We start from the raw sequence: 72089 nt of genomic DNA on the forward strand, positions 1-72089 counted from the left end.
TTCCCAGGACGCCGACAGTAGCCCCCGGGCCCAAGGCGCGCTCGTACTTGGCTTCGCGGCGAAGCCAAGGGTCAAGTGCGGAGCGCCGCAGGCCCCAATAGCATGCGACCTTGATTGATGCATGGCGATTGACAGGATGTGGGCGTCTCCCCTTCCCCATGCTGCCTCGGCAACTGCCCGACTTGACGAGTCCCTGCTGCATGCAGAAAAACCATCATTACCTGCGATCATGGAGGCCGGCGGTTGGCCTCCCTCTGGCTATAAATGAGGAGAGGGGCAGAGCCCCCGTCACTCATCTCTTCCTCCATTCCGCCCGCTTCTTCTTCTTCCTCCTTGTCGCGACACTCATGACGCCTGTTAAGAGGTTCTCGGCCGCCGAGAAGGGGAAGGCTCGGCAGGAGGGGCCGGCTCGCCACCGCCTAAGAGGGGGCGTGGTCGCCCCCGCAAGCATGCCGCAACCCCCGCTGTGGTCCCTTGTGGGCGTGGGCGAACTTCCTCGGGGTCCGGCACCATCCTTGGCGGCCGCGGCGGCGCCTCTTCGCGCGGCGGGAGCCGCCTAGGTCGTGGCAGGCCCGTTAATGAAGGGAGGCGCGGCATGGTCGCTCGGCCTCCCCGGCCACGCTTCCACTTGGCGGAGGTGCTCCCGGAGTTCGTCGTGTGGTCGGAGAACCCGGCCAGCACCTGGCTTCAGCTTCTGTGCTCCTTTGCTGGCGAGCTGCCGGCCCCCGGTCCTGGCGGCCTCTGGCTGCAGGCCGACGGCTGCTGCAACAAGGCTTCGTGGGTCGCGGTGGAGGTCTCCATCGCGGGCAACATAGCCCTGGCCCGCGGCTGGCAGACGTTCGCCCGCGCGCGCGGCCTGAGCACGCGGTGCACCCTCCACTTCAAGTACGATGGCGCAACAAGCCTCTTTGTGAGGGTGTTCGGGGAAGACGGTCGCCGTGCCGGATGCTGCCCTGAAGACAAGGATCGCGACGAAGTGCTCGGCCTTGGTGACGGCCGTGACGAGGATGAGGCTGAACTTGCCCTCGACAACGGCCGCGGCTCATCCGGCAATGACAGCTCCTCCTCCAGTGGAAGCTCCAGCAACGGCGGCTACGACCAGCCGCCACGTCGTCGGGCTCGCTTCGAGGAGGGCAGCGGATCGTCCTGTCGCCGCGCCCCTGTGAAGCGCGAGGAGATCTCCGTCTGAGTTCGAGGGGCTGATCCTCGTGAAGAGCCGCATCGTGGGAGCCGCTTTTGCTTGTCCTCTCCTTCCCTTTCCTCCTGCATTGTCAGAAACGAGTATGGGGCCCTGCGGGGGCGTGTGATGAACCATGGTGCTTATGTTGCTATTGTGGTGTGTTTATTATTTTCGGGTTGTGTCGTGAGATCTGTGCCTTATACGGGTGTAGAGGGGTAACTTAGGTTGATGCATCCGGGGTAGCTTTGACCTCATGAGGGCGTGCGCCTTTGGGCACCTGGTGGGGTTTCCCCACTGCTGATTCGGGCGATATCGCGAAGCTGCAAAAATTCGTTAAGAAATCCTTAACCCCTCTCGCGCGAGGCCTCAGGCATGGGCTGGTCATGTCCAAACACTCCACGTCGCGGTACCCGTGGGGCACGGACTAGAAAAGGGATGCGCCGATCACAATCTCAAACGAGGGCGCCTCACGGAGACCAGGGGAGTGCGCACGCGCGCGTGCCTGTCCAGCCCCCTCGCGAGGCGTGCGGGGGAGAGCGTCGAGCAACTGCCGCCCTCCCAGGCGCAAAACAAAGAATCGAGGGAAGAATCAGAGAGAAGAGGGGGTTCGACCAAGCCATCGAGAAACGCCAGAACTTCAAATTTCATTGAAAGAAAAAAGGGGCGAGCCAACTACAGAAAGCAAATGAACAGCCGCGTCCGGCACCTAATCTAGTCTTCTCACCAGCGCGGAGCTAAGTGCTGCCACTAGGACGTGGGAGGGAGCCCCTGATACCCGAGGGCGGCACTCCGGAGACTCCGGGGCGTGTACATCCCCACTCATTATTACGTGAGAGTGTCACGAGCGAAGACCTTCACAGGCACTGGGCTTTGCTTCATGGGTAGAACTTCCGGAGGTGCTGGATGTTCCAGGCGTTCTAGATGGGAATCCCGTCCTGCGTCTCCAGGCGCGCGGCGCCAGGCCTGGAGACGCGGGCGATCTTAAACGGGCCCTCCCACATGGGGGAGAGCTTGTGCAACCCTTCCCTGGAGAGCACCCGCCTCAGGACGAGATCGCCCCTCGAGCGTCCTGGAGCGGACGCTGCGACAGTGGTACCGTCGCAGCGCCTGCTAGTATCTTGCCGCTCGGAGCGAGGTTCCACGGCGGCGTTCCTCCCCTAGCACAATGTCCATCCCCCGCATGGCATCCTGCTGCGTCTCATCAAACGCTAGGACCCGCGCGGAGCGATGCCTGACCTCGTGAGGGAGAACCGCTTCTACTCCATAGACGAGGAAGAACGGGGTCTCGCCTGTTGGCTTGGTGGCGGTGGTGCGGATGGACCATAGAGTGGACTGGAGCTCGTCGTGCCAGCCCCTGCCGCAGGCTTCGAGCTTCTTCTTGAAGGTTCTAGTCTTGAGGCCTCTCAAGACCTCAGCGTTGGCGCGCTCGGCTTGGCCGTTGCTCCTGGGGTGCGCCACTGAAGCGTAGCAAATCTGCGTTCCAAGGTTAGCACAATAGGTCCTGAAGAGATTGCTAGTGAACTGCGAGCTGTTGTCGGTGATGATGCGGTTAGGAACCCCGAACCGGCTCACGAGGCCCTTGATGAACTTAACTGCCGAACCGGATGGGATGGTGCGGACGGCTTCCACCTCTGCCCATTTGGTGAACTTGTCGATGGCGACGTAGAGGTAGCGGTAGCCCCCAGGCGCTCGCGGGAATGGGCCCAGGATATCCAGCCCCCAGACCATGAACGACCACGAAAGTGGGATGGTCTGGAGGCCCTAGGCCGGCTGGTGGATTTGCTTGGGATGCAATTGGTAGGCCTCGCAGGACTTCACCAGCTCGGTTGTGTCGTTGAGTGTCGTGGGCCAATAGAACCCACTGCGGAACGCCTTGCCGACCAGGGTCCGTGACGACGAGTGATGCCCGCAGTCTTCATCGTGTATGTCAGTTAGCAACTCGTTCCCCTGCTCCCTGGAGATGCATCGCAAGGAAACATCATTCGGTTGCCTTCTGTATAGCTCACCATCCTGTATGCAGTATGTCATAGCCTGCCGGGCCACGCGCTCCGTGTCCTCCTCTTTCTCCGGCAGCGTCCCTCGCGTCAGGTACGTCTTGAACTCCTCGGTCCAGCACCCCTCCCGAGGTTCAAGCGCCAGGAGAAGGCGTGCTCCTGTGGTCGAGCCACAGGCGGGGGCTCCCGAGGCTGGTGGTTGGGGGAGCTCCTCCAGAGGTGATGCCAGCCCCGCAGATGGGGGTGCTGCTGAAGGCTTGAAAAGTCGCTCCTCGAAGATGCCGGGCTCCTGGGGCAGGTGCTTGGATGCCCTTCTGGCGATGTTGTCGACTTCCTTGTTGTGCCGCGAGGCACGTATTGTAGCTCCAGGCCCAAGAATTGCTTCTCCATCTTATGCACCTCCGCGAGGTATGCCCCCATGTGCTCGTCCCTCGGCTCATACACCTTCTTGGAGAAGTTGACGAGGAGCTGCGAGTCGCCCTTGATGGTGAGACGCTTCACCCCCAAGGCCGCGGCGGCCTTGAGGCCGGCGATCAACCCCTCGTATTCCGCGATGTTGTTTGAGACCTTCTCGGCCCGTTGGAAGCAGAGGTGCACTGCGTAGTATAGCTTGTCTTGAGTGGGGGAGATGAGCACGGCGCCGGCCCCCGCACCTTGGCGTGCGAAAGCGCCATCGAAGTACATGACCCAGCCATCCGGCGCTTCGCTTCCTGGCAAGAGGGATTGGCTCTCGCCTGCTTCAGGCTCCGGAGTGTCGGTCCATTCTGCCACGAAGTCGGCGAGGGCGGCTCCCTTGATGACCCTGGTTGTGCTGAACTCCAGCTGAAACGCTTGCAATTAGATGTTCCACTCGGTGACTCTTCCCATGGCGTTGGGGCTCCGGAGCACCCTCTCCTGTGGGTAAGATGGGACGACCTTAATTGGGTGGCCTTGGAAGTAATGACGTAGCTTGCGCGAGGCCACAGGAGTGCAAGCAAAAGCTTGTGTGGCATGGGGTATCGCGCCCTCGCGTCCCGCAACACCGTGCTGACGAAGTACACCGGGTGTTCAACGAGGGCGGGAGTGTCGATGGAGCGTGTGGCATCTGGGGGTTGTGGTGCCTCCCGAGGTGAAGTATCCTCAGGAGCTTGGTCACGCGTCGGGGCCTTCGCAGGCCCAGGAACGCCGTCTTGTGATGACCCACAAGTATAGGGTATCTATCGTAGTCCTTTCGATAAGTAAGAGTGTCGAACCCAACGAGGAGTAGAAGGAAATGATAAGCGGTTTTCAGCAAGGTATTCTCTACAAACACTAAAATTATCGGTAACAGATAGTTTTGTGATAAGGTAATTTGTAACGGGTAACAAGTAACAAGCGTAAATAAAGTGCAGCAAGATGGCCCAATACTTTTTGTAGCAAAGGACAAGCCTGGACAAACTCTTATATAGAGAAAAGCGCTCCCGAGGACACATGGGAATTATCGTCAAGCTAGTTTTCATCACGTTCATATGATTCGCGTTCGGTACATTGATAATTTGATATGTGGGTGGACCGGTGCTTGGGTGCTGTCCTTACTTGGAAAATCATGCCACTTATGATTAACCCCTATTGCAAGCATCCGCAACTACAAAAGAAGTATTAAGGTAAACCTAACCATAGCATGAAACATATGGATCCAAATCAGCCCCTTACGAAGCAACGCATAAACTAGGGTTTAAGCTTCTGTCACTCTAGCAACCCATCATCTACTTATTACTTCCCAATGCCTTCCTCTAGGCCCCAAACAATGGTGAAGTGTCATGTAGTCGACGTTCACATAACACCACTAGAGGAGAGACAACATACATCTCATCAAAATATCGAACGAATACCAAATTCACATGACTACTAATAGCAAGACTTCTCCCATGTCCTCAGGAACAAACGTAACTACTCACAAAGCATATTCATGTTCATAATCAGAGGGGTATTAATATGCATAATGGATCTGAATATATGATCTTCCACCAAGTAAACCAACTAGCATCAACTACAAGGAGTAATCAACACTACTAGCAACCTACAGGTACCAATCCCAGGCTATGAGACAAAGATTGGATACAAGAGATGAACTAGGGTTTTAGAGGAGATGGTGCTGGTGAAGATGTTGATGGAGATTGGCCCCCTCCCGATGAGAGGAGCGTTGGTGATGACGATGGCGATGATTTCCCCCTCCCGGAGGGAAGTGTCCCCGGCAGAACAGCTCTGCCAGAGCCCTAGATTGGTTCCGCCAAGGTTCCGCCTCGTGGCGGCGGAGTCTCGTCCCGAAAGCTTGCTTATGATTTTTTCTCGGACGAAAGACTTCATATAGCAGAAGATGGGCGCCGGAGGGCTACCAGGGGGCCCACGAGGCAGGGGGTGCGCCCAGGGGGGTAGGGCGCGCCCCCCACCCTCGTGGCCAGGGTGTGGGCCCCCTCTGGTATTTCCTTCGCTCAGTATTTTTTATTATTTCCAAAAATAACTTCCGTGGAGTTTCAGGACTTTTGGAGTTGTGCAGAATAGGTCTCTAATATTTGCTCCTTTTCCAGCCCAGAATTCCAGCTGCCGGCATTCTCCCTCTTTATGTAAACCTTGTAAAATAAGAGAGAATAGGCATAAGTATTGTGACATAATGTGTAATAACAGCCCATAATGCAATAAATATTGATATAAAAGCATGATGCAAAATGGACGTATCAACTCCCCCAAGCTTAGACCTCGCTTGTCCTCAAGCGGAAGCCGATAACGATAAATATGTCCACATGTTTAGAGATAGAGGTGTCGATAAAATAAAATACGGGCATGAGAGCATCATGATCATTCTTATAACAACGACATAAATGGATATTGTCACATTATTTCTTATGCTAAAGTAACAATCTATTCACAATGTCAAGTATGAATCAGAAACTTCATTGAGAACTAACAAACTATAATCTCAGTCATTGAAGCAATTGCCATTTATCATAGCATCAGAAAGAGTCAATATAAGAGCTTTTCAGCAGGTCCACATACTCAACTATTATTTAGTCTTTCACAATTGCTAACACTCATGCAATACTTGTGGTTACGGAGTTTTAATCGGACACAGAGGAAGATAGGGGCTTATAGTTTCGCCTCCCAACCTTTTACCTCAAGGGTAATGTCAACAATAATAGTTCATGCTAACTTACATCCAATTATATATATATATATATATATATATATATATATATATATATATATCAGGATCTTTCCAACACAATGTGCTTGCCAAAGGATAAAATGTAAAAGGAAAGGTGAAGATCACCATGACTCTTGCGTAAGATAGAAGATAAAAGTAAAAGATAGGCCCTTTGCAGAGGGAAGCAGAGGTTGTCATGCGCTTTCAGGGTTGGATGCACAAAATCTTAATGCGAAAGAACGTCACTTTATATTGCCACTTGTGATATGGACCTTTATTATGCAGTCCGTCGCTTTTATTTCTTCCACATCACAAGATCGTATAAAGCTTATTTTCTCCCACACTAATAAGTCATACATATTTAGAGAGCAATTTTTATTGCTTGCACCGATGACAACTTACTTGAAGGATCTTACTCAATCCATAGGTAGATATGGTGGACTCTCATGGCAAAACTGGGTTTAAGGGAATTTGGAAGCACAAGTAGTATCTCTACTTGGTGCAAAGAATTTGGCTAGCATGTGGGAGAAAGGCAAGCTCAACATGTTGGATGATCCATGACAATATACTTTATTTCAGATATAAGAAAACATAACCCATTACGTAGTCTTCCTTGTCCAACATCAACTCTTTAGCATGTCATATTTTAATGAGTGCTCACAATCATAAAAGATGTCCAAGATAGTATATTTATATGTGAAACCTCTCTTTATTTATTACTTCCTATTAATTGCAACGATGACCAAATACTATGTTTGTCAACTCTCAACAATTTTTAATCATCATACTCGTTATATGTGAAGTCATTCCTCTCCATAAGATCAATATGATCTCTTTATTTCTTTTTATTCTTTCTTTTTCTTTTATTCCCTCAAGATCATAGCAAGATAATCAAGCCCCTGACTCAACACTAATCTTTATTATATATAGCTCACGGACTCGATTACATAAAGGGATCATAAGGCAAAACTCAAAACTAAATCGTACTAAAACTTTATTCTACTAGATCAAGATATTACTAAAAGGATCGAACTAAGAAATACGGTAAAGATAGGAGTGTGATGGTGATATGATACCGGGGCACCTCCCCCAAGCTTGGCAGTTGCCAAGGGGAGTGCCCATACCCATGTGATTATGTCTCCCTTGCTGGTGAAGAAGATGGTGGTGATGATGGGTAGTCGCACATCGAGCGTAAGAGATCCTCCAACTTGCGGATAATGCCCTTGAGTGCGACGATATGATCCTTCAGCAAAATATTTTCATGTGTGAGATACTTGTTTTTTATACGAGCTAACTCAATCATCTTGAAAGCTTCAATCTCAGTTGGGGTGAAGAGAGGTGGAAGGGTGTCTTCTTCTTCTGCTGCCGGAGCTTGATCTTCCATAGTCTTCTTGATCCCATCATCCTTGTTGATCTCCTCGGGTTCTTCTCTCTTCATCTCTATCTTCATCAGCCAAGCATCGTTGCCCTGATTGCTGGAGGAGGAAGACGACATGATGCCTGGCCTTCACGACTCTGACAGAAAACATCTCGAAACAGGAACATAGGATATTTGCATGATACAAGAGTCAAAACCTTCGGGAGACTATATAATGAATTTTTACCGACCGAGAGAAGTATCATGCAAGAAAACGGAGTCCGGAGAGTGCACGAGGTGCCCACGAGGCAGGGGGCGCGCCCAGGGGGGTAGGGCGCGCCCTCCACCCTCGTGGAGGCCTTGTGTCCTTCCCGGACTGCTTCTTATTTTCCTATTTTTCGAAATATTCCAAAACGGAGAAATTTTGCCACCCCACGAGGCAGGGGGCGCGCCCAGGGGGGTAGGGTGCGCCCTCCACCCTCGTGGAGGCCTTGTGTCCTTCCCGGACTGCTTCTTATTTTCCTATTTTTCGAAATATTCCAAAACGGAGAAAATTTGCCATTAGAACTATTTTTGAGTCGATTTACTTACCGTACCACATACCTATTCCTTTTCGGAGTCTGAAACGTTCTGGAAAGTGTCTCTTATGTATTCCTTCGGGGTTACGGTTTCGATAACATTAGTTTCAACATTTATAGGATTACCTGAGATATAATGTTTGATTCTTTGACCGTTCACCACCTTTGGATTTGTGCCTTCGAAGTTGTTGATTTTTATGGCACCGGAACGATAGACCTCCTCGATAACGTAAGGGCCTTCCCATTTAGAGAGAAGTTTTCCTGCAAAAAATCTTAAACGAGAGTTGTATAACAATACATAATCACCTACATTAAACTCACGCTTTTGTATCCATTTGTCATGCCATCTTTTAACTTTTTCCTTAAACAACTTGGCATTCTCATAGGCTTGGGTTCTCCATTCATCAAGTGAGCTAATGTCAAATAACCTCTTCTCACCGGTAAGTTTGAAATCATAATTGAGCTCTTTAATAGCCCAATATGCCTTATGTTCTAGTTCGAGAGGTAAGTGACATGCTTTTCCATAAACCATTTTATACGGAGACATACCCATAGGATTTTTATATGCAGTTCTATAGGCCCATAATGCATCATAAAGTTTCTTGGACCAATTCTTTCTAGATCTATTAACAGTCTTTTGCAAAATTAATTTAAGCTCTCTATTGCTCAATTCTACTTGACCACTAGACTGTGGGTGATAAGGAGATGCAATTCTATGATTAACATCATACTTGGCAAGCATTTTACGAAAGGCACCATGAATAAAATGTGAACCACCACCAGTCGTTAAATATCTAGGGACTCCAAACCTCGGAAAAATAACTTCTTTAAGCATCTTAATAGAGGTGTTATGATCAGCACTACTAGTTGGAATAGCTTCTACCCACTTAGTAACGTAATCAACAGCAACTAAAATATGTGTATACCCATTGGAGGAAGGAAAAGGTCCCATATAATCGAAGCCCCAAACATCAAATGGTTCAATAACAAGTGAATAATTCATAGGCTTTTCTTGACGTCTACTAATATTACCAATTCTTTGACATTCATCACAAGATAAGACAAACTTACGAGCATCCTTGAAGAGAGTAGGCCAATAAAAACCGGATTGCAATACCTTATGCGCAGTTCTATCTCTAGCGTGGTGTCCTCCATAAGCTTCGGAGTGGCACTTGCGTAGGATCTATTCCTGTTCATGCTCAGGTACACAACGTCTAATAACACCATCTACTCCTTCTTTATAAAGATGTGGGTCATCCCAGAAGTAGTGTCTCAAATCATAGAAAAACTTTTTCTTTTGCTGGTATCTGAAACTAGGTGGTATAATTTTAGCAACAATGTAATTAGCATAATCAGCATACCATGGAGCAGTACGAGAAGCATTTATGACAGCTAATTGTTCATCAGGAAAGCTATCATCAATAGGTAGTGGGTCATCAAGAACATTCTCTAACCTAGACAAGTTGTCTGCAACGAGATTCTCAGCCCCCTTCCTATCATCTTGCAGGGCCTGATCATCTACGGGCGTCGTCGTGGCTTTAGCAGCGTCGCCTTGGTGTCGCGTTGTCTCAGCCGAGGGTGTGGCATTACGCGGCATGCTCTTGTCCTGGCGCTCCTCCCGGACGGCCACCAATGCCGCGCTGGCTGAGTGAGGCGTGGCAGCCAGGTATAGCACCTGGGGCTCGAGGGGACGAGGCACTACCATCACCGGTGGGCTGGTCAAGTATCTCTTGAGGTCTTGAAACGCCAGGTCGGCCTTTGGGGTCCATTCGAATGGGCCCTTCTTCTTCATCAGCTTGAAGAATGGCAAGGCGCGCTCCCCCAGCTTGGAGATGAAGCGCCCCAGCGAGGTCACGCAGCCTGCGAGATTCTGCATTTCCTTCAGGATTTGCGGCGGGCTCATGTCTTCTATTGCTTTGACCTTCTCCGGATTGGCCTTGATCCCCCGGTGCGACACGAGGAAGCCCAGCAGCTTGCCGGAAAGGACACCAAACACACACTTCTCCGGGTTGAGCCGCAGGTCCACCTGGCGCAGGCTGGTGAAGGTCTCCTCCACGTCCTGAATGAGGTTTCTTGCTTCCCGAGATTTTACCACGATGTCGTCGACATAGGCTTCTGCGTTCCTCCCTAGCTACTAGCCCAAGGCGATGTGCATCAACCGCTGGAAGGTCGCCCCTGCGTTGCATAGTCCGAACGACATGCAGGTGTAGCAGTATACCCCGCATGGAGTCAAGAAGGCCATCTTCTCCACGTCCTCCACCGCCATCTTGATCTGGTGGTAGCCCGAGAACGCATCCAGGAAGCATAGCAGGTTGCACTCGGCGGTGGAGTCGACGATCTGGTCGATGCGCGGGAGCGAGAACGGCTCTTGGGGGCAGGCTTTGTTGAGGTTGGTGAAGTCGACACACATGTGTTCCTTCCCGCCCTTCTTGGGGACGACGAGAAGGTTTGCCAACCATTCCGGGTACCGTACCTCGCGACTGACACCCACCTCTTCTAGCTTGCGAGTTTCTTGAACGATGAAGGCCTGCTTCTCCGTGGATTGCCGCCGCGCCTTCTACTTCACGGGGTGCACATTGGGGCACACCCTTAAGTGATGCTCGATTACCCCTGGGGACCCCCACCAGCTGCTTGCGCTCCCAGGCGAATACCTCCTTGTTCGCGCGCAAGAACTTTACCAATGCCTCCTCTTGGCCTGGGTCGAGGTTGGCGCCTATGGTGAAGGTGGCTCCCGAGGACCTATCTTCCTCGACCGGGACTTGCTTCGTTTCGGCCCGATCTTGAGTGAACAACTGCTTTTTCTTCGCCGGTGCGGCCTCCTTAGCCCCCGGAGCTGCTTCGTCGGCTGGGTGCACTGCTGCTGCGGCCCTGAAGGCGAGCTTGAGGGCCGCCAATGCCTCCTTGGTGTCTCCAGCCATGGTGAGGACGCCGCTGCTGCTCGGCATCTTCATGAGGTTGTAGGCCGGATGGGTCACTGCCATGAACTGAGCTAAGGCAGGGTACCCGAGGATGGCGTTGTACGGGAGGTCGATGCGGGTGATGTCGAAGTCGATCAGCTCGGTGCGATAGTTGTACCTGGTACTGAAGGTGACCGGAAGGCGTATTTGCCCCAGGGGGCTGGTGGACCCGCTGCCGACCCCGGAGAAAGGCTTGGTGGGGCGGAGCCGGCCATACGGCACGTGAAGCAAGCCGAAAGCTTCCACGAAGAGCATGTTGAGGCCCACTCCGCCGTTGATGAGTGTCTTGGTCATGGCGATGTGGCAGATGGTGGGCGTGCAGAGCATTGGGAGCGCGCCTGAGCCGGCAGTGGTAGTGGGGTGATCCTCTAAGTCGAAGGTGAGGTCGGCCTTGGGCACCGCCCATCCTGGGGGGGGCTCCCTGCTGCACAGAGGCGGCGCCGATCTGGCGGAAGAACTGCTTGACGTGGCGGTCCGTGGGTGGCGCTTGCGAGCCGCCAAGGAGGGCCGCGACGGTGACAGGCGCCGGTGCCGCGAAGCGCACGACAAAAAGGCCGCGCAGCTCTTCCCAAGAAGACACGGAGGACCCTGGCAGGTTGAGCAACCAGGCGCGCGGCGCGTCAACGAGGGCCATGGGGAACCAGTTGGCCATGACCTTGTCGTCGCCTCCCGCCTCCAGGACGGCCTCCTCGTAAGTCAGCAGGAAGGTCGACGGATCCGCCGCGCCGTCGAAATGAGGTGGCATCTCTGGCCTAAACTTGGGCGGCCACCGCACCCGTCGCAAGGCGGGGGTGAAGGCCCTGAGCCCCCTGGTACCGTCGTGGTCGCCCGTCGATCCAGCCGGTAGAGCAGCGCCGGCCATGGGGACCGGACGGAGAAGCGGAGCCGATGGAGAAGCGGAACTTTGGCGCACCCCTACCTGGCGTGCCAAATGTCGGATTCTAGGTTCCGGCAAACCCTTGAGGTTCGAATACTAGGGTGCGCACGAAGATCTCTCTCTCTCTAGCTCGCTCTCGCAATGATCTCAAAGCCTAACTCGCCGAACCCAAAGAACAAGAGACACGAGGGTTTATACTGGTTCGGGCCACCGTTGTGGTGTAATACCCTACTCCAGTGTGGTGTGGTGGATTGCCTTGCAGGCTGATGATGAATAGTACAAGGGATGAATAGCCTCCTAAGGAAAGGTGTTCTTGAGCTCGGTGAGCTTGTGTGGTGGCCTTGGTGGAATGGATCCGGTCCAAGATTAGGTGCCTACTACGGTGGTGGCTAGTCCTATTTATAGAGGCCCAGGTCCTCTCCCAATATTAGGTGGGAAGGGATCCCACAACGGCCAATTTGAAGGGGGACAACTAGTACAAGTTATCCTGACAAAAGGTGGTCTTCGCCTACCAAAGGCTCTGGTGGTAACACCGTCGTGGGCTCCGCGGTGACCTCCGTCCTGCCATCCTGCTGGTCTTGGTCTCGTTGCACCAATATGGAAACCTTTTCCTGATGCCTCGGGACTCCTCGCCTGCGCTTGCCCCTTTAGCACCAAAGAGGCAACGAGTACTCTGCGTCCGCTGGCGTTCGCCTGGCCTTGGTCGTCATGTCTCACATAACGTGCACCTCGCGAGGCGCCCCTTGCATAGATATCTCCGCTCCTTGGGAGCCAGCCTAGGGAGGCTGCCCCTAAGGAGGTCTTGCGTCGTCCGCCTCGCGAGGCTTGGCCCCTCGCGAGGGTCTTGAGTGGTTGTTGATGAAGATGGGCCATACCAGGCCGCTGGATGAGCCACGCCCTAGGCCGCAGGCAGGCAAGTCTGGGTACCCCCGTTCCCAGGACACTGACACAAGCTGATCCGCGTCCCACATGAGGCAGAACAACGGCAGAAGCAACACGTGGTTAACTTGAAGAAGATGAGGGAGAAGCGGATTTAGCAACGAGTGAAATGATGGTTGCTTCGTCCCTCCAACTTCTTTTTTTAGCATTATTACTTCGTCCCTCCAACTTAACTGCGAAAAAGGTGCAGCTTTGTGATTTGACGCCTCATTGCTCATTACTACGCCGGCGCCATGACTGGGGTGCTTCACCCCTGCTGCTCTGCATTGTTATTTCGGTATGGCACGTGGACCCGGTTGCTTGACGTCCCACATGTCGGCAAAAGGGACTAGAACATTAATGAAAGCGAGCGCTCCACTCTTACGACGGAGGAGTACATGACACGGCGGCCTAGTGAACTAATAATTGTACTATAGTACTACTATAGTTTTGCTATTTGGCACGATCCATCGATACAAACCCGATTAAATAGGCAAGGGCGGGATTTTTCCCGCGCGGTAGATGATACTAGCCATACATTTCAAAGGCAATTTTAGTGTATGCAAACTGAATAATTAAGTAACAATATGAGGTCTAGTAAAACTAAAAACACATATGATTTATTGTGTTAGAGTGTAGTAGTAGTGATGTATTGCATAGTTGTTAGATGTAACATGCGAGAACGTGTAGAGATGTACTTTTGGAGGGCCTACAGAGAGAAATTGGGCATAAAGTGGATTCAAATATTTGTATTCGTCTTCACATTATTTGTAACTCATATCTACGGTTTGTACAGTAGACATGAATGCTTGTTCGCTCTTACGAAACCAGTACAACAATAATGGGGTGGCGTGCGCCAATTTAGGCACTGACACGTTGGCCTACTCGGCTCCACACACACACACACAAACAGAGAGAGAGAGAGAAGAGATAAATAGACGGGCGGCCAATGTATTTCAAGCGAAAAGTGTAATATGGTCACCGGACTTCAGAATACGCTCATTACGGTCACTATATACGTTTTGCGGTGATTATACGGTCACTTGCTCACCGTTCAGCCTCGGATTGCACTCTGTTGACTGGCCAAATAGTCTGTGTGGCACTATGTTGACTAGTTAAATTGCCCATGTTCCTTGTGGGTTCCACCTATCAATTCGCATAGGAAAAAGTTCAGATAAACACAAATTTACGCAGGCATGACAAGACTCCAACCCGTGCACAGGAACCACCTGGTTGTGTATGTGTCTGTCAGGGCCTGATGTGTGCGCATGGACGTGAAGGTTGAGCACTTGAGCGTGAGTGTGTGTGTTGGTCGTGTGGTGTGTGCATGCATGCGTGCGTGTGAGTGTTGCGTGCGTGCGTGACTGTGTGTGTACGTGTGAGTGTTGCGTGCATGCGTGGTTGCGTGTGTGAGTGTGAGTGTTGGGTGCATGCAGTTTGTGTGCATGCATGCGTGTGTGTATAATCACCATGCCAGCTCATGTGTGTTAAAACAGACGGCTCAACATGCCAATACAAGGCCACCTTGTACGTTGTGCCCGCGGTCATGACTTCGAACCATCGTCCAATATTTTTTTATCATTTATTTTCATTCTTATACACACTGACAGGTGGACCCAATGGTAGTGAGATAATGTGATGCAACACTAGAGGTGCCACGTGGAGCATTTAACTGGTCAACTAGTCATGTCTTGAGCAAATACAGATCTGTACGGTGAGCCCGCGACTGTATAATAACCACAAAACATAAATGGTGACCATAATGAGTGGATTCTGAAGTCCAATGTACGTATTGTGCTTTTGCTTCAAATACAATGATCGTCACTATATATATTGCGAGAGAAAGATGAAACATGCGTGAATGTGATGGGGGCGTAGTTTAGAGGACCTGGAGATAGTTTGTGTGTGTACGTGAAAGGGGCATAGTGGGGGTGTATGTGATGGAGAGAGAGATGCTATTTGTTTCTCTTTATTATGAATAAATTTATATATAGTATAAAAATATAAAAATTCACAGTGCGGAATAAATATCATTGGGGGCACCATGCAATGCAAATTAACGTTCATACTCCTCCATATAGCTTTGTAATATTGTATATATGTAGAAATTCTAAAATAATTTTTTGCCACACTTTGTGTGGCTTTATTTAAAAGGAATGCAAGAGATGGCTTTTTTGATCAATGGGGTACATGATGTAACATGTGTGAATTTGTAGTTGATGTATTTGGCAGGGCCTAGAGCGGTATGTGTATGTATTACGTATTCGAGAGGGGCATGGATAGAGGGGCCGGCGGGGGGGGGGGGGGGGGAGATAGCAAGAGAAATGAGAGAGGTCTAGAGAGAGAGAGACGAATAGGATGTCATGGCGAGAGATGCCCTCTAGTGTGTATATGCAAGGGGGGAGGGGATAGAGGCACGAGGAGAAAATATTTTGTGTGCTGTCTGTGTTGGTATGTGTGGGTGTGAGAGATAACGAGACCTGGGGGCAGAGGGTGTGTCACCGCGTGAGGTCCGGTGGGCCGAGGTGAGGCCCTTGGTTCGGTTCCGTCCTGCGCCACATTGGTCGGCCCGTGACGCATTTAGGGAGACCCATGGAGGACTAGTCATACAAGACAAAGATAGCAGAGTCGTGAAGGATTCTGTGTCCACTGACAAAGCCGGCTAGGATTTGTAACCCTAGGTCCTCGGACTAAGGTAACCCCTTATCTCTGATATTACTATTCATCCAACCTAACTTTAAGGGGCATCCTACAGAATGCTCTGCTAGAATCATACTCATCAATTAGGAAGAGAGGTGGAGACAATGCGTGAGAGACAAGCCTAAAGATAATATGCGTGCGGGAGACACGTAGGCAGGTCTATGTACATAGAAAGGGTCAATGGGGATTGTGCGTGTGTATGCTTGTGAGAGGAAGAGTGCTTGTGATAAAGGTTAGTGAAAACAGTCATAAATGGTTACGAGATGGAGGGAGGGTTATATCGAGAGCATGTCTGCGAGAAAGACACCTCGGGAGAGAGTATGTGAGCATGTGTGAGAGACCACTGATGGATATACACCGTGTGCATGTATGTGTGTGAGAGAAAGTAAGCGTGTGTGTGTGAGGAGGGGCCTATGGAGAGTGAAACTACACGTAAAAGACTGATGTACACATTGATTAAAAATATAAATTGTATCCAAATATTAGGACATAATATTTGCAATTCGCGTAAGGAACGGTCATTGATCCATCAGACATCTATATTCTATCGAATTTGAGCATGTCTATGTTAATATTCGACATAATTGATCCACAAGGTTAGTATTTTGAACTCCAAACAATGCATCGCTTTAGCAATCGAATATAAACGTGAGTATAGTTCATGTTGTGTGTGTAAAGCACATTATACATACAAAAGTTACACAATGAACATTATAAATAGCTAGCCATGAACTAGCATACATTTGAATTCAACTTAAGGTGGTTTAAAAAATCCGAATTCAACATGAAGTCCATTCAACTATTTGAATTTGATATCATGGCATTTGCAAATCATACCTAAATTATGGGGGCATCAATCTTTGTTCTGCTTTTGTACATAATAGCATATATAGTCGTGTACAAAATAGATTCAAATTTACCTCCTCCATTCCAAAATAGTCGTAGTTATAGGATTTCCTGATGGGAACATAGCATGCAATTTCAAAAAATATCCTATGCTCACGCAAGATCTATCTAGGAGATGCATAGCAAGGAGAGGGGGAGAGTGTGTCCACATACCCTCGTAGACCGAAAGCGGAAGCATTAGGTTAACGCGGTTGATGTAGTCGAACGTCTTCATGATCCAACCGATCCAAGTACCGAACGTACGGCACCTCCGTGTTCAGCACACATTCAGCTCGATGACGTCCCTCGAACTCTTGATCCAGCAGAGGGTCGAGGGAGAGTTCCGTCAGCACGACGGCGTGGCGACGGTGATGGTGATGTGATCCGCGCAGGGCTTCGCCTAAGTACTATGACGCTATGACAGGAGGAGTAAACTGTGGAGGGGGGCACCGCACACGGCTAAGAGAATAATTGTTGTGCATTTGGGGTGCCCCCTGCCCACGTATATAAAGGAGGGGAGGAGGATGTGGCTGGCCCTAGGGGTGGCACGCTATGGGGGGGAGTCCTACTAGGACTCCACTCCTAGTAGGATTCGCCCCCCTTCCTTCCAACAGAGAGGGTAAAGGGGAAAGAGGGGAGAGGGAGAAGGAAAGGGGGGGCCGCGCCCCCACCCCTTGTCCAATTTGGATTGGGCAGGGGGAGGCGTGCGCCTCCTCTTGTGGCCTTCCTCCCTCTCTCCACTATGGCCCATGAGGCCCATTAACTTTTTCGGGGGGGGGGGGGGTCTGATAACCTCCCGGTACTCCGATAAATCCTCGAACCTCTTCGGAACCATTCCGGTGTCCGTATATAACCTTCCAATATATCAATCTTTACCTCTCAACCATTTCGAGACTCCTCGTCATGACCGTGATCTCATCCGGGATTCCGAATAAACTTCGGTCACCAAAACACATAACTCATAATACAAATCATCATCGAACGTTAAGCGTGCGGACCCTACGGGTCCGAGAACTATGTAGACATGACCGAGACACATCTCCGGTCAATACCAATAGTGGAACCGGGATGCTCATATTGGTTCCTACATATTCTACGAAGATCTTTATCAGTCAAACCGCATAACAACATACATTATTCCCCTTGTCATGATATGTTACTTGCCCGAGATTCGATCATCGGTATCAACATACCTAGTTCAATCTCATTACTGGCAAGTCTCTTTACTCGTTCCGTAATGCATCATCCCACAACTAACTCATTAGTCACATTGCTTGCAAGGCTTATAGTGATGTGCATTACCGAGAGGGCCCAGAGATACCTCTCCGATACTCAGAATGACAAATCCTAATCTCGATCTATGCCAACCCAACAAACACCTTCAGAGACACCTGTAGAGCATCTTTATAATCACCTAGTTACGTTGTGACATTTGATAGCACTCAAGGTGTTCCTCCGGTATTCGGGAGTTGCATAATCTAATAGTCAGAGGAATATGTATAAGTTATGAAGAAAGTAATAGCAATAAAACTAAACGATCATAATGCTAAGCTAACGGATGGGTCTTGTCCATCACATCATTCTCTAATGATGTGATCCCGTTCATCAAATGACAACACATGTCTATGGTCAGGAAACATAACCATCTTTGATTAACGAGCTAGTCAAGTAGAGGCATACTAGGGACACTCTGTTTTGTCTATGTATTCACACATGTACTAAGTTTCCGGTTAATACAATTCTAGCATGAATAATAAACATTTATCATGATATAAGGAAATATAAATACCAACTTTATTATTGCCTCTAGGGCATATGTCCTTCAGTCTCCCACTAGCACTAGAGTCAGTAATCTAGATTACATAGTAATGATTCTAACACCCATGGAATCTTGGTGTTGATCATGTTTTGCTCATGGAAGAGGCTTAGTCAACGGGTCCGCAACATTCAGATCTGTATGTATCTTGCAAATCTCTTTGTCTCCCTCCGTGACTTGAACGCGGATGGATTTGAAGCGTCTCTTGATGTGGTTGGTTCTCTTGTGAAATCTGGATTCCTTCGCCAAGGCAATTGCTCCAGTATTGTCACAAAAGATTTTCATTGGACCCGATGCACTAGGTATTACACCTAGATCGGATATGAACTCCTTCATCCAGACTCCTTCATTTGCTGCTTCCGAAGCAGCTATGTATTCCGCTCCACACACAGATCCCGCCACGACGCTCTTCTTGGAACTGCACCAACTGACAGCTCCACCATTCAATATAAATACGTATCCGGTTTGTGACTTAGAGTCATCCGGGTCAGTGTCAAAGCTTGCATCAACGTAACCATTTACGACAAGCTCTTTGTCACCTCCATAAACGAGAAACATATCCTTAGTCCTTTTCAAGTATTTCAGGATGTTCTTGACCGCTGTCCAGTGATCCACTCCTGGATTACTTTGGTACCTCCCTGCGAAACTTATAACAAAGCACACATCAGATCTGGTACACGGCATTGCATACATGATAAAACCTATGGCTGAGGCATAGGGAATGACTTTCATTTTCTCTCTATGTTATGCAGTGGTCGGGCATTGAGTCTGACTCAACTTCACACCTTGTAGCACAGGCAAGAACCCTTTCTTTGACTGATCCATTTGAACTTCTTCAAAACTTTATCAAGGTATGTGCTTTGTGAAAGTCCAATTAAGTGTCTTGATCTATCTCTATAGATCTTGATGCCCAATATATAAGCAGCTTCACCAAGGTCTTTCATTGAAAGATTCTTATTCAAGTATCCTTTTATGCTATCCAGAAATTCTGTATTATTTCCAATCAACAATATGTCATCCACATATAATATTAGAAATGCTACAGAGCTCCCACTCACTTTCTTGTAAATACTAGCTTCTCCGAAAGTCTGTATAAAACCATATGCTTTGATCACACTATCAAAGCGTATATTCCAACTCCGAGATGCTTGCACCAGTCCATAAATGGATCGCTGGAGTTTGCACACTTTGTTAGCACCTTTAGGATCGACAAAACCTTCTGGTTGCATCATAGACAACTCTTATTTAAGATTTCCATTAAGGAATGCAATTTTGACATCCATTTGCGTAATCATAAAATGCGGCAATTGCTAACATGATTTGGACAGACTTAAGCAACGCTACGGGTGAGAAAGTCTCATCGTAGTCAACTCCTTGAACTTGTCAAAAACCTTTTGCAACAAGTCGAGCTTTGTAGACAGTAATATTACCGTCAGCGCCAGTCTTCTTCTTGAAGATCCATTTATTCTCTATGGCTGGCCGATCATCGGGCAAGTCAACCAAAGTCCTCACTTTGTTCTCATACATGGATCCAATCTCAAATTTCATGGCCTCAAGCCATTTCACGGATCTGGGCTCATCATCGCTTCCTCATAGTTCGTAGGTTCGTCATGGTCTAGTAACATGACCTCCATAACAGGATTACCGTACCACCCTGGTGCAGACCGTACTCTGGTTGACCTACGAGGTTCGGTAGTAACTTGATCTAAAGTTTCATGATCATCATCATTAGCTTCCTCACTAATTGGTGTAGGGATCACTGGAACTGATTTCTGTGATGAACTACTTACCAATTCGGGAGAAGGTACAGTTACCTCATCAAGTTCTACTTTCCTCCCACTCACTTCTTTCAAGAGAAACTCCTTCTCTAGAAAGGATCCATTCTTAGCAACAAATATCTTTCCTTCGGATCTGTGATAGAAGTGTACCCAACAGTTTCCTTTGGGTATCCTATGAAGACACATTTCTCCAATTTGGGTTCGAGCTTATCAGGTTGAAGCCTTTTCACATAAGCATCAGAACCCCAAATTTTAAGAAACGACAGCTTAGGTTTCTTGCTAAACCACAGTTCATATGGTGTCGTCTCAACGGATTTAGATGGTGCCCTATTTAACGTGAATGCAACCGTCTCTAAAGCATAACCCCAAAACGATAGTGGTAAATCGGTAAGAGACATCATAGATCGCACCATATCTAATAAAGTACGGTTACGACGTTCGGACACACCATTACGCTGTGGTGTTCCAGGTGGCGTGAGTTGCGAAACTATTCCACATTGTTTCAAATGAAGACCAAACTCATAACTGAAATATTCACCTCCATGATCAGATCGTAGAAACTTTATCTTCTTGTTACGATGACTTTCCACTTCACTCTAAAATTCTTTGAACTTTTCAAATGTTTCAGACTTATGTTTCATTAAGTAGATATACCCATATCTGCTCAAATCATCTATGAAGGTAAGAAAATAACGATACCCGCTGTGAACCTCAACACTCATCGTACTACATACATCAGTATGTGTTATTTCCAATAAGTCAGTGGTCGCTCCATTGTTCCGGAGAACGGAGTCTTAGTCATCTTGCCCATGAGGCATGGTTCGCAAGCATCAAGTGATTCCAAAATCCCATCAGCATGGAGTTTCTACATGCGTTTTACACCAATATGACCTAAACGGCAGTGCCACAAATAAGTTGCACTATCATTATTAACTTTGCATCTTTTGGCTTCAATATTATGAATATGTGTATCACTACGATCGAGATTCAAAAAAATAGACCACTCATCAAGTGTGCATGACCATAAAAGATATTACGCATATAAATAGAACAACCATTATTCTCTGATTTAAATGAATAACAGTCTCGCATCAAACAATATCCAGTTATAATGTTCATGCTTAACGCTGGCACCAAATAACAATTATTCAGGTCTAAAACTAATCCCGACGGTAGATGTAGAGGTAGCGTGCCGACGACGATCATATCAACCTTGGAACCATTTCCGACGCGCATCGCCACCTCGTCCTTAGCCAATCTTCGTTTAATCCGTAGCCCCTATTTCGAGTTGCAAATATGAGCAACAAAACCAGTATCAAATACCCAGGCGCTACTACGAGCATTAGTAAGGTACACATCAATAACATGTATATCAAATATACCTTTCACTTTTCCATCCTTCTTATCCGCCAAATACTTGGGGCAGTTCTGCCCTTTCGAGTAGAAGCACTCAGTTTCAGGCTTAGGTCTAGACTTGGGCTTCTTCCCTTGAGCTCCAACTTGCTTGTTGTTCTTCTTGAAGTTCCCCTTCTTCCCTTTGTCCTTTTTCTTGAAACTAGTGGTCTTGTTAACCATCAACACTTGATGCTCCTTCTTGATTTCTACATCCGCAGCCTTTAGCATCGCGAAGAGCTCGGGAATAGTCTTTTCCATCCCTTGCATATTATAGTTCATCACAAAGCCTTTATAGCTTGGTGGCAGTGATTGAAGAACTCTTTCAATGACACTTTCATTAGGAAGATTACCTCCCAGCTGAGTCAAGTGGTTATGGTACCCAGACATTCTTAGTATGTGTTCACTGACAGAACTATTCTCCTCCATCTTGCAGCTATAGAACTTGTTGGAGACTTCGTATCTCTCAACTCGGGCATTTGCTTGAAATATTAACTTCAACTCCTGGAACATATCATATGCTCCATGACGTTCAAAACGTCTTTGAAGTCTGGATTCTAAGCCGTAAATCATGGCACACTAAACTATCGAGTAGTCATCAGCTTTGCTTTGCCAGACGTTCATAACGTCCGGAGTTGCTCCTGCAGCGGGTCTTGCACCTAGCGGTGCTTCCAAGACGTAATTCTTCTATGCAGCAATGAGGATAATCCTCAAGTTACGGACCCAGTCCGTGTAGTTGCTACCATCATCTTTCAACTTAGCTTTCTCTAGGAACGCATTAAAATACAAGGGAACGGTAGCACGGGCCATTGATCTACAACAACATAGATATGCAAAAACTATCAGGACTAAGTTCATGATAGATTTAAGTTCAATTAATCATATTAATTAAGAACTCCCACTTAGATAGACATCCCTCTAGTTATCTAAATGATCACGTGATCCATTTCAACTAAACCATGTCCGATCATCATGTGAGATGGAGTAGTTTTCAATGGTGAACATCACTATGTTGATCATATCTACTATATGATTCACGTTCGACCTTTCGGTCTCAGTGTTCCGAGGCCATATCTGCATATGCTAGGCTCGTCAAGTTTAACCTGAGTATTCTACACGTGCAAAACTGGCTTGCACCCGTTGTATGTGAATGTAGAGCTTATCACACCCGATCATCACGTGGTGTCTCGGCACGACGAACTGTAGCAACGGTGCATACTCAGGGAGAACACTTGTACCTTGAAATTTAGTGAGGGATCATCTTATAATGCTACCGCCGTACTAAGCAAAATAAGATGCATAAAGGATAAACATCGCATGCAATCAAAATATGTGACATGATATGGCCATCATCATCTTGTGCCTTTGATCTCCATCTCCAAAGCACCGTCATGATCTCCATCGTCACCGGCTTGACACCTTGATCTCCATCGTAGCGTCGTTGTCGTCTCGCCAACTATTGCTTCTACGACTATCGCTACCGCTTAGTGATAAAGTAAAGCAATTACATGGCAATTGTATTTCATACAATAAAGCGACAACCATAAGGCTCCTGCCAGTTGCCGATAACTTTTACAAAACATGATCATCTCATACAACAATTTATATCTCATCACGTCTTGACCATATCACATCACAACATGCCCTGGAAAAACAAGTTAGACGTCCTCTACTTTGTTGTTGCAAGTTTTACGTGGCTGCTACGGGCTTCTAGCAAGAACTGTTCTTACCTACGCATCAAAACCACAACGATTTTTTTGTCAAGTGTGCTGTTTTAACCTTCAACAAGGACCGGCCGTTGTCAAATTCGATTCAACTAAAGTTGGAGAAACAGGCACCCACCAGCCACCTGTGTGCGAAGCACGTTGGTAGAACCGGTCTCATGAACGTGGTCATGTAATGTTGGTCCAGGTCGCTTTATCCAACAATACCGCCGAATCTAAATAAGACATTGGTGGTAAGCAGTATGACTATTATCGCCCACAACTCATTGTGTTATACCCGTGCATATCATCTACGCATAGACCTAGCTTGGATGCCACTGTTGGGGAACGTAGCATGCATTTTCAAAAAAAATCCTACGCTCACGCAAGATCTGTCTAGGAGATGCATAGCAACAAGAGGGGAAGAGTGTGTCCACGTACCCTCGTAGACTGAAAGCAGAAGCATTAGGTTAACGCGGTTGATGTAGTCGAACGTCTTCACGATCCAACCGATCCAAGTACCGAATGTACGGCACCTCCGTGTTCAGCACAAGTTCAGCCCGATGACATCCCTCGAACTCTTGATCCAGTAGAGGGACGAGGGAGACTTCCGTCAGCACGACGGCGTGGCGACGGTGATGGTGATGTGATCCATGTAGGGCTTCGCCTAAGCACTACGACGCTATGAGCGGAGGAGTAAACTGTGGAGGGGGCACCACACACGGCTAAGAGAATAACTGTTGTGCCTTTGGGGTGCCCCCTGCCTACGTATATAAAGGAGGGGAGGAGGAGGTGGCCGGCCCTAGGGGTGGCGCGCCATGGGGGGGTGATACGTCTCCAACGTATCTATAATTTTTTATTGTTCCAGGTTATTATATTATCCATCTAGGATGTTTTATATGCATTTATATGCTATTTGGGACTAACCTATTAACCTAGAGCCCAGTGCCAATTTCTGTTTTTTTCCTTGTTTTTGAGTATCGTAGAAAACGAATACCAAACGGAGTCCAATTGACGTGCCAATTTTTGATGATTTTTTATGGACCAAAAGAAGCCCCGAGAGTAAAAGAGTTGGGCCAGAAGAGTCCCGGGCTGTCCACGAGGGTGGGGGGCGGGCCCACCCCCTTGGGCATGGGCCCCTATCTCGTGGACGACTCGAAGACTCCCCTGACATGAGACCTACGCCAAAAATTCCTATAAATACAGAGACCTCCAGAAATAAACCTAGATCGGGAGTTCCGCCGCCGCAAGCCTCTGTAGCCACCGAAAACCAATCTAGACCCGTTCCGGCACCCTGCCGGAGGGGGGATCCCTCACCGGTGGCCATCTTCATCATCCCGGCGCTCTCCATGACGAGGAGGGAGTAGTTCACCCTCGGGGCTGAGGGTATGTACCAGTAGCTATGTGTTTGATCTCTCTCTCTCTCTCTCGTTTTCTTGATTTGGCATGATCTTGATGTATCGCGAGCTTTGCTATTATAGTTGGATCTTATGATGTTTGTCCCCCTTCTACTCTCTTGTAATGGATTGAGTTTTCCCTTTGAAGTTATCTTATCGGATTGAGTCTTTAAGGATTTGAGAACACTTGACGTATGCCTTGCGTGGGATATCCGTGGTGACAATGGGGTATTCTATTGATTTACTTGATGTATGTTTTGGTGATCAACTTGCGGGTTCCGTAACATTGTGAACTTATGCATAGGGGTTGGCACACGTTTTCATCTTGACTCTCCGGTAGAAACTTTGGGGCACTCTTTGAAGTTCTATGTGTTGGTTGAATAGATGAATCTGAGATTGTGTGATGCATATCGTATAATCATACCCACGGATACTTGAGGTGACATTGGAGTATCTAGGTGACATTAGGGTTGATTTGTGTCTTAAGGTGTTATTCTAGTACGAACTCTATGATAGATCGAACGGAAAGAATAGCTTCATGTTCTTTTACTACGGACTCTTGAATAGATCGATCAGAAAGGATAACTTTGAGGTGGTTTCATACCCTACAATAATCTCTTCGTTTGTTCTCCGCTATTAGTGACTTTGGAGTGACTCTTTGTTGCATGTTGAGGGATAGTTATATGATCCTATTATGTTATTATTGTTGAGAGAACTTGCACTAGTGAAAGTATGAACCCTAGGCCTTGTTTCCTAGCATTGCAATACCGTTTACGCTCACTTTTATTATTTGCTACCTTGCTGTTTTTATATTTTCATATTACAAAAACCTATATCTACCATCCATATTGCACTTGTATCACCATCTCTTCGCCGAACTAGTGCACCTATACAATTTACCATTGTATTGGGTGTGTTGGGGACACAAGAGACTCTTTGTTATTTGGTTGCAGGATTGTTTGAGAGAGACCATCTTCATCCTACGCCTCCCACGGATTGATAAACCTTAGGTCATCCACTTGAGGGAAATTTGCTACTGTCCTACAAACCTCTGCACTTGGAGGCCCAACAACGTCTAAAAGAAGAAGGTTGTGTAGTAGACATCAGGGGGGAGTCCTACTAGGACTCCACTCCTAGTAAGATTTGCCCCCTTCCTTCCAACGGAGAGGGGAAAGGGGAAACAGGGGAGAGGGAGAAGGAAAGGGGGGCCGCGCCCCCACCCTTTGTCCAATTCGGATTGGGTAGGGGGAGGCGCGCGCCTCCTCTTGTAGCCTTCCTCCCTCTCTCCACTATGGCCCATGAGGCCCATTTACTTTTCCGGGGGGGTCCGATAACCTCCCGGTACTCCGATAAATCCCCGAACCTCTTCGAAACCATTCTGGTGTCCGTATATAACCTTCCAATGTATCAATCTTTACCTCTCGACCATTTCGAGACTCCTCGTCATGTCCGTGATCTCATCCGGGACCCCGAACAAACTTCGGTCACCAAAACACATAACTCATAATACAAATCGTCATCGAACGTTAAGCGTGCGGACCCTATGGGTTCGAGAACTATGTAGACATGACCGAGACACATCTCCGGTCAATAACCTATAGCAGAACCTGGATGCTCTTATTGGTTCCTACATATTCTACGAAGATCTTTATCGGTCAAACCGCATAACAACATACATTATTCCCTTTGTCATCGGTATGTTACTTGCCCGAGATTCGATCGTCGGTATCATCATACCTCTCGTTACCAGCAAGTCTCTTTACTCGTTCCATATTGCATGATCCTACAACTAAGTCATTAGTCACATTGCTTGCAAGGCTTATAGTGATGTGCATTACCGAGGGGCCCAGAGATACCTCTCTGATACTCGGAGTGACAAATCCTAATCTCGATCTATGCCAACCTAACAAACACCTTCGGAGACAGATGTAGAGCATCTTTATAATCACCTAGTTACGTTGTGACATTTGATAGCACTCAAGGTGTTCCTCCGGTATTCGGGAGTTGCATAATCTCATAGTCAGAGGAATATGTATAAGTTATGAAGAAAGCAATAGCAGTAAAACTAAACGATCACAATGCTAAGCTAACAGATGGGTCTTGTCCATCACATCATTCTCTAATGATGTCATCCCGTTCATCAAATGACAACACATGTCTATGGTTAGGAAACATAACCATCTTTGATTAACGAGCTAGTCAAGTAGAGGCATACTAGGGACACTCTGTTTTGCCTATGTATTCACACATGTACCAAGTTTCTGGTTAATACAATTCTAGCATGAATAATAAACATTTATCATGATATAAGGAAATATAAATAACAACTTTATTATTGCCTCTAGGTCATATTTCCTTCATTTTGAAGTGTCAAAATTTCAAAAAGAGAAGCACATAATTTAATGAGGTTTTCAAACATACAAGGTCAAATTTAACGTTGTCTATTTAGGTCAATCCTTAAAGTTTAAGAGTACTCTAAACGTGAATGCTTCTATTTCAAAATTTCAAACGAAGCGCCAAGAGAGCCTCTACTCGCGTGAAACCGTGTGAGACCAATGTTTGATAGAAGGAAATTACCTTTCTAAATCCGGCCCGTGAAACCTACCAGCCTGACGTCCAAAGGTCTAAACCGGGGTAGGTTTGTAGCTTCATCTAGACGCCATGCAACCGGCTCCGAAAAACATTCATACACAATGGCCGCCTAAGCACACATGTGCTCAGCCAAAATTGCTCCCCCCCACTATTTGGGACACCTGGGATTACCATCCTACCCGCGACCCGTAGTAGGTCCGAAATTTAAGAGGGGGGCAAAGTTTGTACTTTTCCCAAATTTCAAACAAGCGCGTCCCATCTATTAAAAAAACCCAAAAACAAGCGCGTCCCAGACCGAAACATGGTTCTCCCTTAGACCCCCCCCCGTCTGATTCCCCATTCGTACTTTGTGGGTGCCAAAACTACCTCTCCACCAGCCGCGAAAACCCCAGCGTCCTCCGTCCGCCACCCAATCCCACCCATCAGCCGCCGCCCTCCTCCATCACGCCGGAGCCGATACCCCGACGTCGTCGTCCACCGCAATAGCAACCGCAACACCCTCAATGGCTAGTAGTTGATGTCGAGGCCGAGCTGCCTCCAAGACGCCAACGTGCGCCGTACCCGAGCCAGTTCAACCACGCCGTCCTGCGCCTCATTGCTGCCACTCCAAATTCGCCACCGTCCACCGCACCAGAGTTGTTCCCACTACGCCGTCCTTCGCCGCCTCGGATCTGCTTCCCCTCCGCTGACAGATGGCCACCGCAACACAGTCAACAATTCGGCCATGGGTTCGTCCAAGGCTCCACCCTCCTCCAAAACATCGGTTCCCTTGGTAAAGAGAAGAAAATCGCCGCGACATCTGGAGGACACAACACTGGCAACCGGAAATGGTACTCCTCTTCCCTTATTCGTGCAAATCTTATGTGTCTGCTTGCACGACATTCATCCCACAGAAGACACTAGTTGACCGCTTCTTCCTGATACTAGGGTGGCGTTTGGTTCACGGGCAAAGATACCTGGCTAAGGATATCCTTAACCATGTGGCTGGGGATAGCCATTTTTTGTTGTTTGGTTGTGAGGGATTAGGTGAGTTGGATAACCACATTATTTTGTTTGGTAGGGAGGATACAGGTGGGTAGTGATAACCATTTGTGTGTTTGGTTGAGAGGATGAAAGAGTGGATGATTATTACACTCACCATTTTGTTTGAGGTGGTGAGATTACCCCTCCAATATGTAATTTCAGTAATATAGAAATATCAAATCTGGGCTCAACTTTGATTTTGACATTTAGAAGTAAACTTTAACATCACAGACCAACATAACATGTCAACACCAATAATTTCGAAAATAGGAAAGTGCAACTTCATAATCATAGTCCAACATCTTAGACAAGTAGCAACTATACATAATAAACTAGTAGTGCATGAGATGTAGATATGAAATAGTACATCATCTCTAAGTTATACAACCCATAGTTCATAGTCTGGTTGACATCAAAAGTAAGTCATACAACCCAAAGTCCATAATGTTGGGTCATACCAAAAGAGGTCATGCAAATACCACACATGCCTTCAATCTTCAATCATCCATTGGAGGGAAGGTGTTCTTGACATACCTAGCAACCCAAATACTCTTTTGGTCCTTCTCCAAGAGTTGAAACGCCATTGCAATGTTCGGATTCTCAACCAAGTAGGCAAAATAATGGGCAAGGTAATCAATACCGAAAAAGGGAATATCTTTCATGCCCTCCCAAAGGCCCACCATGGAGTTGTTCGTAGAGATGCTCGTGGAGCTGTTGTCGGTGCTAACACTCCTCTCTATGGCAATAGCAAGCCTTTCACCCACTGCCATAAGGGTTGATTGCAGCCCCTCATCAACACTAGACTTTGTTTTGGCCCTTTTGGGATTAGGAGCCACTGAATCGCCTCCATTGCTTGACTTGCTACCTTCTTCAAGTGGGGAAGCCTCATTATCTGAAATGTCATTCATCTCGGTGCCAAGGGGGTCATTTGAGCCTTTCGTATACTGACCCGTGGCCATAGTATTGCCATGAATGATAGCCATCTCATTATAGTGCTTGAGAGGCTTGTTCAGAAAAGGCTCATCCTCTTTGTGGTCCTAGAAAAAGAAAACAACATCAACAAGTAGACATGCAGCAAGTATTTAGCATAAACAAATGAAATCCAACAAGTATTTGACAGAAAGAAACTCATTTCAGATTATATTTTACATGTGCAAACAAATTCCAGCAAGTAAATGGCATATAGAAACTATATCCAGCAACTATTTAGCATAAACAAATGAAATCCAGCAAGTATTTGACATAAAGAAACTCATTTCAGGTTATATTTTACATGTAGAAACAAATTCCAGCAAGTAAATTGCATATAGAAACTATATCCAGCAACTATTTAGCATAAACAAATGAAATCCAGCATGTATTTGACATATAAAATTAATTCCAGCAAGTACATGACATGTAGACACTATTTCCAGCAAGCATATGGCATATACAAATTCATTTAAGCTTATATTTGACATGTAGAAACAATTTCCAGCAACTAAATGGCATATAGAAACTATTTCCAACAAGTATATGGCACATAGAAACACATTCAACTTGATGGAGTTAGTACTTGACATATAGAGATACCTTAATATGGTTAGTGTAGTGCTCATGATCAAGAACGATCATAGACTGCTCATCATCCCATAATGCACCACTCAACCCCCTAAGTCTGAGTATTGTTCCCCATTTCCTCCTCCATGTCCTATTGTGATTACCAATGTTGGCATGAGTCAAACTGAGCTGAAAATGCTCATTCATAGCAGTCGCACAACGAGCCAATTGGCATTTCTTGAAGCCAGTTGATGTTCTAACTCCATCACCCACAACCTTGCATAGGTGTTCAAGCATGAAGGAAGTCATCGGAGCTGTCCATACAACTTGTTTAGCCTCCATTTCCTATAAGGTTATGCACAGATGTGTCATGACTATAATAAATTTTAGTAAGTAAAAGAGGTAAGAACATTATATTCAACACACAATCTCTCATCACCAATAACTTTCAGCAAGTAAAGGAGGTAAAAACATTCAATACAACCTATAATGTGGCATTACAAATAAATTCCAGCAAGTACAATGTTTCAAAAAAGAAGAACATGACATTACAATGGTTTAAATCAAGCTACTACATATGATTCTGCTGCATGTAGTTCTGGCGGTCTGCCCACATATTATCAGCGGTTCCTTGCCTAAAATTAACCATTGTTGTATGTTCACTTGCTTGACCACTTGATGATGAAGCATGGTTAATATTGGCAACCCACTCATCCTCGGGTATGATATACTCATCTATCCCATCATTGATGACCCCCACCCCCGACGCAGATCTGCCTGTTCCCGTGTTCCCGGCGGTTGGATCTCTCTGTTTCCACCAGCGCTAGAGTCTCCTCGCCCGCCCTGGCCATCCGAAGCAATCGGGAGAGGCAGAGAATAGAGAGGATAGAGAGGGGAACGAGGAGAAGTAGGATCTGTACCTCCGCTGCGCCGGAGTCCGAGCCGAATCACGCCGCCGCCGCCTCGATCCAACGCCGCCGCCGCCACTGTTTCTTCTATTGGGTGAGGGAGTTATGAGTGCGGGTCTCAGGTGAGGGGTGAGATAAGAAGGAAACGAAAACAGGTTCGCGCGCTGGGAGGTGACCGAAGCAGGAAAAAGAGGCGCTCGTGCGTGGGTGGCTGCCGTTGTTCGCGAGAATTTCGCGACTTTCCTCAACCAGGTTTTGGGCGAATATTCCATGGCATCTGGCTATCCGTATCCTTGCTGGCTGGTCAACCAAACGGATGGCATCCCTAGAAAAATGGGCTATCCCTATCCCTAGGGTGGATAGTCACACAACCAAACGAAGCCTAGATGTTCCTAGTAACTCGTGATGCACAAGGTTTCTCCTCATATACTATTTCACCTTAGCTAGAGGTCCGTCACGCCCCTGGATTTCAATTCTTGGTCAGTTGATTCCCAATTAAAGGAAGCATTCCCCGGCGTAACAGGCGCTAGTCCACCTATTACGCTGGGGAAGCAGCGCCTCGGTGTTTATCTTAGGGGTGTGTGGGTCCTAGGAGCTGCTGGCGCCCAATCTGGAGGTCGGCCGAGATTAAAGGGATGGCCAGGGGCACTGCCAAGCACGGCGGTGGTGTGAGGTCGAGGGGAGGGCGGGGCGGCGGCGGCAGGGGTCTGGGCCGGTGGTCGCTGGCGGTTCGAGAAAGATCGTCAACAGTGAGTGGCGGGAGGTAGACGAAGGCCATTTGCCCGTTCCCTATAGATCGGACAGTTCATAAAAAAATGGACTGACCTATTTATTTCCAGTCGACTGTTATTTTGATAAGACGACATGTGGTGGTGTGCTAGAGGAGTACCTGCATTTCCCAACCATCCCTGTGCTCATATATTACAAAATCATACGGAGTAGAATCTAATTTTGTTTGCCATGCAAAGTTGTAGAGCTATCATATGTCTCCTTTCATTTATTATGCAGACACATGCCATCTGCTACTTTTACAGTGCACTAGTTCTGCACACACTTTGCACATACTCTCACTATTGTGTTTTTATGCATGGGCATTTCAGACTCCGCCTTGACAAAAGCACGAAATAAAAGAGAGAAGTCGCTCCTGCTTTCTTCGCGGGCAGGCAAGACACGTCTCGGCACTTTAAAGGTTGCATGCTCAACAGATGGAGACGGTAAACGTAGCTCTGGAGTTGATGATCTCGCTCGCTGTTGAGGATATAACCCTTAGAGTCACCCGCCCGGCGGGGCCGGGTTATACATAAGGATCATCACCTGAAGCCCGGCGCCAAGCTTGAAGACGATGGGCCAAAGATGGGCTTAAGACCCGGAGGTGGCTTAAGGCCCGTGGTTACAACCGTCATTATGGTAGAACTTGTAGTGTAAGGCAAGAATAGTTGAGAGTCCGAGCCGGGCACTCTTATGAGCCGGCCGGGACTCTCAGAAGCTGCTGGGCGTCAACCTCTCTATATAAAGGGACGACCCGGCAGCGGTTTAGGGGCAAGAAAGATCTCGTCGAGAGCCAGTCATAGCAGTTAAGCTCCCTGGTCCTCGAAACCCTAATCAATACCACCTCAAATGGACGTAGGCTTTTACCTTCACCGTAAGGGGCCGAACCAGTATAAACCCTCGTGTTCCTTGTCCCGTTTAACCCCTTCAAGCTTCCTAGCGGCGATGGCTCCACGACTAAGTCCTAGCTTGAGGACATCTGCCGTGACAATTCCACGACAGTTGGCGCCCATCGTGGGGCCAGCGCACGGTGGATTTGAGTTCTTGAAGGGCAGCTTCGAAGGGCTCAAGGGATACGCTGTGGGCCGGATGACCAGGAGTCGTCGCGGCAAGCTCTACATCAACGATGCAAGCTGGGGCCCCGACGCTGGCTCAATTGAGTACGGATACCGGGTCCCCTTCGGCGGAATTCATGTTTTCATTGGCAAGATTGGTGAGCCGGGCCCTGAGTCGGATCTCTGCGCCAATTTCATCGAGACGGCTCAGCGCGCACGACCCGCCCGGGCCCTGCCTGCCTTGAAGCATGCTTTCATGGGATGTATCCATGGAGGGCTCTCTGGTGGATCTGGATCTGGTGATGAGACGGCCGCCGGCTCTGACGGCGAATCATCCACAGATGAGTCGAACTCGTTGTATCAGCTTCAAGATGGCAGGCTAATGGGTTGTTCCGATGGTGACAGTATTCCGGACCCGTTTGAGCCGCCGAGCCGGGTTGGAACCTTCATGGCCGGTGCGCAGCCTGTTCAGAACCCTGCTGCTGGGGCGGGAAACCCGGTGCCCTCGCCGGCTCAGGTGCTGATGGATCTCACGGACAAGATGACGGCCCTGTTGACCGCCGCGGTTGACCCGGCGGATCAAGCTCAGCATGACGCGGAGGTGGCGCAGTTGAAGTTAGATCTAGTGAAAGCCAAGGAGGATCTGGCAGCGGAAGGGATCAGGATGGCTGCGGAGAGGGCGGCTCTCGACGCCCAAACTCAGTTGATTCAGGCGCAGTCCTTCCGGCTCAGGATGGATCAGAACGCGTCCAATGAGGTCATGAGAAGGAGGCATCAAAAGGCCCAATCTCGACTCCCTCCGGTCTACGATCCTCGAAACCTCTTCAACACGCCAGGTGCAGGGTCTAGTAACCCACCAGGGATCATAGTGCCCGGGTCTGGGACCCCTGTTCAGCCACAAGTGATGGGGCCTCCCCGGGTGAGCCCTGCCCCGCCTCAGTATGTGCCGATACCGCCGGGTCATTATGCTAACCCGCTGGAGAACATGGTCGCCGCAGCAGCACGGCTGGCGGCCCTCCCAATTGACGGCGACTCTCCAACGGCTATTGAAACCCGCCGGGTCAGGGAACTCCTTCAAACAGCGCTGGCACAGCAAGAGGCGTACTCTTAACAGCCGGGACAGGATCCACTCGACCCCTCGTCCAGGCCGGAGCCCGAGTTATAGCAGACACATGGTCTCAGCGACCGGCTCAAGTAATGTCCGACGCCATGACCCGCCCCCTGGCCATGGCCCGGCTCATAACGGAGCCTTTCACGCAGCAGACCAAGACAGAGCGCGGCAAGAGGCGGAGCAGGTGCGTCAGTTGACGGCTTACCAGACCCCCCCGGCTTATCCGACGACTTCCGTCGACGTGGGTATCCCTACGAGGACTGGAGGTGTCCCTTGCTTAGTGCCAGCTCTCCGCAATGAACGTCTACCCAAAGACTTCAAAGGCCCTAGGAAGGTGCCTAATTACACAGCTGACTTACAACCCGGGGCCTGGATCGAAAGTTACGAGATGGCCATGGAACTGTTGGAGGTCAGTGAAGCGGTGATGGCCAAGTACTTCACCATGATGCTGGATGGGCCTGCCCGCACTTGGTTGAAAGTGCTACCGCCGAATTCCATCGGGTCTTGGGCTGAGCTGAAGGCCCGGTTCATACAAAACTTCAAAGACACCTGTAGGCAGTCTATGTCAATAGTGGATTTGACTAACTGTAAACAACAGGAGGGTGAGTCTACGACACATTGGGTTCGCCGGGTCAAAGATATCATACATTCATCGGATAAGATGGATGCCGGTTCTGCAGTCTTAATGTTGGAGCAAAATTGTCGTTTTCTGCCCCTGAAAATGAAGCTCGGGCGGCTTAAGCGCGACTGCAATGATATGGGTACGCTGATGGCGGCTCTTGTCAAGTACGCCGATTCTGATAGTACCAAGGACCCCGCTTCAGAAGACGAAAGGACAGGGAAGGGAAAGAAGAACGGCAATGGCAAGGGTCCTCAGCATAACCCGGGGAACCAAGGAAGTGGCAAGCGTAAGGCCGACGGCAGCCTAGAGTTTGTGGCCAAACGCCAGCTCACAGGGTAATAGCCAGAGACGCAAGGGGAGGCCCCCTCCCCGAGCCGGCGGGTCAGGCCCGATGCTGGAGCAACTGTTGAATGAGCCCTGTCCAAGGCATGGCTCTAGAGAGAGGCCAGCTACTCATCTATGGAAGGATTGTGCAATCATGAAGGCTTTTAAGAATTCCAACGCCTTCAACGGCAACAATGGCCCGAGCGGTGGCTCAGGCGCCGGCGGCTTTCATGGCCCGAGCGGCGGCTCAAATTCTAATCCTCAGAACGGTCAAGGGGGCTTTAATCAGCAGTCTGGCCAGGTTCATCAACAGCAGCAGGGGGGTTATCAGACCAATCCAAAGCAGCTTAGCGGTGGACAGTATCATGTGTTTACCACCAGTCTGTGTAAGCGAGATCAGAAGCTTCATAAGAGGGCTGTGAATGCTGTTGAGCCGGCGGTTCCACGCTACTTGCGGTGGTCTGAGCAGCCTATAGTGTGGAGCAGGGAGGATCACCCTCCCCGGGTGGATAACCCGGGTCACTTGGCCTTGGTGGTGGCTCCTCAGGTGGGAGGATATAAGTTCACTAAGGTGCTCATGGATGGAGGCAGCAGCATCAACATCCTCTATTATGAGACATTCCGTCGTATGGGATTGATTGATAAGAACCTCAGCCAGTCAAACACTATTTTCCATGGTGTGGTACCTGGTAAGTCGGCTTATCCAGTCGGCAAGATCGAGTTGGAAGTGGCCTTTGGAGACGAGCACAACTACAGGGTGGAAAAATTGACCTTTGAGGTGGTCAAGATAAGAAGCCCGTATCATGCCATATTCGGGCGGCCGGCTTGCGCCAAGTTCATGGAACGGGCGTGTTACGTGTATTTACAGCTCAAGATGCCGGGTCTCAATGGGACCATTACGGTTCATGGCAGCCGGAAGGTGGCCTTGGAGTGTGAGGAAGGCGATGCAGCTTATGCAGAATCTGTTTGTGCAACAGAGGAGTTAAAATTCTACAAGGACAATGTTGACCCAACAGATATGACCTCTCTGAAAAAGCCGACTATGGAGCATGAGCCGGCAATGAAATTTAAGTCAGCTGATGAGACTAAACTTGTTGATTTCGTTCCAGGTGATTCATCTCAGCAGTTTAGCATCAGTGCCAATTTGGATCCAAAATAGGAAAGCGCGCTCATCGAGTTCATCCGTGAGAATAGGGAAATTTTTGCATGGAAACCTTCTGACATGCCAGGTGTACCTAGAGAACTCGCTGAGCACACTCTCAATGTTGATCCGAAATTTAAACCGGCCAGGCAATTCCTTCGGCGGTTTAATGAAGAGAGGCGGAAAGCTATTGGTGAAGAGGTGGCCCGGCTCTTGGCGGCCGGGTTTATTGTTGAAGTCTTTCACCCAGAGTGGTTAGCTAACCCGGTGCTCGTAGTCAAGAAGAACGGGACCTGGCGGATGTGTGTGGACTACACGGACTTGAACAAGGCGTGTCCGGCTGATCCTTTCGCCCTTCCCCGTATTGATCAAATCATTGATGCTACGGCGGGTTGTGAGCGCCAAAGTTTCTTGGATGCTTATTCTGGATATCATCAGATTAAAATGGCAGTTAAGGACCAGGAGAAGACGGCGTTCATCACTCCCTTTGGAGCCTTCTGCTATGTGTCTATGCCCTTTGGACTCAAGAGTGCACAGGCGACTTATCAGCGTTGCGTGCAGAACTGTCTTCATAACCAAATTGGGCGCAATGTTCATGCTTATGTGGATGATATTGTGGTTAAATCCAGGAAGGAGGAAACCTTGATAGATGATCTAAGGGAAACCTTTGATAATCTCCGGGTCTACAAGATGATGCTTAACCCGGCCAAGTGTGTTTTTGGTGTTCCTGCAGGCAAGCTCTTGGGTTTCTTGGTTTCTAACAGAGGCATTGAAGCTAACCCGGAGAAGATCAAGGCCATCACCTCCCTGGCTAAGCCGGCGTGTATAAACGACGTCCAGCGCCTGGCGGGTCGTATCGCTGCTTTAAGCCGTTTTATAAGCCGTTTGGGGGAGAAGGCCATGCCATTATATCAGTTGATGAAGAAAACTGATGACTTTGTCTGGAATGATGCAGCTAATACTGCTTTTGAGGATTTGAAGAGACAGCTGGCCGAGCCCCCAGTCCTTGCTGCTCCGGTTGACAAGGAGCCTTTATTGCTGTATGTGGCTGCTAACACACGAGCCGTCAGTGTGGAGGTGGTGGTGGAGCGCAAGGAAGAGGGTAAGGAGCATCCGGTTCAGCGGCCGGTTTATTATGTCAGCGAAGTACTCATTGAGTCCAAGCAGCGGTATCCGCATTGGCAGAAGCTTGTTTATGGTGTGTTCATGGCAAGCCCGAAGCTTAAGCATTATTTCCAGGGTCATCCCATAACCGTGGTCAGTTCTGCCCTTCTTGGTGATATCATTCAAAACAGAGAGGCCACAGGGAGAGTGGCTAAGTGGGCTATAGAGCTCGGACCTCATGGTCTGAAATACGTGCCACGCACTGCTGTTAAATCTCAGGCCTTGGTGGATTTCATCAATGATTGGACAGAGCTACAAGTGCCCGAACAAAAGCCGGATAACACATATTGGACTATTCACTTCGATGGGTCCAGGCAATTGGAGGGCTCGGGGGCTGGAGTCGTATTGGCTTCCCCTAAAGGTGACAAGTTCCATTATGTGCTACAATTGATGTTTCCTTGCACCAACAATGCAGCTGAGTACGAGGCCTTGCTCCACGGTCTTCGGATGGCTAAGGAGATGAGCTTGAGCCGGGTAAGGTGCTTCGGCGACTCAGACTTGGTGGCTCAACAAGTATCAGGAAAGTGGGACTCCAAGGACCCTCTCGTGGCGGCTTATCGCCGTGAAGTTGATGCCATTGCTGGGCACTTTCAGGGTTACCAAGTAGAGCACATCGATCGCAGGAAGAACGAGGCGGCTGATGCTTTAAGCCGGCTGGGCTCTCTGCGAAAACCGGTGCCACCTAATATTTTCCTGGACGTCCTGCATAACCCTTCTGTTAAGTTGCCTACAGAGGAAGACTTGGCTTTCCCTGACCCGGAGGCACGACTGGTGGCGGCTCTCCACATCATCCCGGACTGGACAGTGCCCTATCTGGCTTACATGACCCGGGGAGATTTGCCCGAGGATGAAACTTTGGCCAGACAAATAACCCGACGGTCTAAGTCAATGGTTGTTATCAATGGTGAGTTGCATCGCCGCAGTGTTACGGGAGCGTTCCAGCGTTGTGTCTCCCCCGAGGAAGGTCAAGAGATCTTGCGTGAGATTCATGAAGGGGATTGTGGCCATCACGCCGGCTCAAAATCTCTTGTGGCCAAGGCTTTTCGTCATGGTTTCTATTGGCTGACGGCTCATGCTGATGCGGAGGACTTGGTCAGTAAATGTGATGGTTGCCAAAGGTTCTCGCGACGGGCTCATGTGCCGGCTCAGGAGCTGAGGATGATCCCAATTACCTGGCCCTTTGCGGTCTGGGGGCTTGATATGGTTGGGCCTTTTAAAAGGTCCAAGGATAAGAAGACCCACCTCTTGGTGGCAGTTGACAAATTTACCAAGTGGGTTGAAGCGGAGCCAGTTAGCAAGTGTGATGCAGCCACGGCAGTTCAGTTTATGAAAAAGGTGATCTTTCGTTTTGGCTTTCCACACAGCATTATAACTGACAATGGTACCTGTTGAGGATATAGAATGCATATTGAACGTATCTATCTACAAACCGCCGGTTCAATTGAGTAAGCCGGAACCTAAGTCTACAACATATTCAATCATAAGTCGTCGACTTGGGGGCTAGCATGGTAAAGGTAACTATGCAGTAAGTAAGAGGACAGCAGAATGATACCTCAGTAAGAGTCACCCGCCAGGAGGGGCCGGGTTACTCATATGGTCATTGCCAGAAGCCCGGCGCCGAGCTTAAAGACGGTGGGCCAAAGACGGGCTTAGGACCCGGATATGGCTTAAGGCCCGTAGTTACAATCATTATTATGGTAGAACTTGTAGTGTAAGGCAAGAGTAGTCGAGAGTCCGAGCCGGACACTCTTATGAGCCGGCCGGGACTCTGAGAACTGCTGGGCGTCAGCCTCCCTATATAAAGGGACGACCCGGCAGCGGTTTGGGGGCGAGAACAATCTCATCGAGAGCCGGGCATAGCAGTTTAGCTCCCTGGTGATCGTAACCTTAATCAATACCACCTCAAACTGGACATAGGCTTTTACCTTCACCGTAAGGGGCCGAACCAGTATAAACCCTCGTGTTCCTTGTCCCGCATTAACCCCTTCAAGCTTCCTAGCTGCGATGGCTCCACGACTAAGTCCTAGCTCGAGGACATCTGCCGTGACAATTCCACGACAGTTGGCGCCCACCGTGGGGCCAGCGCACGGTGGATTTGAGTTCTTGAAGGGCGGCTTCGAAGGGCTCAAGGGATACGCTGTGGGCCGGATGACCAAGAGTCGTCGCGGCAAGCTCTACATCGACGATGCAAACTGGGGCCCCGATGCCGGCTCAATTGAGTACGGGTACCGGGTCCCCTTCGGCGGAATTCATGTTTTCATTGGCAAGATTGGTGAGCCGGGCCCTGAGCCGGGTCTCTGCGCCGATCTTGTCGAGACGGCTCAGCGTGCACGACCCGCCCGGGCCCGGCCTGCCTTAAGGCATGCTTTTGTGGGATGTATCCATGGAGGGCCCTCTGATCGATCTGGATCTGGTGATGAGGCGGCGACCGGCTCTGACGGTGAGTCGTCCACCGACGAGTCAAACTCGTTGTATCAACTTCAAGATGGCAGGCTCATGGGTTGTTCCGATGGTGACAGTATTCCGGACCCGTTTGAGCCGCCAAGTCAGGTTGGGGTCTTTATGGCCGGTGCACAGTCTGTTCAGAACCCCGCTGCTGGAGCGGGAAACCCGGTGCCCTAACCGGCTCAGGTACTAATGGATCTCACGGACAAGATGACGGCTCTGTTAACCGCCACGGTTGACCCGGCAGATCAAGCTCAGCATGATGCGGAGGTGGCACAGTTAAAATTGGATCTAGTGAAAGCTAAGGAGGATCTGGCAGCAGAAGGGATCAGGATGGCTGCGGAAAGGGCGGCTCTCGACGCCCAAACCCAGTTGATTCAAGCGCAGTCCTTCCGGCTCACGATGGATCAAAACGCGTCCAATGAGGTCCTGAGAAGGAGGCATCAAAAGGCCCAATCCCGACTCCCTCTGGTTTACGATCCACGAAACCTCTTCAACACGCCAGGTGCAGGATCTAGTAACCCGCCAGGGGTCATAGTGCCCGGGTCTGGGACCCCTGTTCAGCCACAAGTGATGGGGCCTCCCCAGGTGCCCCCAGCCCCGCCTCAGTACGTGCCAATACCCCCGGGTCATTATAATAACCCGCTGGAGAACATGGTCGCCGCGGCGGCACGGCTGGCGGCTCTCCCGGTTGACGGCGACTCTCCGACGGCTATTGAAACCCGCCGGGTCAGGGAACTCCTTCAGACAGCACTGGCGCAGCAAGAGGCGTACTCCTATAGCCGGGACAGGATCCACTCTACCCCTCGCCCAGGCCGGAGCCCGAGCTACAGCAGGCACATGGTCTCAGCGACCGGCTCAAGTAACGTCCGACGCCATGACCCGCCCCCTGGCCATGGCCTGGCTCATAACGGAGCCTTTCACGCAGCAGACCAAGATAGAGCACGACGAGAGGCGGAGCAGGTGCCCCAGCTGACGGCTTACCAGACCCCCCCAGCTTATCCGACGGCTTCCGTCGACGTGGGTATCCCTACCAGGACTGGGGGTGTCCCTTGTTTAGTGCCAGCTATCCGCAACGAACCTCTACCCAAGGACATCAAAGGCCCTAGGAAGGTGCCTAATTACACAGCAGACTTACAACCCGCAGCTTGGATCGAGAGTTACGAGATGGCTATGGAACTGCTGGAGGTCAGTGAGGCGGCCATGGCTAAGTACTTCACCATGATGTTAGATGGGACTGCCCGCACTTGGTTGAAAGGGCTACCACCGAATTCCATTGGGTCTTGGGCTGAGCTGAAGGCCCGGTTCATCCGAAACTTCAAGGATACCTGTAGGCAGTCTATGTCAATCGTGGATTTGACTAACTGCAAGCAGCAGGAGGGTGAGTCTACGACACATTGGGTTCGCCGGGTTAAGGAGATAATACATTCCTCGGATAAAATGGATGCCGGCTCTGCAGTCTTAATGTTGGAGCAGAATTGTCGTTTTGTGCCCCTGAAGATGAAACTCGGGCGGCTTAAGCGCGACTGTAATGATATGGGTACACTGATGGCGGCTCTTGTCAAGTACGCCGATTCTGATGGTACCAAGGACCCCGCTTCAGATGATGAAAGGACAGGGAAGGGAAAGAAGAACGGCAATGGCAAGGGTCCTTAGCATAACCCGGGAAACCAAGGAGGAGGCAAGCGCAAGGCCGATGGCAGCCTAGAGTTTGTAGCCAACGCCAGCTCGCAAGGTAGTAACCAGCGACGCAAGGGGAGGCCCCCTCCCCGAGGCGGCGGGTCCGGCCCGACGCTGGAACAACTGTTGAATGAGCCTTGTCCAAGGCATGGCTCTAGAGAGAAGCCAGCAACTCATCTATGGAAGGATTGTGCAATCATGAAGGCCTTTAAGAATTACAATGGCCCGGGCGGCGGCTTAGGCGCCGGCGGCTTTCATGGCCCGGGCGGCGGCTCAAATTCTAACCCTCAGAACGGTCAAGGGGGCTTTCATCAGCAGTCCGGCCAGGGTCATCAACAGCAACATGGAGGTTATCAGACCAATCCAAAGCAGCTTAGCGGTGGGCAGTATCTTGTGTTTACCACCAGTCTGTGCAAGCGAGATCAGAAGCTTCATAAGAGGGCTGTGAACGCTGTTGAGCCGGCGGTTCCACGCTACTTGCGGTGGTCAGAGCAACCTATAGTGTGGAGTAGGGAGGATCACCCTCCCCGGGTGGATAATCCGGGTCACTTGGCCCTGGTGGTGGCTCCTCAGGTGGGAGGATATAAGTTCACTAAGGTACTCATGGATGGGGGCAGCAGCATCAACATCCTCTATTATGAGACATTTCGTCGTATGGGGTTGATTGATAAGAATCTCAGCCAATCAAACACTATTTTCCACGGTGTCGTACCTGGTAAGTCGGCTTACCCAGTCGGCAAGATCGAGTTGGAAGTGGCCTTCGGAGATGAGAACAACTACAGGGTGGAAAAATTGACCTTTGAGGTGGTCAAGATAAGAAGTCCGTACCATGCCATATTTGGGCGGCCGGCTTACGCCAAGTTCATGGCACGGCCGTGTTACATATATTTACAGCTCAAGATGCCGGGTCATAATGGGACCATTACGGTTCACGGCAGCCGGAAGGTGGCCTTGGAATGTGAGGAAGGCGATGCAGCTTATGCAGAATCTGTTTGTGCACCAGAGGAGTTGAAGTTTTACAAAGACAACGTCGACCCAACAGATATGACCTCTCTGAAAAAGCCGACTACGGAGCATGAGCCGGCAATGAAATTTAAGTCGGCTGATGAGACTAAACTTGTTGATTTCGTTCCAGGAGATTCATCTCAGCAATTCAGCATCAGTGCCAATCTGGATCCAAAATAGGAAAGCGCGCTCATCGAGTTCATCCGTGAGAATAGGGACATCTTCGCATGGAAACTGTCGTGGAATTGTTACGGCAGATGTCCTTGAGCTAGGACTTAGTTGTGGAGCCATCGCAACTAGGAAGCTTGAAGGGGTTATGTGGGACAAGGAACATGAGGGGTTATACTGGTTCGGCCCCTTACGGTGAAGGTAAAAGCCTACGTCCAGTTTGGGGTGATATTGATTAGGGTTACGATCACCAGGAGTTAAACAACTATCCCCGGCTCTCGATGAGATTGTTGTCGCCCCTAAACCGGTGCCGGGTCGTCCCTTTATATAGGGAGGCTGACGCCCAGCAGCCCTTAGAGTCCCGGCCGGCTCATAAGAGTGTCCGGCTCGGGCTCTAAACTATACTTGCCTTATACTACAAGTTCTACTATAATAATGATTGTAATTACGGGCCTTAAGCTATATCCGGGTCTCAGCCCATCTCTGGCCCATCGTCTTGAAACTTGGCTCCAGGCTTCTGGCAACGACCGTACGAGTAATCCGGCCCCTCCTGGCGGGTGACTCTAAGGTCTATATCCTCAACATTAGGCCCCAGATTGATTTGAGCCGGCTCATGTCAATCTTCAACTCTTCTGATAGAAAAAATCGCCGGCTTATCATTCATGCGAAGGCCATAACCCGGAGTGACGTCATCCTCCGGACTCCGGATAATCCGCCATGACGTCATCCTCCATTAAGTCCGTTTTTTACTCCGCCAGATCCGCAACGGATCTTTGCTTTACCGTCATTCCGAAAATCGAGGCGTCGTGGGGGGGAGATAATCACGCCACGGTCTCCTTGAATCTCGCGCCCACTTATGACCTCGCCTTATAAATAGGCCGGCCCAACGGGTCCTTCTCATGCCCTCTTCTTCCTCCTCGCGCCGTTGCTCCTCTGCCAGAGCTCTGCCACTGCCGCCGCCGTCGCGCCCCTGGTCTTCTTCAACCCGGCCGCTGCATCACCCTGATTCGGACCAGATTCACGGCAGCGACCTCCGCTCTTCTCCAACTCCGGTGAGTCTCCTTTGCCCTGTCTGATAGATCTACTGTAGGGTTCGTCTTGTGTTCTTCGCGTTCATCGCCATTGCCGCAAACCTCAGTAGCTCTCGTAGTCACCACACTTGGTTGATCTTTAGCCTTGCATAGAACTAGCACGGTAGTTGTTTAGGCCTCATTTCAAGTACCAGTAGATCTCCTTCTACTGTACAGATGCTTCGTTCGAGCTCAAAAAACATCCGCTCGTCTGTTTCTAGGTCTAGAAAGTTTTCATTCCACCCGAACATTTTGATCCAAAAAAGTTACTGCCATATGTGAAACCTGTTTTACCACACTTAGTAAAAACTGCAACCATTGAATCTTGGCGGCTTACATTCCCGGCTTAAAGAAAACACGCGCCATAGAACTTTCCGGTTTAAAGAGAACCTTGCTCTGTAGAATCCTCCGGCTTAACTGTGGTAACACCGTAGACAACTAACTTACTCTGAATCCCTCTGCGGCTTAAATAACCCACTCTATCTGAATATATATCATTAGTCCCCTTCATAAGCCGCCACCTTAGTGTGAACAATATATCTCCCGCTTATAATTAACCCGGACACTTTTCTTTTTAGCATAGACCACCAACCTTCACCATGCCTCCCAAGGCTCCTATCACTTGCAACTGGATGAGGTCCAACGTCACCGACGAGACCCTGGCCAATTTCGTTAAGTCCGGATACTTGCCTAAGAAGGAAATCATGTCCTACCGTGCCCCTGACCCGTCGGAAGAGAGACCACAGCCAAGGGACGGGGAGGTAGTGATCTTTGCAGACCATATGAGCCGGGGCTTTGCACCGCCCGGCTCAAAGTTTTTCAGGGACGTGCTCAACTTCTTTGACTTACGGCCTCAGGATATAGGATCCAACTCCGTATCCAACATCTGCAACTTTCAAGTCTTTTGTGAAGTGTACCTTGGAGAAGAGCACAGTTTACTGCTTTTCAGAGAGCTGTTCTACTTAAACCGCCAAAACGAATGTGCCAACGGGCCAAGTCTGGAATTAGGCGGCATCTCCATCCAGCGGCGTAGGGACTGTGTGTTCCCTTACGCAGAGCCGCCAAGCCACCCCAAGGACTGGAATATGACTTGGTTCTACTGCCAAGATACGTCCCCGGCTGACGAGAACCCGCTGCCCGGCTTTCGCCCAACACGCCTAGAACCGACTCATCCGCTATCCGACAAACTGACTGCCGCGGAACGCCAACCTCTGCTTCCAACGATCAATAAGATCAAGGCCCTGCTAGGCAACGGTCTGAACGGAATTGACTTGGTCCGGGTCTGGATCTCGTGGCGGGTGATCCCATTGAGCCGCCGCCCCGGCTTAATGTGTGAGTACACCGGGCGAAAGGATGACCCGCAGAGGCACAGTCGCAATGATCTTCCAGAAGACGTTGCAGAAGAAGAGACCAAGGCTCTGTTAAACGAGAGTCTGGCAGACTGTGGAAAGACCGGGCTAGCCCCCTTCTGCAAGACCAATCCAGCCCCAGCGGTAAGCCGCTGACTTTAACCTTTCAACTTCTTTTGCATGTAACCTTGATCTGAACCATTTTAAGAATTTATTACTGTATTTCTCAGGCTGATGATAAATTCTGGCGGGTCAAATATGACCATGAGGCGGCCAAGAAGGCCAGGAAGGCGAAAAAAGCCGCCAAGAAAGCCGCCCCTCGCAAAAAGGGAAGCAGACCCACTGCTTCGGAGCTATTGCAATTAAGCGACAGCTCCGAGTCAAAGGTAATCCTTAGACCTGTAAATTCTTGCCATATTTGTTGTTTGTTGCTGTCCGCCTTATCAACATTTGCTCATTGACAGGATGACACCGGCGCCAGTAACCCGGTGGTTGAAGAGGTAATGTCTCTTTCCTCCGACTCGGAGCCTTTGCCACAGCTGAAAGTCCGAAGAGTAACCCGGAAAGTAAGCTTTTCACATCCATTAGCTCATCAAGACCCTCAATTTCTTTTGAAGCAGCAGGTTCACGAAAGCCGGCGTCACACCCGGGCCCGCAAGGACACCGACCTCTCCGCCGGGTTACCCGACGCAACCAGGAAGCGTCGCACTGAGGTTTTTTCTCACCTGTACCCTTTTCATCCGTTGGCGGGTGTTATTCGTCAGCCACTCAACTCTTCTGATTCCAATTATCAGGAGACCTCTCCCTCTTCGGGTGACTCCATGCAGTCAAGTCTGCCGACCTTCAAGACTGCACCCGGGTAATAATAATCTCCTTACATTATCTGTCTGTACTTACTCTTTGTGTGCCTAACACTTCTGCCTTTTCAGTGCCCAGGAAAAGCTCACCAAAAGAGCAAAGAAGACCAGGTCAGCCGGAGTGCCAGACTTGCCTGAACCGGAGGCGACGGCTCAAGAGCCGCCAACTGCCCCCGCCCCCGAAGCTACCACTCCAATGGACACGGCGCCTGAGGCCCCTGCCCCGACTACCAAAACGACGACCGAAGCTTCGGTTAATCCGGAGGCCTCCGGCTCAGCTCCACCAGCAGACGACCCGGACGTGATCATCACCCGGACGGAATTCGTTGAGCCGGGGAGACCGACCGCGTTGGCCAAATGCTCCGCGAAGGGGGAGTTACTGCAGCCCCACCGGGTGAACCTGGATCTCTCCGGCTACACCGACTTGAGCATTGGAGAGCTCGTCTCTGGCTACATCAGCCAAGTCCACAAGAGCCGGGACGCCGAGGTTGCCATGGTCAACCAGATCCAACAAAAATCCGAGGTACCCTTCTGCTGTCATCTTACTTTACTGCATAGTTACCTTTGCCATGCTAGCCCCCAAGTCGATGACTTATACTTGAATATGTTGTAGACTTAGGTTCCGGCTTACTCAACTGAGCCGGCAGTACATAGATAGAGACGTTCAATATGCATTAGCCCCCAAGTGCCAAGTGCCTTTGCTTGGAAAGCGCTTGGGACTTATATAACAACTGTTAATTAACCCGGAAATACATGCAGGCTGTTGGCAAGAAACTAGAGGCGGACCTTGCGGATCTCAAGAGCCGGCTAAAGATGCAGGAGACGGAGACTCGGAAGGCAAACGCCAAGTTTGTATCCAGCATCGCCACTCAAGAAAAGTTGAAGACCGAGTTTGATGCTGAGAGGAAAGCCTGGGTCGAAGAGAAGGCCGCACTGGTAACCCGGGCGGAACAAGCGGAGAAGGCCCTCACTGAGAAGACCGCTGAGCTCTCCGGCCTAAAGCGCCAGGTTTCCCAAATGGTGGCTGCTATCTTCGGTAAGTCGCCTCACCGGCTTACATCAAGTCTGTATATGTCATGATACATCCTTGTCACCGGCTTATCTGATCTTGTTAAACAGGTCCCAGGAGTGCCAACCTCAACCAGAGCGTGGTCACCAAGTTAAAGGCCGTGTACACCCTGGTGGAACAGCTCTACACCGGGTCACAGCGTGCCTTAGCTGTGGTGGCCCTATCCAACGAGGTGCCAACTCATCTGGCCGAAGTCCTGCGCCGGCTCGCTGTTCTGCCGCAGCGGATCCAGGAGCTACGACGGGCCTCCGCGAGAGCCGGAGCAATCGCCGCACTGAGCCGGGCCAAAGCATTCCTGCCGGAGCTAGACCCAGCAGACATTGCTCTGGGTTACCCAAGCCTGAAGGAAGACGGCTCAGCCTTCGACCAGAAGGACTTCGCGGCATGTGTGAAGGCTGTACGCCCGGTGGCCACCCTCATCGGGAACGACACCGACTTGACCAAGTACCAGCCGGGTTATGATGCGGAGAATCAGAGGATTCCAACCCCTCGCTATGAAGCCCTCAATCTGATCCCTCCGGCTCGTCAGCACACCTTCGCCCCGGAGATTGACCCGGCCGGGTTAATTGACGAAGAAGCCCAGTTTGAAGCTCTCAGCGGTATCAACTGGAAATCATCAACCTTCGAAGTCTTGGGATCAGCCGGAGGAGAAGACAGGAATGAGCCGGGGACTTCAACTCAGCAGGCATCATAAGTTAGCTGGCGGCTTATCAAACATTGTTCCATCTTTTAGACTTAAAAAAATTATTGTAATAGAGCAAGTGCAACAATTTATCTCTGCCGTGTCATCGTGCACGTTTTGAATGCAAAAGCCCTTTGAATTTGTCTCTTTGATGTTTCTCCAGGTCATAATCATCCCTTTGTTTTTCTCAACCTCAAAAGATGCCTCTAAGTATCTGCATAGAAAAGGCAGAACACAAGTCTCGAGGCGGCTTACCGCCCTGAGAATCAGGTGTTTGAGATAAATAACCCAGAATATGAATCAAAAAAGGCTGGTCCTTAATTATACTCTGAACATAGCCAAAATAACACACTTAACAGCCTGTAAACATCCTCCGGCTTAAATAACCCGGGCAGTAAGGTTGACACCTTAACTCTGATTTACTTGCTTTAATGACACCCATGACGAGCAACTAACACTGCAAACCAAAGTTAAGCCGGCAAGTGAAACCCGGCCATGCATACCTCAGAATAAACTTGTGAAAAAGCAGAAGAACTTAAGGGCTTCCGGTTCGAATGCGACCAAAGACCCGGCCCCAAGGGGTTAAGCTAAGATTCGGATACGATCATATAGCCCCCAGTGGGTGTGGCGATGCCAATCAAAAAGGGTACCGACAGCTATGTTCTCTTTGGTTCGAATACGACCCATGTTTGAACAGGAAGCCCCAAGTTGATTCTTAAAATTGTTTAACGACGCTGATTCGAATACGATCCACGTCGGTTCTCAGAGGGGTTAAACTGTGATTCAAATATGACCAAAGGCAACTTCCCAATGAGCTCGGCACTTTGCCAATCAAGTGGGTATTGACAGCTATGTTCTCTTTGGTTCGAATACGACCCATGTTTGAACAGGAAGCCCCAAGTGACCTTACTGCTTACGGCTAGATTCGAATACGATCATAAGCCAGATCCTCCTTTAAGTCAGCACATAAAAAACAACACACGCATATTTGGAGGAGAAAAAGCACAGCGGTCCTGCTTTATTGCTTATCATAATATATACATGTCTGAGATAAATATGTACACCACGAGAGCCGGTAGCTCAAGTGTAGTAAGGCCGAAGCTGAGCTATGTTCCACGGCCGACGGGTCTCCTCCTCAGATTTACGCGAATCTTTATGCTCCCGAATGTCAATGAGGTAATATGACCCGTTGTGCAAGTTCTTGCTGACCACAAAGGGCCCTTCCCAAGGTGGGGATAACTTGTGTGCATCTGTTTGATCCTGGATGAGCCGGAGCACAAGGTCGCCTTCCTGGAAGACCCGGGATTTGACCCGGCGGCTATGATAACGGCGCAGGTCTTGTTGGTAAATCGCTGAACGGGCTACTGCCACATCACGCTGTTCGTCCAATAAGTCCAGAGCATCTTGGCGCGCCTATTCATTATCCGTCTCAACATAAGCCGCCACGCGAGGTGAATCGTGACGGATGTCGCTGGGGAGGACTGCTTCTGCTCCATAAACCATGAAGAAAGGCATTAAGCCTGTAGACCTGTTAGGAGTAGTGTTGATGCTCCATAAGACGGAGGGCAACTCCTCCACCCAACAACCCGGCGTCCGTTGCAAAGGGACCAAAAGCCGGGGCTTGATGCCCTTCAGAATCTCCTGGTTAGCTCTCTCAGCTTGACCATTGGATTGGGGATGAGCCACTGAGGAAACATCAAGTCGGATATGCTCTCATTGACAAAACTCTTCCATAGCGCCTTTGGATAGATTGGTGCCATTGTCAGTTATGATGCTATGCGGAAAGCCGAAGCGGAAAATCACCTTCATAAATTGAACTGCCGTGGCTGCATCGCACTTGCTAACTGGCTCAGCCTCCACCCACTTCGTGAATTTGTCAACTGCCACCAAGAGGTGGGTCTTCTTATCCTTGGACCGTTTAAAAGGCCCAACCATATCAAGCCCCCAGACCGCAAAGGGCCAAGTGATTGGGATCATCCTCAACTCCTGAGCCGGCACATGAGCCCGTCGTGAGAACCTTTGGCAACCATCACATTTACTGACCAAGTCCTCTGCATCAGCGTGAGCCGTCAGCCAATAAAAACCATGACGGAAAGCCTTGGCCACAAGGGATTTTGAGCCGGCATGATGGCCACAATCCCCTTCATGGATCTCGCGCAAGATCTCTTGACCTTCCTCAGGGGAAATACAACGCTGAAATGCCCCTGAAACACTACGATGATGCAACTCGCCGTTGATAACAATCATTGACTTAGCCCGCCGGGTTATTTGCCTGGCCAGAGATTCATCCTCAGGCAACTCTCCCCGGGTTATATAAGCCAGATATGGTATTGTCCAGTCTGGTATGACATGAAGAGCCGCCACCAGTCGTGCCTCCGGGTCAGGGATAGCCAAGTCCTCCTCTGTAGGCAACCTAACCGAAGGGTTATACAGGACATCCAAGAAAGTGTTAGGCGGCACCGGTTTTCGCTGAGAGCCTAGCCGGCTTAAAGCATCAGCCGCCTCGTTCTTCCTGCGATCAATGTGCTCTACTTGGTATCCCTGAAAGTGCCCAGCAATGGCATCAACCTCGCGGCGATAAGCCGCCATGAGAGGATCCTTAGAATCCCAGGTGCCTGATACTTGTTGAGCCACCAAGTCTGAGTCACCAAAACACCTTACCCGGCTTAAGCTCATCTCCTTAGCCACCCGAAGACCATGGAGCAAAGCCTCGTATTCAGCCGCATTGTTAGTGCAAGGAAACATTAACCGTAGCACATAATGGAACTTGTCACCTTTAGGGGAAGCCAATACAACACCAGCCCCCGAGCCCTCCAGCTGTCTGGACCCATCAAAGTGGATAGTCCAATAAGTGTTATCCGGCTTTTGCTCAGGCACTTGCGACTCTGTCCAATCGTTGATGAAATCCACCAAAGCCTGAGATTTAACAGCAGTGCGTGGCACATATCTGAGGCCATGAGGTCCAAGTTTTATAGCCCACTTAGCAATTCTCCCTGTGGCCTCTCTGTTTTGAATAATATCGCCAAGAGGGGCAGAACTGACCACAGTGATGGGATGACCCTGAAAATAATGCTTAAGCTTCCGGCTCGCAATGAACACACCATATACGAGCTTCTGCCAATGCGGGTACCGCTGTTTGGACTCAATGAGCACCTCGCTGACATAATAAACCGGCCGCTGAACCGGATGCTCCTTACCCGCCTCCTTGCGGTCCACCACAATAGCCACGCTGACGGCTCGCGCGTTTGCCGCCACATACAGCAGCAAGGGTTCTTTATCAACCGGAGCAGCAAGGACTGGGGGCTCTGCCAGCTGTTTTTTCAAATCCTCAAAAGCGGTATTAGCGGCATCATTCCAGACAAAGTTACCAGTTTTCTTCATCAACTGATATAATGGCATAGCCTTCTCACCCAAACGGCTTATAAACCGGCTTAAAGCAGCGATGCGACCCGCCAAATGCTGAACGTCATTTATACACGCTGGTTTGGCTAGGGAGGTGATGGCCTTGATCTTCTCCGGGTTAGCCTCAATGCCTCTGTCAGAAACCAAGAAGCCCAATAGTTTGCCTGCAGGAACACCAAAAACACACTTGGCCGGGTTAAGCATCATCTTATAGACCCGGAGATTATCGAAGGTTTCCCTTAAGTCATCTATCAGGGTTTCCTCCTTGATGGATTTAACCACGATATCATCCACGTAAGCATGAACATTGCGCCCGATCTGTTTATGAAGACAATTCTGTACACAACGCTGGTAAGTCGCCTGTGCACACTTGAGCCCAAAGGGCATAGACACATAGCAGAAGGCTCCAAAGGGAGTGATGAACGCCGTCTTCTCCTGGTCCTTAACTGCCATCTTAATCTGATGATACCCAGAATAGGCATCCAAGAAACTTAAGCGTGCACAACCTGCCGTAGCATCAATGATTTGATCAATACGGGGGAGAGCAAAAGGATCAGCCGGACACGCCTTGTTCAAGTCCGTGTAGTCCACATACATCCGCCAGGTGCCGTTCTTCTTGAGTACGAGCACCGGGTTAGCCAACCATTCTGGGTGAAAAACTTCAACAATAAACCCGGCCGCCAAGAGCCGGGCCACTTCTTCACCAATGGCTTTCCGCCTCTCCTCGTTAAACCGTCGAAGGAACTGTCTGACCGGCTTAAATTTTGGATCAATATTGAGAGTATGCTCAGCGAGTTCTCTAGGTACACCTGGCATGTCAGAAGGCTTCCATGCAAAGATGTCCCTATTCTCACGGATGAACTCGATGAGCGCGCTTTCCTATTTTGGATCCAGATTGGCACTGATGCTAAACTGCTGAGATGAATCTCCTGGAAAAAAATCAACAAGCTTAGTTTCATCAGCCGACTTAAATTTCATCGCCGGTTCAGTCTCCGTAGTCGGCTTCTTCAGAGAGGTCATGTCCGTTGGGTCAACATTGTCTTTGTAAAACTTCAACTCCTCTGTAGCACAAACAGACTCTGCATAATTTGCATCACCTTCCTCGCACTCCAGAGCCACTTTCCGGCTGCCGTGAACCGTAATGGTCCCGTTGTGACCCGGCATCTTGAGCTGTAAGTACACATAACACGGCCGTGCCATGAACTTGGCGTAAGTCGGCCGTCCAAATATAGCATGGTATGGACTTCTTATCTTGACCACCTCAAAGGTCAATTTCTCCACCCTGTAGTTGTTCTTATCACCAAAAGCCACTTCCAATTCGATCTTGCCGACTGGATAAGCCGACTTACCAGGTACCACACCATGGAAGATAGTGTTTGACTGGCTGAGGTTCTTATCAACCAACCCCATACGGCGAAAAGTCTCATAATAGAGGATGTTGATGCTGCTGCCTCCATCCATGAGTACCTTTGTGAACTTGTAACCTCCCACCTGAGGAGCTACCACCAAGGCCAAGTGGCCCGGGTTAACCACCCGGGGAGGGTGATCCTCCCTACTCCATACTATAGGCTGCTCAGACCACCGCAAGTAGCGTGGAACTGCCGGCTCAACAGCATTCACAGCCCTCTTGTGAAGCTTCTGATCTCGTTTGCACAAACTAGTGGTGAACACATGATACTGTCCACCGCTAAGCTGCTTTGGGTTGGTCTGATATCCCCCCTGCTGCTGTTGATGACCCTGACCAGACTGTTGATTAAAGCCCCCTTGACCGTTCTGAGGACCGGAATTTGAGCCGCCGCCCGGGCCATGAAAGCCGCCGGCGCCTGAGCCGCCGCCCGGGCCATTGTAGCTCTTAAAGGCCTTCATGATCGCGCAATCCTTCCACAGATGAGTCGCTGGCTTCTCTCTAGAGCCATGCCTTGGACAAGGTTCATTCAACAGCTGCTCCAGCGTTGGACCTGACCCGCCGCCTCGGGGAGGGGGCCTCCCCTTGCGTCGCTGGTTATAACCTTGGGAGTTGGCGTTGGCTACAAACTCTAGGCTGCCATCGGCCTTACGCTTGCCTCCTCCTTGGTTCCCCGGGTTAAACTGAGGACCCTTGCCATTGCCGTTCTTCTTTCCCTTCCCCGCCCTTTCATCGTCTGAAGGGGGATCCTTGGTACCATCGGAATCGGCGTACTTGACAAGAGCCGCCATTAGGGTACCCATATCGGTGCAGTCGCGCTTAAGCCGCCCGAGTTTCATCTTAAGGGGCACAAAGCGACAGTTCTGTTCCAACATTAAGACTGCAGAGCCGGCATCCATCTTATCTGATGAATGTATGATCTCCTTGACCCGGCGAACCCAATGGGTCGTGGATTCACCCTCCTGCTGCTTACAGTTAGTCAGATCCACAATTGACATAGACTGCCTACAGGTATCTTTGAAGTTTTGAATGAACCGGGCTTTCAGCTCAGCCCACGACCCAATGGAGTTCGGTGGTAGCCCTTTCAACCACGTGCGGGCAGTTCCATCTAACATCATGGTGAAATATTTGGCCATGGCCGCCTCACTAACCTCCAGCAATTCCATAGCCATCTCATAACTCTCAATCCAGGCTGCAGGCTGTAAGTCCGCTGTATAGTTAGGCACCTTCCTAGGGCCCTTGAAGTCCTTAGGTAGACGTTCATTACGGATGGCTGGCACCAGACAAGGGACACCCCCGGTCCTGGTGGAAATACCCACATCAACGGACGTCGTCGGATAAGCCGGGGGGGTCTGATAAGCCGTCAATTGAGGCACCTGCTCCGCCTCTTGCCGCGCTTGGTCTGCTGCATAAAAGGCTCCATTATGAGCCGGGCCATGGCGTCGGACATTACTTGAGCCGGTTGCTGAGACCATGTGCCGGCTGTAACTCGGGCTCTGGCCCGGACGAGGGGTCGAGTGGATCCTGTCCCGACTGTAGGAGTACGCCTCTTGCTGTGCCAGTGCCGTCTGCAGGAGTTCCCTGACCCGGCGGGTTTCGATGGCCGCCGGAGAGTCGCCGTCAACGGGGAGAGCCGCCAGTCGTGCTGCCGCAGCCACCATGTTCTCCAGCGGGTTATCATAATGACCCGGGGGTATTGGGACATACTGAGGCGGGGCAGGGGGCACCTGGGGAGGCCCTATCACTCGTGGCTGAATAAGGGGTCCAGACCCGGGCGCAATGACCCCTGGCGGGTTACTAGACCCTGCACCCGGCGTGTTGAAGAGATTGCGTGGATCGTAAACCGGTGGGAGTCGAGACTGGGCCTTCTGATGCCTCCTTCTCATGACCTCGTTGGCCGCGTTCTGATCCATCGTGAGTTGGAAGGACTGCGCCTGAATCAGCTGAGTCTGGGCGTCGAGAGCCACCCGCTCCGCAACCAGCATGATCCCTTCCGCTGCAAGATCCTCTTTAGCTTTTATCAAATCCAATTTTAACTGTGCCTCCTCCGCATCATGCTGAGCTTGATTCGCTGGGTCAACCGTGGCGGTTAACAGGGCCGTCATCTTGTCCGTGAGATCCATCAGCACCTGAGCCGGAGAAGGCACCGGATTTCCCGATCCAGCAGCGGGGTTCTGAACAGGCTGCGCACCAGCCATAAAAACTCCAACCTGACTTGGTGGCTCAAAAGGGTCCGGAATACTGTCGCCATCGGAACAACCCATGAGCCTGCCATCTTGAAGCTGGTACAACGAGTTTGACTCATCGGTGGCCGACTCGCCGTCAGAGTCGGCGGCCGCCTCATCACCGGACCCAGATGGATCAGAGGGCCCTCCATGGATGCATCCCACAAAAGCGCGCCTTAAGGCAGGCCGGGCCCGGGCGGGTCATGCGCGCTGAGCCGTTTCCATGAGGTCGGCGCGGAGATCCGGCTCGGGGCCCGGCTCACCAATCTTGCCAATGAAGACATGAATTCCGCCAAAGGGGACCCGGTACCCGTACTCAATTGAGCCGGCGTCGGGGCCCCAGTCCGCATCGTCGATGTAGAGCTTGCCGCGACGACTCTTGGTCATCCGGCCTACAGCGTATCCCTTGAGACCTTCGAAGCTGCCCTTCAAGAACTCAAATCCACCGTGCGCGAGCCCCACGGTGGGTGCCAACTGTCGTGGAATTGTCACGGCAGATGTCCTTGAGCTAGGACTTAGTCGTGGAGCCATCGCAACTAGGAAGCTTGAAGGGGTTATGTGGGACAAGGAACACGAGGGGTTATACTGGTTCGGCCCCTTACGGTGAAGGTAAAAGCCTACGTCCAGTTTGGGGTGATATTGATTAGGGTTACGATCACCAGGAGTTAAACAACTATCCCCGGCTCTCGATGAGATTGTTGTCGCCCCTAAACCGCTGCCGGGTCGTCCCTTTATATAGGGAGGCTGACGCCCAGCAGCCCTTAGAGTCCCGGCCGGCTCATAAGAGTGTCCGGCTCGGGCTCTAAACTATACTTGCCTTATACTACAAGTTCTACTATAATAATGATTGTAATTACGGGCCTTAAGCTATATCCAGGTCTCAGCCCATCTCTGGCCCATCGTCTTGAAACTTGGCTCCAGGCTTCTGGCAACGACCGTACGAGTAACCCGTCCCCTCCTGGCGGGTGACTCTAAGGTCTATATCCTCAACAGAAACCTTCTGACATGCCAGGTGTACCTAGAGAACTCGCTGAGCACACTCTCAATGTTGATCCGAAATTTGAGCCGGTTAGACAGTTGCTTCGGCGGTTTAATGAAGAGAGGCGGAAAGCCATTGGCGAAGAGGTGGCCCGGCTCTTGGCGGCCGGCTTTATTATTGAAGTCTTCCACCAAGAATGGTTAGCTAACCCGGTGCTCGTACTCAAGAAGAATGGCACTTGGCGGATTTGTGTGGACTACACGGACTTAAATAAAGCATGTCCGGCTGATCCTTTTGCCCTTCCCCGTATTGATCAAATTATTGATGCTACGGCCGGTTGTGCGCGCTTAAGTTTCCTGGACGCTTATTCTGGATATCATCAGATTAAAATGGCAGTTAAGGACCAGGAGAAGACGACGTTCATCACTCCCTTTGGAGCCTTCTGCTATGTATCCATGCCCTTTGGACTCAAGTGTGCACAGGCGACTTATCAGCGTTGCGTGCAGAACTGTCTTCATAAACAGATTGGGCGCAATGTTCATGCTTATGTGGACGATATTGTGGTTAAATCCATAAAGGAGGAAACCCTGATAGATGATTTGAGAGAAACCTTTGTAATCTCCGGGTCTACAAGATGATGCTTAACCCGGCCAAGTGTGTCTTTGGTGTCCCTGCAGGCAAGCTCTTGGGTTTTTTGGTTTCTGACAGAGGCATTGAGGCTAACCCGAAGAAGATCAAGGCCATCACCTCCCTGGCTAAGCCGGCGTGTATAAATGACGTTCAGCGTTTGGCGGGTCGCATCGCTGCTTTAAGCCGGTTTATAAGCCGTTTGGGTGAGAAGGCCATGCCATTATATCAGTTGATGAAGAAAACTGATAACTTTGTCTGGAATGATGCAGCTAATACCGCTTTTGAGGATTTGAAGAAGCAGCTGGCAGAGCCCCCAGTCCTTGCTGCTCCGGTTGATAAGGAGCCCTTATTACTGTATGTGGCGGCGAACACACGAGCCGTCAGTGTGGCTGTGGTGGTGGAACGCAAGGAAGAGGGTAAGGAGCATCCGGTTCAGCGGCCGGTTTATTATGTCAGCGAAGTGCTTATCGAGTCCATACAGCGGTATCCACATTGGCAGAAGCTTGTTTATGGTGTGTTCATGGCAAGCCGGAAGCTTAAGCATTATTTCCAGGGTCATCCCATAACCGTGGTCAGTTCTGCCCTTCTTGGTGATATCATTCAAAACAGAGAGGCCACAGGGAGAGTGGCTAAGTGGGCTAACGAGCTCGGACCTCATGGTCTCAAATATGTGCCACCCACTCCTGTTAAATCTCAGGCCCTGGTGGATTTCATCAATGATTGGACAGAGTCACAAGTGCCCGAGCAAAAGCCGGGTAACACATATTGGACTATTCACTTCGATGGGTCCAGGCAGTTGGAGGGCTCGGGGGCTGGAGTTGTATTGGCTTCCCCTAAAGGTGACAAGTTCCATTATGTGCTACAGTTGATGTTTCCTTGCACTAACAATGCAGCTGAGTACGAGGCCTTGCTCCACGGTCTTCGGATGGCTAAGAAGATGAGCTTGAGCCGGGTAAGGTGTTTCGGTGACTCAGACTTGGTGGCTCAACAAGTATCAGGCAAGTGGGACTCTAAGGACCCTCTCATGGTGGCTTATCGCTGCGAAGTTGATGCCATTGCTGGGCACTTTCAGGGCTACCAAGTAGAGCACATTGATCGCAGGAAGAACGAGGCGACTGATGCTTTAAGCCGGCTAGGCTCTCAGCGAAAGCCGGTGCCGCCTAATACTTTCCTGGATGTCCTGTATAATCCTTCTATTAAGTTGCCTACAGAGGAAAACTTGGCTGTCCCCGACCCGGAGGCACGACTGGTGGCGGCTCTCCATGTCATACCAGACTGGACAATGCCCTATCTGGCTTACATGACCCGGGGCGAGTTGCCTGAGGATGAAACTTTGGCCAGGGAAATAACCCGGCGGGCTAAGTCAATGATTGTTATCAATGGTGAGTTGCACCACCGCAGTGTTACGGGAGCGTTTCAGCGTTGTGTTTCCCCTGAGGAAGGGCAAGAGATCTTGCGTGAGATCCATGAAGGGGATTGTGGCCATCACGCCGGCTCAAAGTCTCTTGTGGCCAAGGCTTTTCGTCATGGTTTTTATTGGTTGACGGCTCATGCTGATGCAGAGGACTTGGTCAGTAAGTGTGATGGTTGCCAAAGGTTCTCGCGACGGGCTCGTGTACCGGCTCAAGAGCTGAGGATGATCCCAATTACTTGGCCCTTTGCGGTCTGGGGGCTGGATATGGTTGGGCCTTTCAAAAGATCCAAGGATAAAAAGACCCACCTTTTGGTGGCAGTTGACAAGTTTACCAAGTGGGTTGAAGCGGAGCCAGTTAGCAAGTGCGATGAAGCCACGGCGGTTCAGTTTATGAAAAAGGTGATCTTTCGCTTTGGTTTTCCACACAGCATTATAACTGACAATGGCACCAATTTATCCAAAGGCGCCATGGAGGAGTTTTGTCAACGAGAGCATATCCGACTTGATGTTTCCTCGGTGGCTCATCCTCAATCCAATGGTCATGCGGAGAGAGCTAATCAGGAGATTCTGAAGGGCATCAAGCCCCGGCTTTTGGTCCCTTTGCAACGGACGCCGGGTTGTTGGGTGGAGGAGTTGCCCTCCGTGTTATGGAGAATCAACACTACTCCTAACAGGTCTACAGGTTTTACGCCTTTCCTCATGGTTTATGGGGCAGAAGCAGTCCTCCCCAGTGACATCCGTCATGACTCACCTCGAGTGGCGGCTTACGTTGAGGCGGATAATGAACAGGCGCGCCAGGATGCTCTTGACTTGTTGGACGAACAACGTGATGTGGCAGCAGCCCGTTCAGTGATTTACCAACAAGACCTGCGCCGTTATCATAGCCGCCGGGTTAAATCCCGGGTCTTCCAGGAAGGTGATCTTGTGCTCCGGCTCATCGAGGATCAAACAGATGCGCACAAGCTATCCCCGCCTTGGGAAGGGCCCTTTGTGGTCAGCAAGAATTTGCACAACGGGTCATATTACCTCATTGACATTCGGGAGCACAAAGATTCACGTAAGTCGGAGGAAGAGACCCGACGGCCGTGGAACATAGCTCAGCTTCGGCCTTACTACACTTGAGCCACCGGCTCTCATGATGTACATACTTCTCTAAGCCATGTATATATTACGATAGGCAATAAAGCAGGACCTCTGTCCTTTTTTCTCCTCCAAATGTGCACGTGTTGTTTTCATCGCCAGATTACATGATAACTTGAAGGAGGATCCGGCTTATGATCGTATTCGAATCTAGCCGTAGGCGATAAGGTCACTTGGGGGCTTCCTGTTCAAACATAGGTCGTATTCGAACCAAAGAGAACACAGCTGTCGATACCCATTTGATTGGCAAAGTGCCGAGCTCATTGGGGAGTTTTCTTTGATCATATTTGAATCTTAGTTTAACCCCTTTGAGAACCGACGTGGATCATATTCGAATCAGCATCGTTAAACAATTCTTAAAGTCATTTGGGGGCTTCCTGTTCAAACATGGGTCGTATTCGAACCAAAGAGAACATAGCTGTCGATACCCTCTTGATTGGCATCGCCACACCCACTGGGGGCTATATGATCGTATTCGAATCCTAGCATAACCCCTTTGGGCCGGGTCTCTGGTCGTATCCGAACCGGAAGCCCCTAAGTTCCTCTGCTTTATGGCAAGTTCCGTCTGTTTCTTTCCAGGTGTGTACGGCCGGGTCTCACTTTGCCGTCTTAACTTTGGTTTACGGTATTAGCTGAACACAATGGGTGTTATTAAGACAGGTAAACCGGAATTTCGGTACCAACCTTCCTACCCGGGTTATCTAAACCGGAAGTATGCTTGCAGGCCGCTAAGTATGTTATTACGGCTGTATTCAGGATATTATTGAAGACCAGTCCTTTTTGATTCATATTCCGGGTTATCTAAAACCTATGATTCTCAGGGCGGTCAGCCTCCTCGAGGCTTGTGATTTGTCTTTCTCTGCAGGATAGTTACAGGCAACTATTTTGAGAGTAAGGAAAACAAATGATTAATTATGACCCGGAGAAACATAAAGGAGACACTTTCAACAGACTTCAGAATTCAAGGCGTGCACGATGGCACGACAAAGATAAAGTATTGGTCCTGCTCTATTACAAGACTCATTGAGTCCAAAAGGGTGAGGCATTGTTTGCTAAGCCGCCAGCCAAGTTACGATGCTTGTTGAGTTGAAGTCTCCGGCTCGTTCCTATCTTCTCCTCCGGCTGATCCCAAGACCTGGAAAGTTGATGACTTCCAGTCGATGCTGCTGAGAGCTTCGAATTGGGCTTCCTCGTCAATTAACCCGGCCGGATCAATCTCCGGGGCGAAGGTGTGCTGACGAGCCGGCGGGATCAAGTTAAGGGCTTCATAGCGCGGAGTAGGGATCCTCTGATTTTCTGCATCGTAGCCCGGCTGATACTTAGTCAGATCTGTATCGTTGCCAATCAGAGTGGCCACCGGGCGTACGGCCTTCACGCAAGCTGCGAAGTCCTTCTGATCAAAAGCGGAGCCGTCTTCCTTCAGGCTTGGATAGCCAAGGGCGATGTCCGCCGGGTCTAACTCCGGCAGGAACGCCTTGGCCCGGCTCAGCGCGGCGATCGCTCCGGCTCTTGCAGAGGCCCGTCGCAGCTCTTGGATCCGTTGAGGCAGAACGGCGAGCCGGCGAAGGACTTCTGCCAGGTGAGTCGGCACCTCGTTGGATAGGGCCACCACAGCCAAGGCACGTTGTGACCCGGTGTAGAGCTGCTCCACCAGGGTATACACGGCCTTCAGCTTGGTTACCACACTCTGGTTGAGATTGGCACTTCTGGGACCTGTTTAACAGAATCAGATAAGCCGCCGACAAGGATGAATTATGAGATATAAAAATTCTAAACTTGATGAAAGCCGGTGAGGCGACTTACCGAAGATTGCGGCCACCATCTGGGACACCTGGCGCTTTAGGCCGGAGAGCTCGGCGGTCTTCTCGGAGAGAGCCTTCTCCGCCTGTTCAGCCCGGTTCACCAATGCGGCCTTCTCTTCGGCCCACGCCTTCCGCTCAGCGTCAAACTCCGTCTTCAGCTTCTCTTGAGCGGCGATGCTGGACACAAATTTGGCATTTGCCTTCCGGGTCTCCATCTCTTGCATCTTCAGCCGGTTCTTGAGATCGGCCATGTCAGCCTCAAGCTTCTTGCCAGCAGCCTGCATAAATTTCTGGGTTATGACAGGAACGGTTACTATACAAATTTAAAAGTCCCAAGCGTTTTCCAAGCAAAGACACTTGGCACTTGGGGGCTAATGCATATTGAATGTATCTATCTACAAACCGCCGGTTCAATTGAGTAAGCCGGAACCTAAGTCTACAACATATTCAATCATAAGTTGTCGACTTGGGGGCTAGCATGGTAAAGGTAACTATGCAGTAAGTAAGAGGACAGCAGAATGATACCTCAGATTTCTGCTGGATCTGGTTCACCATGGCAACCTCTGCATCCCGGCTCTTGTGCACTTGGCTGATGTAGCCAGAGACGAGCTCTCCAATGCTCAGGTTGGCGTAGTCGGAGAGGTCCAGGTTCACCCGGTGGGGCTGCAGCAACTCCCCCTTAGCGGAGCACTTGGCCAGTGCGGTAGGTCTCCCCGGCTCAACAAATTCCGTCTGGGTGATTACCACGTCCGGATCATTTGCTGGTTGAGCCGAGCCGGAGGCCTCCGGGTTAGCAGAAGCTTCGGCAGCTGCCTTGTTGTTTCGAGCGGCGGCTTCGGGAGCGGAGGCAGCTGGCAGTTCTTGATCTGCTGCCTCCGGCTCAGGTAACTCCGGCTCTTCGATTGGCTTGGCCTTCTTCGCCCTCTTGGTGAGTTTGGCTTGGGCACTGAAAGGACAGAAACGTTAAGCACAAAAGGGTAAGTAAAGACAAGTATAGCATGAGATGGTTATCATTACCCGGGCGCGGTCTTGAAAGCCGGCAGACTCGACTGCATAGAGTCGCCCGAAGAGGGGGAGGTCTCCTGATAATTTGAGTCAGAAGAATTGAGTGGCTGACGGATAACACCCACCAACGGATGAAAAGGGTACAAGTGGGAAATAACCTCAGTTCGGCGCTTCCTCGATGCGTCAGGTAAACCGGAGGAGAGGTCGGTGTCCTTGTTGTTCCGGGTGTGACGCCGGCTCTCATGAACCTGTCGCTTCAAAATAAATTGAGGATCTTGATAAGCTAAAGGATGTGAAAATCTTACTTTCCGGGTTACCCTTCGGACTTTCAGCCTTGGCAAGGGCTCCGAGTCGGAGGAAAGTGACATTACCTCTTCAACCACCGGGTTACTGGCTCCGGTGCCATCCTGTTGATGAACAAGTGTTGGTAAGGCGGACAGAAATAAACAGTAAAACATAACAAAGAGCTTACAGGTTCAGGGGTTACCTCTGACTCGGAGCTGTCGCTTAGTTGCATCAGCTCCGAAGCAGTTGGCCTACTTCCCTTCTTACGGGGAGCGGCTTTTTTGGCGGCTTTCTTCGCCTTTCTGGCCTTCTTGGCCGCCTCATGGTCATATTTGACCCGCCAGAACTTGTTGTCAGCCTGAAAAATACAATGATGATTTCTTCAAACGATTCAGATGAAAGTTATATACAGAAGAAGATAGGATGTTCAGATTGGTGGCTTACCGCTGGGGCTGGGTTGGTCTTGTAGAAGGGGGCTAACCCGGTCCTTCCGCAGTCTGCCAGGCTCTCGTTTAAAAGAGCCTTGGTCATCTCCTCTGCAACATCTTCAGGAAGATCATTGCAGCTGTGTCTCTGAGGGTCATCCTTTCGGCCCGTGTACCCGCACATTAAGCCGGGGCGGCGGCTCAATGGGATCACCCGCCAGGAGATCCAGACCCGGACCAAATCGATTCCGTTGAGACCATTGCCCAGGAGAGCCTTGATCTTGTTTATGGTGGGGAGCAGAGGCTGGCGCTCCGCTGGAGTCAGCTTGTCTGACAGTGGGTGTGTTGACTCCAGACGCGATGGGCGAAAGCCGGGCAGCGGACTTTCATCAGCCGGTGACGTGTCTTGGCAATAGAACCAAGTCATGTTCCAGTCCTTTGGGTGACTCAGCGGCTCGGCATAAGGGAAAAGACAGTCTCTCCGTCTCTGAATGGAGATGCCGCCTAGCTCCAAACTTGGCCCGTTGGCGCACTCGTTCTGGCGATTCAAGTAAAAAAGCTCTCTGAAGAGCAGCAGACTAGGTTCTTCTCCAAGGTAAACCTCGCAGAACACTTGGAAGTTGCAGATATTGGACACTGAGTTGGGTCCTATGTCCTGAGGCCGCAGATCGAAGAAATTCAGAACGTCTCTGAAAAACTTTGAGCCGGGCGGTGCGAAGCCCTGGCTCATGTGATCCGCAAATTATCACCTCCCCGTCCTTTGGCTGTGGTCTCTCTTCTGACGGGTCAGGGGCGCGGTAGGACATGACATCCTTCTTTGGCAGGTGGCCGGACTTGACAAACTCTGCTAGCATTTCGTTGGTGACATTGGACCTCATCCAATTGCAAGTGATAGAGGCTTTAGGAGCTTTGGGAGGCATGGTGAAAGTCGGCAGCCTATGATAAAAGGAAATGTCCGGTTTAAGTATAAGCCGGAGGAAAGTTGTAATTCAGTATTAAGTGGCGGTTTACGGAGGGGACTAATGACATATATCTAAGTACACTAGGCTATTTAGGCCGTCTGAAGTATTGAGAGTAATTCGATTGTCTACGGCCTTATCACAGATGAGCCGGAATATTCTATGGTGCATGGTCTCCTTTAAGTCGGAAGGTTCTACGGCGCGTGGTTTCTTTAAGCCGGAAATGTAAACCGCCATGGCTCAATGGGGGCAGTTTTTTACTAAGTGTGGTGAAAACAGGTTTCACACTTTACGGTAAATATTTTGGATCAAAATGGTCGGGTAAAAAGAAAATCTTTAGACCTAAAGGCAGATGCAGGGGAGTTCTTGAGCTCGAATGAGGCCTTTATGCAGTGAACATAAGTCTACCTGTGTTTGAAATGGGTGCTAAAACATCTACCGCAGTGGTTCCATACGGGCTAAGATCAAAAAGGAGCAGTAAAAAAGAAAACTACTGGAGCTTGTGGGCGATGGCGACGAACACGAAGAACGCGGACGAACCCTACGGCAGATCTATTCTACAGGACAAGCAGGACTTACAGGGGCTGGAGAGTCGCAGAGGCCGTCGCGTTTCTCTGGTCAGATCAGGGTGATGCAGCGGCCTGAGCTGGTGACGACGAGAAGACCCGCGGCGGCGACGGCGGCGGAGCTCGAGCAGCACGGGACAGTGAGAGGAAGGAGACGACAGAGGAAGGAGAGTGAGAAAGGCCCGTCGGGCTGGCCTATTTATAAGGGCGAGCTCATAAGTGGGCGCGAGAATCAAGGAGACCACGGCGTGGTTATCTCCCCACAAAACGCCTCGATTTTCGGGATGACAGTAAAGGTAAAGATCCGTTGCGGATCTGGCGGAGTAAAAAAGGGCTTAATGGAAGATGATGTCACGGCGGATTATCCGGAGTCCAAAGGATGACGTCACGCCGGGTTATGGCCTTCACACAATTGTAAGCCGGAGGTTTTCTGTCGAAGGAATGGAAGATTGACATGAGCTGGCTCAAATCAATCTGGGGCCTAATGTTGAGGATATAGACCTTAGAGTCACCCACCAGGAGGGGCCGGGTTACTCATATGGTCATTGCCAGAAGCCCGGCGCCGAGCTTAAAGACGGTGGGCCAAAGACGGGCTTAGGACCCGGATATGGCTTAAGGCCCGTAGTTACAATCATTATTATGGTAGAACTTGTAGTGTAAGGCAAGAGTAGTCGAGAGTCCGAGCCGGACACTCTTATGAGCCGGCCGGGACTCTGAGAACTGCTGGGCGTCAGCCTCCCTATATAAAGGGACGACCCGACAGCGGTTTGGGGGCGAGAACAATCTCATCGAGAGCCGGGCATAGCAGTTTAGCTCCCTGGTGATCGTAACCTTAATCAATACCACCTCAAACTGGACGTAGGCTTTTACCTTCACCGTAAGGGGCCGAACCAGTATAAACCCTCGTGTTCCTTGTCCCGCATTAACCCCTTCAAGCTTCCTAGCTGCGATGGCTCCACGACTAAGTCCTAGCTCGAGGACATCTGCCGTGACAATTCCACGACAGTTGGCGCCCACCGTGGGGCCAGCGCACGGTGGATTTGAGTTCTTGAAGGGCGGCTTCGAAGGGCTCAAGGGATACGCTGTGGGCCGGATGACCAAGAGTCGTCGCGGCAAGCTCTACATCGACGATGCAAACTGGGGCCCCAACGCCGGCTCAATTGAGTACGGGTACCGGGTCCCCTTCGGCAGAATTCATGTTTTCATTGGCAAGATTGGTGAGCCGGGCCCTGATTCTCTGCGTCGTAACCCGGCTGGTACTTGGTCAGATCCATGTCATTTCCAATCAGGGTGGCCACCGGGCGCACGATCTTCACGCAGGCTGCAAAGTCCCTTTGGTCGAAGGGGGTGCCGTCTTCCTTCAAGCTGGGATAGCCAAGGGCAATGTCCGCCGGGTCTAATTCTGGAAGGAACGCCTTGGCCCGGCTTAGAGCAGCTATGGCTCCGGCTCTTGCGGAGGCCCATCGCAGCTCTTGGACACGCTGAGGAAGAACGGCAAGCCGGCGAAGAACTTCCGCCAGGTGAGTCGGCACCTCATTGGATAGGGCCACCACGGCCAAGGCGCGCTGTGACCCGGTGTAGAGTTGCTCCACCAGGGTGTACACGGCCTTCAACTTGGTCACCACACTTTGGTTGAGGTTGGCGCTTCTCGGACCTGTTTAACAGAGTAAGGTAAGCCGCTGGCAATGATGGGTTATGAGACATAAATATTATAAACTGGACGAGAGCCGGTGGAATGACTTACCGAAGATTGCGACAACCATCTGGGACACGTGGCGCTTTAAGCCGGAGAGTTCGGCGGTTTTCTCTGTCAGAGCCTTCTCCGCCTGTTCGGCCCGGCTCACCAGAGTAGCCTTCTCTTTGGCCCAAGCTTTCCGTTCAGCTTCAAAATCCTTTTTCAGCTTCTCTTGAGCAGCAATACTGGACACAAATTTGGCGTTGGCCTTCCGGGTCTCAGTTTCTTGCGTCCTCAGGCGGGTCTTCAGATCGGAGATGTCAGCTTCAAACTTCTTGCAAGCAGCCTGCATAATTTCTGGGTTATAGGATGAACAGTTATTATGCAATTTTAAAGTCCCAAGCACTTTCCAAGCAAAGACACTTGGCACTTGGGGGCTAATGCATATCGAATGTTTCTATTTACATATTACCGGTTCATGCGAGTAAGCCGGAAGATAAGTCTACAACATATTCTATCATAAGTAGTAGACTTGGGGGCTAGAGTATGGTAAAGATAACAAGATAACTACGCAGTAGCAAGAAGAGTGGTGCCTCAGACTTCTGCTGAATCTGATTCACCATGTCGATCTCTAAATCCCGGCTCTTGTGCACCTGACTGACATAGCCGGAGACGATCTCTCCGATGCTCAGATTGGCATAGTCGGTGAGGTCCAGATTGGCCCGGCGGCGCTCTAGCAGCTCTTCCTTGGCGGAGCACTTGGCCAGCGCAGTGGGTCTCCCCGGCTCAACAAACTCCGTCCGGGTGATTACCACGTCCGGGTCATCGGCCGGTTGAGCCAGGCTGGAGGTCTCCGGGTTAGCAGAAGTTTCTGCGATTGGCTTGTCGGTTGGAGCAGCGGCTGCAGGGGCAGAGGCAACTGGCGGTTCTTGAGCTGCAACCTCCGGTTCAGGCAAGTCCGGCTCTTCGACCGACTTGTTCTTTTTCGCCCTCTTGCTGAGCTTTGCTTGGGCACTGAAAGGACAAAAAGGTTAGTACAAAAGTATGAGTAAAGATAAGCACAACAAGAGATGATCATCATTACCCGGGTACGGTCTTGAAGGTCGGCAGGTTTGATTGCATCGAGTCACCAGAGGAGGGTGAGGTTTCCTGATAGTTTGAATCGGAAGAATTGAGCGGTTGACGTATAACACCCGCCAAAGGATGAAAAGGGTACAAGTGGGAGATAACCTCGGTCCGGCGTTTCCTCGACGCGTCAGGTAAACCGGAGGAGAGGTCAGCATCCTTGTTGGTCCGGGTGTGCCGCCGGCTCTCATGAATCTGTTGCTTCAAAAGAAATTGAGGATCTTGATAAGCTAAAGGATGTGAAAATCTTACTTTCCGGGTTACCCTTCGAACTTTCAGCCTTGGCAAGGGTTCCGAGTCGGAGGAAAGTGTCATTACCTCTTCAACCACCGGGTTACTTGCTACGGTGTCATCCTGTTGATGAACAGTATTGATAAGGTGGACAGAAATAAACAACAAATACAACAAGAGCTTACAGGCTCAGGGGTTACCTCTGACTCGGAGCTGTCGCTTAGTTGCGGCCGTTCTGAAGCAGTAGGCCTACTTCCCTTCTTGCGGGGAGCGGCTCTCTTGGCGGCTTTCTTAGCCTTCCTGGCCTTCTTGGCTGCCTCATGGTCATATTTGACCTTCCAGAATTTGTCATCAGCCTGAAAAATACAATGACGATTTCTTAAGGTTCGGATGAAAGTTATCTACAGAAGAAAATAAGATGTTCAGATCAGCGGCTTACCGCCGGGGCCGGGTTGGTCTTGCAGAAGGGGCTTAAGCCGGTCCTCCCGCAGTCTGCCAAGCTCTCGTTCAAGAGAGCCTTGGTCATGTCCTCAGCAACGTCTTCAGGAAGATCGTTGCGGCTGTGTCTCAGGGGGTCATCTTTCCGGCCCGTGTACTCACAAATTAAGCCGGGGCGGCGGCTTAAGGGGATCACCCGCCACGAGATCCAGACTCGGACCAGATCAATGCCATTAAGGCCATTTCGCAGGAGAGCCTTGATTTTGTTGATGGTGGGGATCAGAGGTTGGCGCTCCGCCTGAGTTAACTTGTCTGACAGAGGGTGAGTTGGTTCCAGACGTGAAGGGCGAAAGCCGGGCAGCGGGCTCTCGTCAGCCGGCGACGTGTCTTGGCAGTAGAACCACGTCTGGTTCCAGTCCTTTGGGTGGCTTGGCGGCTCGGCGTAAGTAAAAAGGCAGTCTCTCCGTCGCTGAATGGAGATTCCACCAAGTTCTAAGCTCGGCCCGTTGGCGCACTCGTTCTGGCGGTTCAAATAGAACAGCTCTCTAAAGAGCAGAAGGCTGGGCTCCTCTCCAAGGTAGACCTCGCAGAACACTTGGAAGTTGCATATGTTTGACACCGAATTGGGTCCTATATCTTGTGGCCGCAGGTCAAAGAAATCCAGTACATCTCTGAAGAACTTTGAGCCGGGCGGTGCGAAGCCCCGGCTCATGTGATCCGCAAATATTACCACCTCCCCGTCCTTTGGCTGTGGTCTCTCCTCTGACGGGTCAGGGGCGCGGTAAGACATGACGTCCTTCTTGGGCAGGTAACCCATCTTCACAAAGTCTGCTAAGGTTTCGTCGGTGACGTTGGACCTCATCCAGTTGCAAGTGTTGGGTGCTTTGGGAGCTTTGGGAGGCATGGTGCAAGTCGGAAGCCTATGATAAAAGGAAATGTCCAGTTTAATTATAAGCCGGAGGGAATTTACAGGTCAATGTTTAAAGTGGCGGCTTATGAAGGGGCCTAATGACATATGGCTAAATGCATCGGGTTATCTAAGCCGCTGAAGGAAGCGAGAGTAATTCAAATTGTCTACAGCGTTATTATAAATGAGCCGGCAAAATTTCACGGCGCGTGGCTTCTTTGAGCCGGAAATGTAAGCCGCCATAGCTCAGTAGATGCAGTTTTTTACTAAGTGTGGTGAAAACAAGTTTCACAGATCGTGGTGAAAATTTTGGATCAAAATGGTTGAATAAAAGGAAAGATTTCTAGACCTAAAACAGACGCCGAGGAAGTTCATAAGCCTGAATAGAGCCTGTACGCAGTAACAAGGGATCTATGAACATTGGAATGGGCGTAAAACAACTACCGCAGCAGTCCTATGCAGTTGGAGATCAAGAAAGGCGGTAAAAATAAAAACTACCGGGACTTGCGAGGAACAGCGAAGAACACGGGAAGAACTGCGGAAGCCTAAATGTGGATCTACTCTACGGAGTGGCGAAGACTTATGGGTGCTGGTGAGTCGCGGGGATCGCCGCCGTTCTCTCTGGACGCAACAGGTCGATGCAGCGGCCGGAGTCGGTGAGGACGAGAAGACCCGCGGTGGCGACGGCGACGGAGCTCGAGCGGAGGAACAGTGGCGCGAGGAGGAAGACGGGCTGCTGCAGGCTCATCGGGCCGGACTACTTATAAGGGCAAGCTCATAAGTGAGCGCGAGAAACGAGGAGGCCACGGCGCGGTTATCTCACCATAAAAACGCCTCGATTTTCGGGATGGCAGTAAAGATAAGATCCATTGCGGATATGGTGGAGTAAAAAATGGACTTAATGGAAGATGACGTCACGGCGGATTACCCGGAATCCAGAGGATGACATCACGCCGGGTTATGGCCTTCACACAATTGTAAGCCGGAGCTTTTCTGTCGAAAGAGTTGAAGATTGACATGAGCCGACTCAAATCAATATGGGGCCTAATGTTGAGGATATAACCCTTAGAGTCACCCGCCCGGCGGGGCCGGGTTATACATAAGGATCATCACCTGAAGCCCGGCGCCAAGCTTGAAGACGGTGGGCCAAAGATGGGCTTAAGACCCGCAGGTGGCTTAAGGCCCGTGGTTACAACCGTCATTATGGTGGAACTTGTAGTGTAAGGCAAGAATAGTTGAGAGTCCGAGCCGGGCACTCTTATGAGCCGGCCGGGACTCTCAGAAGCTGCTGGGCGTCAACCTCTCTATATAAAGGGACGACCCGGCAGCGGTTTAGGGGCAAGAAAGATCTCGTCGAGAGCCAGGCATAGCAGTTAAGCTCCCTGGTCCTCGAAACCCTAATCAATACCACCTCAAACTGGACGTAGGCTTTTACCTTCACCGTAAGGGGCCGAACCAGTATAAACCCTCGTGTTCCTTGTCCCGTTTAACCCCTTCAAGCTTCCTAGCGGCGATGGCTCCACGACTAAGTCCTAGCTTGAGGACATCTGCCGTGACAATTCCACGACACTCGCCATGCACCACCATCCCAGGTGCTTGCTTTAACTTCGCAGTGTCATATGTGGTTGCATGTTGCATATGGTGTCTAGCTTGTATTCGAAAGGCCGAAGTCGGTCTTTATTAAGATAAGGAAATATATTTTTTACATGAACCACCACCCGGGAGCACCAGAAGACAAATAGCTAGTCAGGGCACTGGCCGAGCCAGTGACAAGCCCAGCCCAGCACAGACATCACCTGGAAGCCAACTAAAAAGCCACAATGGTGGCGAAGCAGCCCGCCTCCCACCGGGCTCTCAGGTTCTCGATGATCATGCTCACCACTCCACCCGGATGTGTAGCTTGTATTGCTTCCAATTTGGTTAAATTGCATCTGCTTAGCTTACACATTATACCTTTGAATATGACATGCCTTCCTGTTTTTGGTACAAGCTAGTACATATGTCTATTAACCATGTTTTTCATCAAATTGATGTTCTTGTGTATCCCTCATCAATCACTTATGATGAGACAGTCACGCCAGGGGATTACTGTGAGAAAGTACACTCTTTTAAAGAATGCAGTGTCAGCGTCCCCACATGATTCTCAAGAAACAGCAAGGCTAGATAAAGATAGTGAACATAGCTCTGTAGTTGATGACCGCATTTCCCCTACACTAGCATCGCAGGTGCTTGCTCTAACTTGGCAGCATGATATGTGGTTGCATGTTGCATATGGTGTCTAGATTGTAATTCTTCCAATCTGGTTAAATTGCATGTGCTATTCTTCTTAGTTTATACATTATACCTGTTAATGTGACATGCCTTCTTGTTTTTAGTACATAATACATCTGTCTATTAAGCATGTCCTTACATAAAATTATTGTTTTTTGTATATGCAGTGTGATATTAGTTGCATCTTTTATATGATTTATAGCATGCACTACTTCTAATTTGTTGAAACGCTATTTATGATGGGACGCTTTTAACTTGGCAGAGTCATAGTGGTTGCATCTTTCATGTGGTGTCTAGCTTGCATTGCTTCTTATTTGTTGAAATGGCTTCTGCTTAGTTTACACAAATAGTTGTGAATATGTAACACCCACGATGCGGCTATATCTCCCACGTGTCGAGGCACGACTTAGAGGCATAACCGCATAGTGGTTTTGTCGCAAGAAGGGTCATCTTCACACAATCCCATGTAATGAACAAGAATGGGATAAAGAGTTGGCTTACAATCGCCACTTCACACAATACATAAATATAATTCATACATCATCCAAAATATACACATAGACCGTCTACGGTCAAGATCCAAATGAAAATAAGATAACCCCAAATGCTAGATCCCCGATCATCCGAACTGGGCTCCACTACTGATCATCAGGAAAAGACACATAGTAACGACCACGTTCCTCATCGAACTCCCACTTGAGGTCGATCCCATCATCTGCATTGGCATCGTCGGCACCTGCAACTGTTTTGGTAGAATCTGTGAGTCACGAGGACTCAGCAATCTCACACCCGCGAGATCAAGACTATTTAAGCTTATAGGAAAGGATGGTGTAATGAGGTAGAGCTGCAGCAGGCACTAAGCATATATGGTGGCTAACATACGCAAAAGAGAGCGAGAAGAGAAGCAACGGAACGGTCGTCATCTAGCAATGACCAAGAAGTGATCCTGAACTCCTACTTACGTCATTCATAACTCAAACCGTGTTCACTTCCCGGACTCCGCCAAGAAGAGACCATCACGGCTACACACACAGTTGATGTATTTTAAATGGGTCAAGTGACAAGTTCTCTACAACTGGACATTAACAAATTCCCATCTGCCTCATAACCGCGGGCACGGCTTTCGAAAGATATTACCCTACAGGGGTGTCCCAACTTAGCCCATCATAAGCTCTCACGGTCAACGAAGGATAAACCTTCTCCCGGAAAGACCCGATCAATCTCGGAATCCCGGTTTACAAGACATTTCGACAATGGTAAAACAAGACCAGCAAAGCCGCCCGAATGTGCCGACAAATCCCGATAGGAGCTGCACATATCTCGTTCTCAGGGCACACCGAATTGTCCAAGCTTCCGATAGGCGAGCCCAGAGTTGCCCCTGGTGGCCATCGGCGACTGACAGGTTGGACCAATACTCAGAGGAGCACTGGCCCGGGGGTTTAAATAAAGATGACCCTCGGGCTCGCGAAAACCCGGGGGAAAAGGCTTAGGTGGCAAATGGTAAAACCAAGGTTGGGCCTTGCTGGAGGAGTTTTATTCAAGGCGAACTGTCAAGGGGGTCCCATAAATCACCCAACCGCGTAAGGAACGCAAACTCAAGGAACATAATACCGGTATGACAGAAACTAGGGCGGCAAGAGTGGAACAAAACACCAGGCATAAGGCCGAGCCTTCCACCCTTTACCAAATATATAGATGCATTAATTAAATAAGAGATATTGTGATATCCCAACGTATCCATGTTCGGACATGGAACAAACTTCAACTTCACCTGCAACTAGCAACGCTATAAGAAGGGCTGAGCAAAAGCGGTAACTTAGCCAAACAACGGTTTGCTAGGAAAAGGATGGTTAGAGGCTGACATGGCAATATGGGAGGCATGATATAGCAAGTGGTAGGTAGCACAGCATGGCAATAGAAAGAACAACTAGCAAAGCAAAG

The 72089-nt window shown here is 50.1% G+C and overlaps 1 long non-coding RNA gene across 1 annotated transcript; it reads right to left on the bottom strand.

Annotated features, from left to right (window-relative positions):
- Positions 1 to 28565: 28565 nt before the first annotated feature.
- LOC120963916 (uncharacterized) lies at positions 28566 to 30855 on the bottom strand. The gene is made up of 3 exons (XR_012183639.1): positions 30767 to 30855; positions 29880 to 30191; positions 28566 to 29344 (listed from the first exon to the last, which is right to left on the bottom strand). It is a non-coding gene; the product is annotated as an uncharacterized lncRNA (long non-coding RNA).
- Positions 30856 to 72089: the final 41234 nt, after the last annotated feature.

Source organism: Aegilops tauschii, chromosome 5 (genome assembly GCF_002575655.3).
Source record: "Aegilops tauschii subsp. strangulata cultivar AL8/78 chromosome 5, Aet v6.0, whole genome shotgun sequence".
NCBI lineage: Eukaryota > Viridiplantae > Streptophyta > Magnoliopsida > Poales > Poaceae > Aegilops > Aegilops tauschii.